The sequence below is a fragment of the Opisthocomus hoazin genome, chromosome 7 (assembly GCF_030867145.1).
Source record: "Opisthocomus hoazin isolate bOpiHoa1 chromosome 7, bOpiHoa1.hap1, whole genome shotgun sequence".
NCBI lineage: Eukaryota > Metazoa > Chordata > Aves > Opisthocomiformes > Opisthocomidae > Opisthocomus > Opisthocomus hoazin.
In genome coordinates, this window is record NC_134420.1 from 75,428,322 (window position 1) to 75,498,316 (window position 69,995).

The window sequence follows — 69,995 nt, forward strand, 5'->3', positions numbered from 1 at the left end:
GATTATACTACAAGGTAGATGAAATAATCAGCGTTATCTGTTTTGCCTTTCTTGTTCCTGTCCTATCTGTGGTTTCATGTTTCACTGTCTCATTCACTGTTTCAAAGTCAAATTTTCTCCTAAAACTTTTGACCTTTTGAAAATGTGTTTTATAATGCATTTTTAGTTTCTCTGTACAGTGTGGCTAAATGGAATTACCAGATTTTATTCAGTACAAATGAAATTCTAAGTGAGGTTAGTGACCTTCAGGAGGAAATATTTGCCGTTTCATAGATATTTTTTTTCCCATTTTAAACACAGAAATGAGAGAACAGTGTATTTGCTAACACTTAATGTACAATAAAAGTATCTCAGTACGAACAGGGTTAGCAGATACTTAAACTGACATCCTCCAAAAATAGAGTTTGCATTTTCTCTCAGGTTTAGCTCAGATGGCAGGGCCGTGTGGCGGATATACACAAGGCTCTGCATAGCAGCAGGGTGAGGAGCGGTGAAGGGTGAAGTGTGGAAGAAGGAAATTACTTTCAGCAGCAATGATGACCATGAGTCTACAGACCTTGCAATGATTTGCCGTCTATGAGATGTATTTACTGCCAAAACGTAGACAGGAGAGCAGTATTTGTTTGGAGTACACTGAAAAAGCATGCAGCATCCTAGGGATCAACTTTGTCACATACCTCTTGCTTTGAGCTCCTACAGACTACCAGAGGACAATCACCCAAGCCGTGCTTGCGGCACAGTCCTGGGGCAGGGCCCTCAAATTACGCTCATTGGCTGCATGGCTGCTAAAGTGGGAGTCAAAACGGAAAGTCAACACCAGTGACTCATTCTTTGGCATGACTCCGCGACCATCCAGGGTTACTTAAGAAAGTATATATTTATGTAAATATTTTTTTTCAGTTTTATTACTCGTGTCTTAATCTGGAAAACCAGACTTCTTTAGCAATGTGCGTAGAATCCCCAAGCTTGCAGAAAGCACGTGGTCAGCTGTAGCAGACAGATATCAAATATTCTGTCAACAAGATGAAGTCTCTCTCTAGGAAAGGAGTAAGACTCTGCAACTCATAACAAGTTTTTGTGATAGGAACTGCAGTCACTCAGCTTAGTGTGAAGCCAGCAGCAGGAAAAAGACTCCACTAAGAAAAGCATGCTCCCTGTTCCCCTGCAGACTCTGCTAGCACGAGAAAGCTCTGAAAAGCGCAGCACTCATAGAGTGTGTTTCTTGGAGACAGTGCTTCTAATGGAGGTGAGGTGTGAGACTGCAGGAGAGGTTTGTATTACCTTCCCAGTAAAAGCAACCTTTCTGGACACTGAAGGCCCTAACCCAAGACCAGAGCAATGCGGGGCAGTGATATGCGTAAGCCCATCTGCACTGGTGACACCAAGCTCTGTGTGGTCAGCACAGCAGCAGTGCAGCCACAAGATGACCTCCCTCCAGATGGGCTCTCTGCAGGGACCTGGCCATCTCTGTCCCCTTTCCGACTGACTGTGTAGCGCTAGGCATGGCCCTGCTAGTCTGTGAACATGCTTGTTGTGAAGCGGGGACGAGGCACAGAGAAGAATAACTTTCAGGGCCATCTCAAGTGTTGCAGAGTGAGCAGCTGCATGATGGTTTGGATCTTCATACAGTCACTGCTATGTTGAGCTGCCAGGCCACCGTGGCTCGTAAATTAGTTTAAGAGGTGCTGCAGCCGAGGAAACATTCACCCGTGTATGATCCAGGTATCCTACATCCTCACAGTCAGCTTTGCAGTAGGGTCCAGCAAAAGCTTTCACTTGGAATTATTAAATGGACCTTTCCCTTTTGCCATGCCTGGTATTACAGATAGATTTCTTCTGTACATGGCAGTGGCTACAGCACTTCTAAAACACTGGCACAGAGGCCATGTCTTGTTTGACCCACTAGTTCATTGGGATTTGCTGCAGGTAATGACCCTTGTATTACATGCTGAAGCACATCTCATGCTTCTGCCACACGTAGGTTCTACTCTGTTTTGTCTGGCAAGGGAGGAATTTTTATACTGGCCTCAATAACTTGTCCTTGAAGCTGTTCTGTTCATTCACAATTGTAAAGTTGTATTTGCAGTACACTTCAAGTACATCTCCTTACTAGTTTCTCTTGTTTCTCCAGCAAACAGATTACAGAAATGAGAGCCCTCTAAGGTTTTTGGAAGCTTTCATTTCACAAGTGCAGTGTAGAAATTTACTGTGACAACTCATCACTCTTATTGCGGCTTCAAAGATTTAGACCAAGAAAATGTACTCACTACCTTATGAGGTTCCCCCACTCTCCTTAAACAGCTGAGTTGTTTAAATCATGTCTCCTATTTTCCCCATAGACCAGCCCTTCTACAGTGTCTCTGGAGAACTGAGTGCAATCTTATAAAAAGTGTTATGATATTTATGCAATATTTCAATCCAAAAGCATTGTAAGAAGTCTCCGCATGTATCCGATTGTAGCAACAGCAGCAAACTGCTGCAGCCATAGCATCTATAAAATAAAAGCATATTCCCAAGGACCATGAATAAACTTTTATCACTCATAACTTAATTTTTCTCATATTTATATTAAAAAATACTTTATTTTTTTAATGCAAAATCAATGTTCTTTTGAGATTTATACCAGGACTAAACTTGACTGTAAAAGTTTACAAAGCATTAGAACATATAACCTCAAAATGTGTTCACTTGGAAAAATCCCCGTTTATTAATAACCTTGAAAATATTTATATTCATGGCATTTTGGAATAAAGTTATCTCAGAATTACATCAGCCTTGGATAACTTTGACCAGTACAAGCTATAGCCAGAACAGTGCAAGAATCTAGGTCCATTACATTGGGAATCCTCCCTCATTTAGGTTCTGCATTAATTAGTTTCATTCTGTTTTGCCCATCAGAAAAGACATAATTACCACATGCAGTACATTAGTGTTGCCATTTTAGTTGTAGCTTTTGGTGTCTAGTGCATAAAGCTTTGACATGTGCTATGCATATTGTATGCAGGCTGAATCTCCCATTGACTTCCAGGTAGTATTTAGCTACAATAATTGTTGAGTAAACACAAAAGATCTTTCTGATGTGATTTTTGCTTTGAATTATCACATTTTACAAGCATCAAGCCTTTCCTGCTGTCACTTCTGTTTAAAAATGTGATTAGTGTCTTCTGTCGCATATATTTTGCTTTAAGGGAATCAAAATAAAAGTGTCAAAAACTGTTTTTCATGAAATGACATGAATTGTTGCAGAATTGAAGGTTAGTCTGAAGAACATATCTTTTTAGGAGACTAAAAGTCTAGTAGATATACTAGATAGTTGCTGTAGCAAATATTGCCATGCCACTTTGAGCAGGGAGTGCTTTTAAGACTCATAAACCTGTACAGGGAGAAGACCTCTCCATGTCGTAGTACCAGGAGCTCATTAGCTGAACGTGCTTTACAAAAAAAGCCAAAGAATTCTGGATGAGAGATGATGTCTCTCTGAACATTATAAATGCTGACCTCCACTCGAAAGGTCTAATTGTTACCTTTCATAAAATCAATTTCCTGCATATAAGTTAACAATCAACAAATCTACAGCATATCAACGGGCAGCTCACAAGTTATTTGCAGAGTTCAGACTCTCCTTTCGCCAAGGTAAGAGGCAATGAAGAATCACAAAAAGACAAATCACCCTTGTTCTCTGTCTTACTCTAGTCCACGAGTCCCATTCTGTGCCACTTTCCAGGCCCTACAGTAAAGTATATATGGTATGATAAAGTCCTGAACTCTGAATTTTGGGGTTGGATATCTTCAAAAAGTGCCTTAAAAAGCATGTATGACAATAAATTTCCTTCAAGATCTCCTTTTGCAGCAATAAACCCCTTGATCTTCTTAGCCATACACTTGACTCCATACCTGTATTATCATTCTGATTCCCTTTACTCAAGCAGTTTGTCAGGCAATAAAGCTGCACACTGTTGATATATTGCTGGACAAAATATAACCCATGCTAGAATCTCAGATTTACTTTTAACTAGAATCCAAAGTTATTAAGTCTGATTTCCTTTGTGTTTATCACAAACCCTTCTAGAGCATATTAAATGTTTGCTAATAAGATACAGGGCATGTACATATTTGAAACATATGGGAGTCAGTATGTGGATCACAATTTTGGCACATACTCCTTTTTAGAGTGACTCTGCCTGCTGAATTAATTGTTTGTGTGTGGCCTGGCTGTTTGAAAGCCCACCTCAAGTTATGTGAATTATAGGCCAAATTATGAAGGTCAAAGAAAGTGTAGCCCTCGTGATAAGCAAGACTGGCAAACTGGTAACAACGGACAAGGAGAAGGATGTGGTACTCAACAACCTCTTTGCCTTCACTGGCAACCTTTCTTTCCACACTTCTCGAGTGGATGAACTGCAAGGCAGGGACTGGGGGAGCAAAGTCCCTCCGACTGTAACACAAGATCAGGTTCATGACCACCTAAGGAACCTGAATATAAAAGAGTCCATGGGACCTGACAAGGTGTATCCCAGAGTCCTGAGGGAATTGGCTGATGAAGTTGGCAAGACACTCTCCATGAGATCTGAAAAGTTATGGCAGTCGGGTGAAGTCTCTGGTGACAGGAAGAAGGGAAACGTTGCACCCATTTTGAAAAAGCGTAGAAAGGAGGACCCTGGGCATTACCGACCTGTCAGCCTCACCTCTGTGCCTGGGAAGATCATGGAACAGATCTTCCTAGAAGCTGCGTTGAGGCACACGGAGGACAGGGAGGTCACTCGAGACAGCCAGCATGGCTTCACCAAGGGCAAGTCCTGCCTGACCAACCTAGTGGCGTTCTATGGTGGAGTGGCTGCATCAGTGGACTAGGGAAGAGCTACGGATGTCATCTACCTCGACATCTGTAAGGCCTTTGACACAGTCCCCCACAACATCCTTCTCTCTAAATTGGCAAGATACGGATTTGATGGGTGGACTGTGGAGTGGATGAGGAATTGGCTGGATGGTCGGATCCAGTGGGTAGTAGCCAAAGTCCAGAGGGACATCGGTGACAACCGGTGTCCCTCAGGGGTCCATACTGGGACAAGTACCATTTAATAGCTTCATCAATGACACAGACAGCGGGATCGAGTGCATATTTATTCATGTGGCTGACATGGAAATCTACATTAATTACCGTCATCGTCCAAACACTGTGAGTGTCACCTGGCACTAGTAGGAAGTTGTATTTATGTGAGAAAGTTTATCCACTCTGCTGGTTCTTGAGGCTAGTGGAATAGTCAAGAAACACATTTAAAACTCTAATTCTATTATTTTGCAAGTGTTCGAGAAGCAGACCATATTAACTTTTAGATATTAGTTTTAATGCACCACTACCAGATACAAATTTTAAAAAGTAGTTCCCTGACTTTTACAGACTTTCTCAGCTATATTTGTTGAAGATCTTTAAATCAAGGGGACCATTTGCACCACTCTTTATTCTCACGTTCAGAACTGAGTAGTGATTCTATGACTTCTTAAAATTTATATATGTAATGACATGAAAGAATTTTTAAATACATTTGCAAAGAAAAGCGTGCAGTATGAACCTGTCGGATAGCTATACATGTATTGACCTTCTGTTTGGATGGGGAATTTTTTCTGCTCACAGAAAGCCGGCTTTTTTTGCTGTTATTTGAAGCAATTTTACAGTTGTTGAGCTGATGGACAAACTGAAAGGTTTGCACGCTGTGAACTTCAGTCTTTCCACACAGCTGCAACAAGCCACTTTGAATCCTGAACTGACATGCTTAGCCATAAATTCTCAGTCTTCCTTTAGGGCTATTTTAGACAGGCCTGTGATGTGCGAGCTGCTAGGTGGGCACTTCATCAGAATCCTGTAATACAGAATCATAGAATCATAGAATGATTACATGATACATATGATGTTATAAACACCACTTATTGGAAACGTCAGTGGAGCAAAAACGGACTACAACTTGTAGCACTTTTGAACAGACTCTGACAAAGTAGGGGCGGGGGTGACACACAGGGGACCGAGGAAAAGGGAGTACAAGAGCCCCAGTTGGGTTCTTTGTCATCATTTTAGATTTATGGACCAACACAATGCATTTTCCAGTAAAGTGATAAGGTTCTGTATAGCCCATTTAACCTGAGGACAAAAGGCTTGCTTGTCATAGCTACCTTCCAAAGAACAAGTAGAAGTAGCACATAAAGCACCATGTCAAAATTGCTACTCTAGAAAATTATCTAGTGAGGCTGCAGAAATTCAGTGAGAAGGAATTTTCTGTGAGAGAAATAGGGCTGGAATAGCTGGGTTTAGTTTGACGTACTTGCAATGTATCAATACAATGACAGCCCATTATCATTATGTATCAATACAATGACTGACAATTTTCAGCCCTGGAAGGGACGCAATGAATAGATCACCAAGAAAAACATGTCACAGAATGACTAATATTGCTTAATGACACAAAATTTTAGAGAATGAGCCTGTAAATTTGGTATGGGTTTAATTACAAGTGATCTCACAATGAAGCGAAGTGTATAAGCTCATCTCTCCGGTCACATATTATCTAGGTTTTGTTTTGTAGCTCCTTGTTGTTACACTGTCCTGGTTTCGGCTGGGATGGAGTCAATTTTCCACTCAGTAGCTGCTATGATTTGGATTTAGTATGAGAAGAATGTTGATAACACTGCCGTTTTTAGTTGTTGCTAAGAAGCCAAGGACTTTTTCCAGTCTCCCACGTTCAGCTGAGGAGCAGGTATGCAGGAGCTGGGAGGGAGCACGGCCACGCAGACAGCCCAAGCTCACCAGTGGAAATATTCCACACCATAGACGGCATGCTCAGTTTATAAATGGGGGTTGGCTGAGAGGCAGAAATCCTCTCTTTTTTCCATGAGTTCAATCTTTTCCAGGAGTTCCATGAAATCTGCGGGTTCCAAGATCGCTGCCAGATCCGAGACTGGTTGTCAATTGGTTGTCAGGTGGTGAGAAAAAAAATTGTACCGTGTATTGCTTATTTTGCATGTTCTATTATTATTGTTATTGTTATTAGTATTTTCATTGTTGTCTTATTAAACTGTCTTTATCTCAACCCACCAATTTTACCTTTTGCCTGTTTCTCCTCCCCACCCCGCTGCAGGAGAAGGGGAGGGGCGAGCAAGCTGCTGTCTGGTCCTAGTTGCCGGCTGTTGGAGTAGACCACAACGTGCCCGTAATGTGTATTTTCTAATTAATTTTTTAAAAATCAGAATAGTTTCATGACTAAATGGCTGTCACCAAGAACTTGTAATATCCCTACTTTATGTGTTTGTATTTTCCTTAATGAAGCTATGAATTTGATAATTAGAAAGATTTTGATTACCACAAAATGATCAGTAACTTTCCACAAGAATAGTAGTGGGATTAATTTAAATTTTTAAAGAAAACACAAGCCTTTACATTTTTTAAGCTATTATAAAAATACATTATCTGAAATGGAGCTAACAACATCCCTCTTTATGAAGGTTTGGTAATGATTATATTGCAAACTATATTAATCATAATGAAAGCAATTACTCAATGTCTGTAAAGCCATAGACTATACTCAAGGAAATTCAAAGTGCCCATGAAGGGAGTGGTATACTGTAAATCTTATTTCTTCAAAAGAAGCTGGTTATTCTATTAGGGAATCCTTTCGACTAAAATACAGAGCATAAAACATAAATGGCAGTGATTCTGTAATTCATTTGGATGAATAATCACTGGGCTCCTGCTTCTGTGACTCAGACTGTAGAATTAGGTCATAGTGCTGCTTTGTAAAGTGTTAGCAAAAAAAGTATCAGGGACAAGAAGTTAAAAATATTTCCAAGTGTTGTTCATAGATATGCTTAAGAAGAATATTCTTGGAACAAGGGAGGGACAAAGCAGCACTAAACTGAAGTGTTAACATTTCTGTCTGTCCTGGTATTAGCAAATCATATTGTTCATGTAAAGGTGGACAGTTTTCTGGTCCTATTCCTCTGCAGTAGCCAGGCTACTATGTTCTTACACATCCACTATAGCAGGTTAGACTAAAACCCCAAAGGCTTCATCTGTGCAAGCCAGTTAAAGCGTGCCAGGGAGCATTCCCAGGAACTCAGTCGTCCATACTGCCAGAATACCACAGGGCTTTTACATATTTGTCATCTGGGAGTTTTAGCACTGTCCCAAATAATTCCTGGGCAGGGTTCAGGAGTTAGCATGGATCAGGGAGCCTCACCTGCAGCAGCCGTCCTGAAGATGGGTGAATGCAGTATTACAGAAAAGCTAATCTTGCGCCTCGGTACCTGAGGACAGTTCCAGTCGTATCTAACATAGTACCACAGAGTCAGCTGAAGGTCCCCGTGGCTTTGACATGTTGACGCAGAGATGCTCATACAGACAGCAAGAGCGAGCGTGTGGGCTCTGTCCTTTGGCGGTCCTGAGCAGAAGTTCAAAGTTCAAAACAAAGCCTTGGTTTTCCTGCTGGCACGTTTCATAACTCTTAACTACTCCTTAATCTTGGTCTAAATCTCTTCCTTAGCACGTGCATTCTACTTTGGGCTGCATTTCTAGGGATAACAGACAGCACAGCAGGCAACTGCAGCTCCCTTACCTGAGCTAACAATGTGTCAGCAAAGAAGATACATCCTTTTAGGCAAGGACCAAGATTTTTATCTTGGCACAGAAGGCTTGCAACTCTAGTGGGCAAAAAGACTAAGTTAACTGAATGCTAGTAGAAAATTCACAGCTGTGGTTATTTTCCTTTCTTTAGTTCTTGCTTTTCTCAGGACAACAAGAAGGAAAAAATATTTTCATTTGCACAGTTGCTTTTAAAGCCAAAACAGTCATTGGAAGTGATGTTGCCTTGAGATAAATTAAGATTTCATGGGGACTTTCTATTCTGAACTTTGCTGTACTATTGCGTGGCTTTTTTTCATGTTTTGCCTTGTCTTTTAACTTTCCTTAATATGGTTGCAGTGTAGGCTATTCGAGTACTTCTAAACCACCTCAGCCAAGCAAATCTACTTTCCTATTTCCTCACATAATGTTCATAGGCAAGTGTTATATGATCACAGGTTTGAATTTTTGCTGCTCAGTTATGATAAAGCATTTAAACCTAAAACTCAGAGACAGGAAATTCCAGCTTCCTGACATCTCAGCTCTGCTATCTCAAAGATAAAATCTTCAGTACTTTTATTTTCATGAAGTTTGGCATGTTAATACCCAGAAAATATCCTTCTGTCTCTTGAAAGTCTAACACTATACCTGTCTATCTCTCTTAGTCAACTGTAAGGCTTGGATTACTCTGGTACTTGTCAGTGAACAAATGTCACAGTTATATACAGTACCAACTGGAAATCTACCTTGGACGCAAAATCAGCTAGGATCAGTGCAAAGGCGGTTTCATCCTTTGGCTGACTGAATCAATCAATAATCTCTTTGCTTCTTCAATTTGTTCTTTCTTTGTCTTGTGCATTACTGTGGTCCTTGGGCTGACTTGTCTGGTCAGTAGGGTCCTCAATTCAAGACTACTTAGTAGTAATGTCCTTCCTTAATTAGGAAAAAAGGGGACTGTAAGCAGAAAGAACTGGTTCACAGTCTTCAACTTAAATTTAGGCATGGTCAAACCTTCAGGAACCACCACTGCACACTTCCTGCCATGTGCTTGGGAAATTGTCCAACATGGTACGGCATCACAAAGGAGAATAAAACCAAGGCAGGGATAAGAATGTGACACTGTGACATTGAAGTGTCATGGCACAACCCCCTTACCAGTCTCTTCTCTCCCATCCTGGGCTCCAGCCCCAGCCAGCTCAATGGTATCCACTAAGCTCACTCCAGTGCACCCAGGTCTGTCCTGTGCTGGAGAACCCCGAACTGGACACAGTGTCTGTACGGGGCCTCACCAGTGCCAGACAGGGGGAAGCATTACCCCGTCACCTGGCTGGCTGTTCTCTCACTGGCACAGCTGGATTTTTCTGCAAGGCACACTGATGTCTCCCATTTGACTTGTCCACCACCATTCACAAATCCTTTACTGAAAAGCTGCCTTCTTAGCAGCAAGCCCTAGCCTACCTTCACACATGGGGTTGTTGCATCTCACACATAGGATTCTGCATCATTGAACTTAGACAAGGTCCAGGCTTAGATCAAGATCAAGTTCAAACACTGAATCAGTGAATATTTCTCCTCAGTACCACACAGGGGAGTGCTTGGATCCAAGCAAGTCTGCAGCAGCCTCACATGTCAGGTGAATGTTCAGCTTCTGAGCTATTCAGCTACAGTTGTGGGGAGAGAGAAGCAGCTGCATTGCAGTGCAGTTGCTTAGACTAATTGCCAAATACCAGAGACTTACAATGAAAAATAACCCTGCAGTTTTGACTGTGAGGAGTTGCTGTGAGTTAGTCAACCCTCAAAGAATCAATGTTAGGAGAATTTGTGTCACGTATTCTAAACTTGTAGCTTTCGCTGGTTAAAGTTTAACGCAACATGCTGTTGCGTGTCTTATACTATGTTATCTTTCTCACAGTAGTGTTTCTCTCTCCGGTGTTGCATTTTCCAGTCTCTTCCCTTTGTCTTTATGCACTTTCCTTAGAAAATAGAAAGTATGTTCTCGTTCTCACAATCCAGTTTTCTTTAGGGTTCAGCTCTTCCTATTCATCTCATTTTAATATTACTACTAATTGTATCATCAGGTATAATTAATTGTTTCATCAGAGAACAATATTAAAATATTCTTAACTTTGAAGCATGTTTGTTGGGTTCAGAAAACAACTGCATATTTTTTAATTCTGAGGTTCAAAGAAATCTTAACAAATCAAACAACCAACTCACCACTGTAAGCGTAACTTGCAATTCACCATGCCTTCTCCAGCCCTGCCTAGGAAAATAATGTAAAACTGCATTACTCCTGAATTGAGCACAACGAGCTTCCACGAGGTAAGCAGATCAGATGCTAGGGATAAAAAGGATTCCAGAAGAGCAGTCACATACCACTGCATTCTGTGTGACATATGCGTGATAAAAATCTGTTTCAGTTAGGAAAGTCTTGAAGGGCACTGTTCCCAGGCAAATAAAAATGAGGAAGTTTTCATGAAGAAGCTGTAAGAAGTTCCTTGTCTGGTTCCTTCCTTACAGGAGCAGAGGGAAGAATATTTAATGTTCTGTTATCACCTGCTAACTCACCTGCACCTGGGCTGGCCCTATGCCAGCATCCTTCTCCTTTTCCCTGTGCTCATTCCTGCACTACTTGGTGTCTCATTCCTTGTGCCTCATTCCTTGTGCAGTATCACTCTCTCCTCAGCTCTGCATCAACAGTCATCTGAGAGGTCACCTTTCCTTCTTTTTATTTCTGTTACTGCTTAGGTCATTTTAAAGGTCAGTTTATTCTGTTTCAATTAGTAAAGACCTGATCAGGATAGCTGTGCAGTCTATTATTAGCAGTCTGAGCACTACCACTGAACAGTGGATTATTCTTGTGTTTAAACATCATTGCTTGACTGTTATATCTACTTACTATGACCGCAGTTTTCAAAGATAAGCATATGAACAAGTTAATGATGCCTAGAGAAAGAGAGTTGGGGTTCGTCTGTGAACTTGTGGATAATGTCTGTCATGCAAGGTGAATATACAAATTACTTCGCCTGAGGGAGAGAAGCAACAGAAAGACTAGGCTGATTTTTGAGGTGAGGGACGCTCACCAAAGCAAAGAATCCATTCTAGGTTTTGTTTTATTTATTTAACTCAGAATTAGGGCATAACTTTGTCAGAATAACAGCTAGCAGAGATCCACCAAAAGGAAATTGCGGACTGTGCTTATTCTCCGTTTCCCAGTTTTAAGTTCCTGCACAGAGATGTCTATACAGCTGAAAACAATCTCATTTTAGGACAAAACTGTGTGTCCTTTGGGGTTTATTGTCATAGTGTTGCTCCAGACTTTTTAGGAAATTTTTTGAGAAGTACCTTTTTGCATTCTGCAAAGATTGACAGAAAGGAACACATGCTAGTAGGCAAACCTCTGCAAATATGTGTGGTGTTAAGCCTACAGTAAACAGTGAGTAGCATTAGACTCCAGCCATGTAACACACTGAAGAGACAAGGTATTATGCAAACAAACGTTAATAAGATAATACACAGGAAACAGATGCTCAGTTCTCTAACCAGCTGAACAAATCCTTTGTTAGCAATCTTTAAATATTGCTAAAACACACTTTCAAAGCAAGCTTGATGCAGTCAGGAATCATTGCCAGCATTAATATCAGGTTGAAATCACTGCTCCGTAACACATGTAGTCCGCAGCAACCTACAGCAGAGTTCAGTGTGACGCAGTGATAGGATAGAGAAGCAGGAGGTTGGGATGGTGGGTCCTTCATGTGAGTCACATTGGCTTTTGTATGTGCACCTTTCCCTCATACAGGGAGCTTCCACCTCTAACACGGTATTTCTGTTCCAGTTATTTATCTGGATCTTTGTACTGGTTTTGTCTGGGATAGAGTTGATTTCTTCACAGTAGCTTGCATGGTGCTGTGTTTGGGATCTGTGCTGAGAACAGCACTGATAACACAGGGGTGTTTCACTCTCTGCTGAGCAGTGCTCGCACAGCATCACCCAGCCCCGTCAGCGAGCGGGCTGGGGGGGCACAAGGAGCTGGGAGGGGGCACAGCCAGGACAGCTGGCCCCAGCTGACCCAGGGATGTCCCAGACCAGAGGACGTTGTACTCAGCAATGAAAGCTGGGGAAGGAGGAGGAAGGGAGGATGTTCAGGGTGATGGTGTTTCTCTTCTCAAGTCACCGTTGTGCATGATGGAGCCCTGCTGTCCTGGGAATGGCTGAACAGTGGCCTGCAACGGGAAGCAGTAGATGAGTATCTGATTTTGCTTTGCTTTCACACGCAGCTTTTGCTTTATCTGTTAAAGTGTTTTACAAAATTAAATAACAGCTATGAATCTCCTCTGCAGCATGTTTTACTGAAGCCATAAATGCTGCTACACAGTCTGCTTCACAGCAAGCCTAAGGTGAAAGCCAAGTGTCCCCCGTGCCGTAAAGGCAGAGCTCGGAGCGCTGCTCTGCCAGGCTGCCACAGTGCAGGATTGCCATCTGCAGGGCAGCCTCCCATCCAGCTCCCCTGAGGCTGCCAAGCCCGGGTTCCCCTGCGCAGCCTGCAGAAGTGTGGGAAATGGGAGCATTGCTACTGCCAGGAGAGAGGCTGGCCCGAAAACGCGTGTATCTAAACTGTACCTGCACTACAGAAAGACCTGTTGCTGTACAGAGTCACAGGATTTGCAGCCAGCTGGACACAGGAATTACTATTACTTGTTTCCTAAACATGATCCTACCCCCTCCAGTACCTTGCACAGTTTATGCATATGTTGCTAGACATGCAGGAGGGAGATGAAAAGGCCTGGGAGGTCGCTGTCGGGACAGGTAACCTCTGCTTTCCGTTACAGAGGTCAAATCTCTCCCTTCCTTGAAGGCAGGATCTTTGCCAAAGTTACCTCAGTAGCATACAGTCTGCTTTCTTGGCAGATATATTTGTCTGTGGGGAGATCCCTGCACATCAAGCCATGCTTTGGTAACAAATGTCTGGTGCGGTCTGGGAAGAAAAAAGAAGGGGATGGTCTGGTCCCTAATGATGGGACAGGGCTTCATCGCGTTTACGTTGTTTTTCTGTCTCCTCCATAGACCCAGTTTTACTTTTCCCAGTTCCCCACTTGCAACAGCAGAACAACAGTCCTGTTTTTCTCTTGTGCTGGCAACATCTAGGTGTTTAGATGCCTGATGTTTAGATTCCTAGTCTTTGCGTCTGTACTATCACTATAAAAATTCTTGTGGTGTCCAATTGCCCTGAAGCTGCAAGTAAATAGAACAGTGACATAGAGTCAAAGAATCATAAAGCGGTTTGGATTTGAAAGCACCTTATAGATCATCTATTTCCATCCTCCCTGACATGGGCAGGGACACTTTTCACTAGACCAGGTTGCTCAGAGTCCCATCCAACCTGGCCTCAAACACTTCCAATCGTGCGGCATGGACAACTTGTTCCAGTGTCTCACCACCTTCATAGTAAAGAATTTATTCCGAATATCTGACCTAAATCTACCCTCTTTCACTTTAAAACTATTGCCCCTTGTCCTGTTACTATACTCTCTGATAAAGAGTCCCTCCCCTTCTTTCCTGTAGACCCCTTTAAGTACTCTTCCCCAGGCTGAGCAGCCCCAGCTCTCCCAGCCTCTCCTCCCAGCAGAGGGGTTCCAGCCCTCGGGTCATTGCTGGGGCCTCCTCTGGCCCCGCTCCCACAGCTCCAGCTCTGTCCTGTGCTGAGGGCTCCAGAGCTGGACGCAGGACTCCCGGGGGGTCTCAGCAGAGCGGGGCAGAGGGGCAGAATCCCCTCCCTCACCCTGTGCCCACGCTGCTGGGGATGCAGCCCAGGGCACGGCTGGCCTGCTGGGCTGCCAGCGCACATTGCTGGGTCATGTTGAGCTGCTCATCCGCCAGCACCTCCAAGTCCTTCTCCTCAGGGCTGCTCTCCATCCATTCTCTGCCCAGCCTGTATTTGTGCTTGGGATTGCCCCGACCCATGTGCAGGACCTTGCACTTGGCCTTGTTGAACTTCATGAAGTTCACGCAGGCCCACATCTCCAGCCTGTCCAGGTCTCTCTGGATGGCGTCGCTTCCCTCTGGTGTGTCAACCAAAAACACCACTTGGTGTCATCAAGACAAGCTACTTGTGGGTAAGTTAACAATATGTATCAGAAATATATCCTGTCAAATACACAGAGAAATGCAAAATTGTCTCCACATCTATACTGTCATTAGATACAAATAGCCACTGTTCTCCAAAGTGCTTTGCTGTTAATCTTGTGCAAACTAATGAGTACCTGAGCAATTATGTAGTGGTGGGATAGTTACACACAGCTCTTACACAGGAGAGCATTTCCCCCAGCACATTCAAGGAGAAAACAGGTTAAGAGAGAGCTACAGCATCCTGCACAGAGCAGGCAGGGAGTGACTCTCAGGCTCCTTTCTGTCCCCACAGTGCACAGCATGAGCCACCAGTGATCTGGGACCTCCACATGGCACTTGTCACTCCATACAGGTCAGCAGAGATGGACAGAGGTGAAGGAATCTGTCCTCAAGGTCAGGGCTTGCATTTCCCCCTTGGCAGAACAGCTTCTCTGGCTGGCCTGGGCAGCACAGCAGAAGAGCTGGGCTTGATGTCTGGCTCAGGCAGCAGGTCCCCTGTGCGGTCCAGGGCCGGGCTGCCTGGCCATACCAACCACAGCCCCTCACAGACTGGTGCCAGTCTTCGTGGCAGCTTGGGGCACCATTCCAATACAAGCAATAAACACAATGGCCCTGCCTTGGGACCCTCATTTTCACACCACACTGCATCACGTTGTTGTCTTGCCTTCCAAGGCTCACACACAACCCTTATTTTACATTTCAGCATGGAAATGCTGTGTGCTGGCATCACCAAAACACATCAAACAAAGAATTTGGTTCAGTGGTCCTTCTCCTAAGGCTTCTATAAAATCATCACCCTTATTTACTTACATGACTAGTCCCACCTTGTCATCTGGCCCTAACCTTACAGACATAAATATTTCAATAACCAGCCAAGATCAACCTCAAGCAACTACACTGGAAAAGACAACCTAGCATTTAAAAAAAAAAAAAAAACCAACATTGTTATGCTGGGGAAGGACAATCCTCCTTAATTTTGTACCAGTCTGCACATGATCAGAATAACCCCAGCTGAGACCAGTGGCTGTACAACGGCTGAAGGGTTCCTGCCTCACTACCCCTTGATAGGAAGATTATAGCCTTGTACTGCTCTCATTCTGCCTGGCTCTTCCTCACTGATATTTGTGATAACGTGATGTGAAGAAGAAGATTGTAGAAATGGACAAGACCATTTGCAAACACCTATGTGTGAAATGATCCGTAGTGCTGAGCAGTACATTATAAAAAATTTCTCCTGTGGCTAGTAGCATTGCACCGTAACCCTGCTGTAATGAAATGCGACACACGCCACTGCTCCTTGCATTGCCAGACAGTGAGCAGTGCCTTTTCCTCACAGTCTGCTTTTGGCTCAGGTAAGTGAATTATGTGCAATAAAGTTGTTTGGATGATAGCGTGGTATCACATTAGCCATATCTGAGCTGTAAATGTGGCCCTTGCTTTCCTAGAGGTCCTGATACAGGTCCTCCTACGGCTCTATAGCTCTGCCACCGCTGCCAGTGAAGCAGGGCACTATGTATTCCTGTGTATTTTGCCATCAAAATCTCCACTGACGCCCCATAAATTCAGTAGAGCTACACCCCCATTGACAGCAGAGTTTACAACTGCACAAAGAATTTCAAGAACCAGTTTACACTTCCAGCGCTAGTTGTTCTGGTCAACAGATGAGAGCACTCGGTGGCAATGCATCAGGTACAGCACAGCTGTTGCACACCTATGCAGTATAGATAGATTGCAGGCTCCCACATGACACACACAAATATCCATGGTCAACAACAGCTACTCGTCATCTGTGGAACTGACCAGGTCCATTTTGGGCACATGCAGAAACACATACAGAGCTTGTAGCCACAGATTTACATGACACTACTAGCATATCTAGCACTCAAAATAGGCTTTTCACTTTTTAAGGCTTCAGTGGCTACTACTTCAGTGCACAGTGTTGTTTCAGCTGAAAATTCATGTAAGTATGAAAAAAAAATCTGGGGACACATTAAGACAAGACACAGTTAATGCAAAGGAATCTGTAAAATTATGAATGGCCTGAAGATCTGGGGTCTTCATTGTTGAAAAATAAGATTGAGATAATTAGGAAGCAGCTTCAAAACGTGCAAAAGGATGTACATTTTCATATAGATATAATTAAATTGTGGAGTATGTTTCCAGAGGGTAAGATAGAAACCAGAAGTTTAAAATTATTTAATATGAGTTAGATAAGGTAGACACATACAGGATAAGACCCTAGGGTTGTGAGTGGTAATCCAGGCATAATCTTCACTTCAGGAAGCCCTTCAGTTGCCAAATTTGAGAGGCTGGGACTCCAGGCAGAAGAAGAGGCCTGTACTTCACTTTTATTGTTCACCTCTCCAAGCATCTGTTCCTGCTTTTTATTCTTGGGGTGTGTTGCCCTGAACTTGTACTGAGCAAAGTTCTCTCCAGAGTTAAGGAGACAAGCAGGCAGCCACAGAGACATAGCTATGAAGTGATGAGAAGGACCACAGGTTTAAAAGTCATTTCTGAAGGTGAACAACTAACACAATTCCAAGCAGCAAACAATGCTCCTGGAGGGTACTGGGGAATTGCTGCTTGCTGTCCAGGGGAACTCTGGCCAGACATGAGGACCCAAGGCTCAGAAAGACACCACAGAGTTGCCTTCTTATCAGGTTTGTCCAGGTGCTGTAAATGGCCAACTTGCCTGGTGCACTAGGAGGGTAGAGGAAACGGTGCTACAACATCCGAAGGCTGTGGATGTGGATGACAAGGGAGAATGCAGAATCAGAATTTTCTGAAGGAGCCAGGAGAGGGCTTGCAGCAGGGCGCAGGTGTAGTGGGTATGCACCAGAGTGTCCCTCCCATCATAGAATGAAGGCACAGAGGAACATCACTTATGTTTCTCGAGCTCAGACATGGCACTGTGTGGGAGTGGACCCAGCTGACCAGGCACACAGAGCTGTCACACGGTTTCCTACAGTGTGCACAAAAGACTGACACACCAAAGGCTGTAAAGAGTGTGTAATGCCCAGGACCTGGTGAGTAACTGGGGGAGGGAGAAGTCTGGCTGAGGCAAGAATCAGGGCTAACATTGTTAGTAGGAAGAACAGGAAAATTTACCAATCTCACAGCAGCTTTGGTCTCTCTTCTGCATATGTTTGCTGCGATACTAGTCTGTAGGTGATTCTCAAATGGAGGTTTTAGTGTCCAGCAACCCACTAGAATCACAGTCTTGAAAGACCACGATGTCTGTCAACCACTTCAAAAAAATGTGTCTGATGACACAGTGCATCTGAAGACATAAAGAATTTTGTAGTCAGAAGATATATGTTGAACACTTTCGTAGACACTGAAAGGCCTCCTTGGGGAAGAAAAGCACAATGTACTGGTAATTGCTTGAAAGACAAACAAGTGCCAGTGACCCTATTTCACCAGAGCAGCTTAGTATTTTCTATACAGTCACGTGCTGAGGGACAGTGACAGTTTCTAATTTTTGCCATTTTTAGCTAAGGTGACTATCCTGAACACTTTCCATTTGTCCACGTTTCTTTAATGGTTGGTATAACAAAGACTGAAGCTGGATAGTAGGGAAAATGTTTGTTCCTTGCTTGGAATCAAAATTATCTTGCATGACGCATAATGATAGCAGAAGAGAAGGTAAGAGAAGATGTTCAGTAAAGTGTTGAGAACTTTGCATAAAATTCTCAAGAAAATTTGTGAAGCTGGGTAATGCTGTGGCTGAGAAGTGTTGTTCTCCTATCTGAATTAATAACTGATATTTTTACCAAAACAAAAACTTTCAGGAATCTTCAAAAATCTCAGAAATTGAATCTAAAAAATCACCACATTTTTCTGCTGGTCAGAATAAGTCCTTGCCAAATTTACTTCTTTTTTTTTTTAAGTTTATATCTTTTACTGGTCATGAAAGCGAATTTCACTCAACAGTTGTTCAGGTTTAGAAGAGATTAAGGATTGCAGTTCACTCAGAAAATTATAATGCAATTTCCAGAATAATATTTAGCAGGCCTTCTGTAGTCCTTTCTTCTTTGCTATGACAGTTCATAGAGCCATAGAATCATACAGTATCTCCAGTTGGAAGGGACCCATAAGGTTCATCGAGTTCAACTCTCCGCTCTTCACAGGACTACCTAAAACCAAACCATGTGACTCATCATCATTCAGATGCTCCTTGAACTCTGAAAGGCTGGGTGCTGTTACCAATTCCGTGGGGAGCCAGTTCCAGTTACTGACCACCCTCTCAGTGAAGATCCTTTTTCTCTTGTCCAATCTGAACCTCCCATGATGCAGCTTCATTCCCTTTCCTCATGTCCTGTCACTGGTCACCAGAGAGAGGAGGTCACCACCTCCCCTCTGCTACCCCCCTTGAGGAAGTCATAGACCACACTGAGGTCCCCTCAGCCTTCTTTTCTCCAAGCTGAACAAACCCAGTGACCTCAGCTACTCCTTGTAAGTCCTGCCCTCAAGACCCGTCACCATCTTGGTCGCCCTTCTCTGGACACACTGCAATAGTTTGATGCCCTTCTTGTGTTGAAGCACCCAAGCTGGACCCAGTGCTCGAGGTGGGGCTGTGCCAGTGCAGTGCAGAGTGGGACAATCACCTGCCCTGACCAGCTGGCGATGCTGTGCTTGATGCACCCCAGGACATGATTGGCCCTTTTGTCTACCAGGGCACACTGTTGACTCATATTTAACTTGCCATCACACCAAAACCCCAGATGTCTTTCTGCAGGGCTGCTCTCCAGCCTCTCATCCTGCAGTTTGTACGTATAGCCAGGATTACACTGCCCCAGGTCGAGAATCCGGCACTTGCTCTTGTTACATTTCATGCAGCTGGTGATTACCCAGCTCACTAGTCTATCTAAATCTCCCTGTAAGGTCTCTCTACCCATGATCTGGACTTAATAAGTGAAGTGTTAATGCCCTGATACTGTTGAGAAGCATTTTCCATCCATGGTCACCAATAGAAGGTGCTGCCTGTGGTGCCTGAGCGTCAGAGTTTAGTGCTGCATGTTTCTATGCCAGCCCAGGACCTCTTGGAGGAACAGCCTTTACCCAAAAGCTCATTAAACATCTGGTCAAGCTCTATCAGGAGCACTGCTTTGACTCCTGGTGCAATCCCGGTGTCAGCCAGCTCAAGGGAACAGTTTTGGACTAGTTCTTTAAAGGATCTGCAAAGTGGGACCACTCTTCATGGCTTTAGTACTACATGGTATGAAGACTACTCTTGGTTTGGCAGAATCTCAGTATGGGGAAATGACATTCCTTGTGGAATTAATTTCTGCTGATAATGTTATGAATCACTGTGAAGGACGGTATGTTTTAAATCACTGGTAACACCAGCACTTTGTGGTTTGTTGCTGGGTCTTGTTCAACCAGTAGATCAGGGGCATAGAGTGGCAGGTAAAATAATCCTGCAGAGCAGAGTCCATACTACAGGTCCAGACTCAGAAGTCCCTCTGTGTTCACAGAATCACAGAATCACAGAATGGTAGGTGTTGGAAGGGACCTCTGTGGGTCATCTAGTCCAACCCCGCTGCCGAAGCAGGGTGTGGGGTCTGACTTAGAATAGCAGTTAACAGGAAATTTCCTTCCAGGAGGAGTGGCTGACACACCAATGGGTTGTGCTGCTGTTCAGAGGAACCTGGACAGGCCAGATAAATGGGCTGGGGGGAACCTCATGAAGTTCCACAAGGAGGAATGCAAAGTCCTGCATCTGGGCAGGAATAACCCTACGCACCAGTACATCAGCTGAACAGCAGCTGTGCAGAGAAGGACCTTGGAGTCCCTGTGGAGAAAAGCAGACTGTTCATCCTGGAGGAGAGAAGACGTAGGGAGGAACTTACCAATTTGTAGAAACACCTGAGCAGAGGGAAGTAAGTAAGGCGAAGCCAGACATTTATAGATGATGCCCAGTGACAGGGAAAGAAGCAATGGGCACAAACTGAAGTGAAGAAAATTCCATTTAAAAATATTTGGTGGCTGAACACTGGAACAGGTTGCCCACACAGGTAGTGGACTCTTCATCCTTAGAGATATACAAAACCTGGCTGCACAGAGTCCTGGGCAGCCTGCTCTGTCTAACACTTGATTGAGCAGGGGCCTTGGGCTAAACAGTCTCCAAAGGTCCCTTTCAACCCCAAGTACTGTGTGATTCTGTGACTCTTAGCAACTAAGAGAAAACTCCTACTTATGTCCCTGCAATTGCTTTTGAAATTGTGGTGCAGCTTGGAGCCAGTCTTTCTTTCTGACATGGAGACAGAGGGCATTTGTACATTACAAGGACGTTACAAGGACACAGCTATCAGCAGCCATGAATCTTACAACCTGTCAAAAGAATGTGAAAAAATACATAGATGAGGTAAATCTATTAGCCCAGAGTGGAGTGTTTGTAGAAAACAGCCATGCCTGCCCTAACTCGTGTAGATCCAAGGAGATTGTCTACTCTCTTGTGAGACTAGAACAGAACTCTTCTTTCATCTGGCAGGAAGGGAAAAAGGAGACAAAGGGAGAGAGGCTTACAAATTGAATATAAATCCACCTTTACTAATAACACTAATAATACTAATAATACTAATAATACTAATAATAAGAGAAATTTTAAAATATATACAAAACCGATACTGAAGTTCCCGGAGTTTGGGCACTGGCGTCCCGCCAGCAGCTGCCAGGTGGGCACTGGGAAGTCCCTGGCTGGCCTCGGTGGTAGACAGGAACCGGACTCTGGGATGCACGGGTCGGGATCTGGATCAGGATCGCAGGCAGGACAAGGAGCAGGGTCCTCTTCAGCAGCTGGCCATGGACGAAGGGAGCGAGACCCTCGTGATTCCCCGGCTTTAAACTGAGTGTGACATGTGTGGCGTGGAACACCGCGTTGGTCAACATCGGGTCCCGTGTTCTGTCCACCCCCCCTGCGAGTATGGCTCTTTACGTCTCCTCGCTTGAGGAGCGTAAGAGGTCTATCGGCGGCCTTGGTTTCTAAAGTTATAATTAAAAACAGGGGCCTTTTTCTGCATTCCAATCCTACCGTTAGCTCAGTAAGACTATAAACATTAGGTGTTACCAGCTTTGGAGCAGGCACAGTCTGAAAAATACACAGCAAGCTTCAGAAAATTGCAGTTACTGAGAAGAAATTAGCTGTAAGGAGGATTCACTAAAAGAGAATCGGTCCTGTTTTAACCAAAACCAGGACATTACCTCTCTGCTGATCTGTTCAATGTTGTCACATTCAATTAAAATAGCTAGGTTTCTGAAGTCTTAATAATCTTTCATAATTTTATGGGTAAATTGAAAAGTAGAAATCCTAGAAGATCACATGATAAGGAGCAACTTATCTCATAAACATTTACATTATATCCATGTACATCAAAGGCAAATGTACGTTGTATGAATCAGAGAACATTCTTCTTTTAATTTATAGTAGTGTTACCTACTTCTCTGTGGGGGAACAGTGGCCAGGCAGCTGCAACCCCTGAGACAAGCCCAGGAAACTATCATTCCAGTTGTATTTGGTTTAATTGTGTTGTCAATATATACCAGTATCTCATTTTATGCCTGGACCTGAAAAGACCTCATCTGTATTTGTTTCAGCACCATTGAGTTGTGTGGCAATTCATCCTTTTTATGTTACTGTCCTGGGTTCAGCTGGGATAGGGTTCATTTTCACAGGAAGCTGGGACACAGGGCTGACCCAAATTAGGCAAAGGGATATTCCGTAGCACATGATGTCATGCTCGGGAAGGGGCATCACTGCTCGAGTGCAGGCTGGGCATTGGGCAGTGAGAAAATTCCTGTGTATCACGCACTTTGTGTACTCACTTTATCAGTATTATTGTTGTTATTGTTCTTTTCCTTTGCTGTTTTGTTAAACTGCCTTTATACCAATCCACAAGTGTTTGCTTTTTCTTCCCATTCTGCTCCCCATCCCATGGAGGGGTGAGGGGGGGGGAATAGTGAGCAAGAAGCTACGTACTTCTTTGATGCCGGCTGGGGCTAAACCACAACAGTTACTATGCCTGTTTCTCCACCCACCCTTCATGAAATGCTAGTTTAAATCCCATTCTCCTTCATACCCCTCCTGCTCCTGTTCTGTGACACATCTGGTGTTTAGCCAGCACACACTTCCTCTGAGGAAACCCCACCACAAGCTGCTGTCAAAGCTAGATCATACATTGCCACAGAAGTTATACAGTATTTTTTTTCTTGTTTTAGCACAGGACTTTAATTTCAGGAAACACAACACGCTGAGATCTTAAATGTTGATGTTTACTCTGCACCCCAGCGTATTCCCTGGGTCAAATTAAAGCCATTTGAGAGAAGTGTCCGGTGTCCTCCAGACCAACTGCCCTTTCTGTCACTATCAGCCTATGTTTGAAGACTTCTGTGGAAGCAATCTGCATTACTCGAGCACCCTGCTTCCTCCATCGCTTCACTCACTAGCTGAGCACTGAGCAACACCCAGCGAGCAAAGCAGTGCGTCACGACTGCTTCTGCAACGCATGTTGTCACCGCAGCTGAGCCTCCACCCCTCCCTGCCAGCCTCTGGGAGGCTGCTGCAGTGACTTTCCCTGCGCGTGCGTTAAATTTGGGTGGATTTGCAGAAACGACACTGGGGCTACTAGATGCATGCGAGACACGGTGCGAAACCTGGCTCTGTTTGTCTCCAGCTGACAACAACAGTTCTTGATTCTGAGCTGCAGTGAGGGGGTTGAGACATCTAGAGGATTGGGTTTCTGGTGAATTGTTCCAGTTTCTTTACTTCTTTCATGTTAATGAATGCTGTTTCTGGTTTTCCTGTTTTATATAGAGGGCAAAGAAGTTAACAGTAATGCAGACAGTGTGACATTCATGAATACATAAATTATTAAAAATAATTCATTTTGCAGTCAATGTTTATTGAATGAGTAGAAATATGATAATATACCTACTTGAATAATTTAGAAATGCCTATCATTGTCATTGGTAACAATCATGGTGTTTGTCTATGAATATTCATATAGTATCATTAAGATATAATGCTGAATAATGAATGTGTTAAAATATGAATGTTAATTACAGCATTTAATTATTAATTTCTAAGGTCTTTATAAATGTGGTATTAGCCTTGAAATGTCATCGTATCCATAGTACTTAATCTGACAACACATACTTTTTTTATACGCTGTAATATTAGTTATAAGGTAGAGCTTTCCAGTTATTCTTGTAGTCACTTACTAAAGGCTTAAAGTACAGAGATAATGATTAACTACCAACTTTTGAAATGTATAAATTGCAAATACAATTTGCCATAAGATAAAGTAAAATGCTCAAAAATATAGGTATTTTGCATTTTCTTTGCCATTCTATCCACTCCAAATAAGTTTTCTCATCTCTGTAGCACAAGGGATAATGAAGTATTAACTTTGTTCATTTTTCACTCTCTATAATGAGCTTATTCACCAATGATCTGGATGAAGAGTTAGAGTGTACCATCAGCAAGTTTGCTGATGACACAAAACTGGGAGGAGTGGTGGATACACCAGAAGGCTGTGCTGCCATTCAGCGAGACCTGGACAGGCTGGAGAGTTGTGCGCAGAGGAACCTGATGAAATTCAACAAGGGCAAGTGCAGGGTCCTGCACCTGGGGAGGAACAGCCACATGCACCAGTACAGGCTGGGGCTGACCTGCTGGAGGGCAGCTCTGTCGAGAGGGACCTGGGAGTGCTGGTGGACGACAAGTTGACCATGAGCCAGCAGTGTGCCCTGGCTGCCAAGAAGGCCAATGGGATCCTGGGGTGCATTAAGAAGAGTGTGGGCAGCAGGTCGAGCAGAGTTCTCATCCCTCTCTACTCTGCCCTGGTGAGGCCCCTTCTGCAGTACTGCATCCAGTTCTGGGCTCCCCAGTTCAAGAAAGATGAAGAGCTACTGGAGAGAGTCCAGCGGAGGGCTACAAGGATGATGAGGGGACTGGAACATCTCTCCTGTGAGGAAAGGCTGAAGGAGCTGGGCTTGTTCAGTCTGAGGAAGAGAAGGCTGAGAGGAGACCTTATAAATGCCTATAAATATCTGAAGGGTGGGTGTCAGGAGGATGGGGCCAGACTCTTTTCAGTGGTGCCCAGCAACAGGACAAGGGGCAACGGGCACAGACTGAAGCAGAGGAAGCGTCAGATGAACATGAGGAAGAACTTCCCTCTGAGGGTGACGGAGCACTGGAATGGGTTGCCCAGAGAGGTTGTGGAGTCTCCTTCTCTGGAGATATTCAAGACCCGCCTGGACAAGGTCCTGTGCAGCCTGCTCTAAGGGACCCTGCTTTGGCTGGGGTGTTGGACCAGATGACCCACAGACGTCCCTTCCAACCCCTGTGATTCTATGATTCTGTGAATGTATTTCTGCTGCATGGTAATTTGGGGTTTGCTTCTTTAATGGACTGAATGATGATTTCTGTTTAATGTCTAGAAAAAAGGGAACAGTTGTTACACCACTTCCTTTGAAGTAAGAGTTTTAGTGTAACTTTTGGAATGTCTAGAGTGTTCTTGAAGTTCGGCTTCTACTTATGATGAACATATATAACAAAGCACATGAGTCACAGCAAATCTACTCTTTGAATTTATGTATCTGAGAGCAAGAAAAATGGATTCACGTGAGTAGGTTAAGCTAAAACAGAAGTAAGTCAGGGCAGCCAGCCAGAAGTTGATGAATTTGTCATCTGGCAATTTTCTCATCGCCCGGTGTGGAGTGCACTCCCGAGCCGCGATTAACCTCCCTCTGGCCAGTTCCCCCACTTAAACCTGAGCATGATGGCACATGGTATCGAATACCCCATTTGTATGGCCAGCTTGGGTCTGTCTTTCCGGCTGTGTCCCCTCCTGGCTCCTTGTGAAAATTAACCCTATCCCAGCCAAACCCAGGACAGGTCTCAAGCCTCCTAACCCCATAGGAGCTGACCTTTGTATTTCCTTAATAACACCTTTTTCTGAAGTTTTACTGTAGCTGAATTTAACATCAAAAACACCAGGACAGCTGCAGTACTGATTTAATCCAGATACTGCTCATTTAACATGAATCTGCAGCCAGGGACATCACCCTCAGGAGCAGGCTGCAAGTGCTGAGCTGAAACAAAACACCCCTCTGCCCTGCAGCCAGAGCAAGCAGTGGACTTACAGTACTTCACAGAATCACAGAATCACAGAATCACAGAATAGTAGGGGTTGGAAGGGACCTCTGTGGGTCATCTAGTCCAACCCTCCTGCTGAAGCAGGGTCACCTACAGCAAGCTGCACAGGACCTTGTCCAGGCGGGTCTTGAATTTGCTTTGTCAATCTTCTTTAAATTTCTGTCCCAAGGAAGGGAGGTTCTGTGTGAGCAGATGTTACTGTTTGCCACTTTTAAAACAAATAATCATGCCTAATTTATATCTTCTGTTTTTGGGACAGGATGTAGACATGATCTGGCACTGAAGGATGCTAAAGCACACAAAAGGATATGAAATATTTCCAATGCGGTTACAAGATGTGTATTTCGCAACAGCCTAAGCAATGTTATTTGCAAATAAGATATTATTTATGCCCTGAAAATATTAAAATCGTGGTACAAATGACCACAAAAATAGGATAAAATGTCTCTTTTTTTAATGAAAACAGCAGTATGTTGTGAAAGAGTGAATTCTCAGTTGGTGGAAGAAGAGCGACTGACCCTAATGGTAATTCACGCCCTGGGGGTGCTGGACGAAAGGCTTCTCACAAAGCCAGACAATCCCTGCCGAAGGTGATGCAGCACCTGTGCTGTCACTGGGATCACAGTGGGAGGGAAAATTCACACGGAGGGAAGGTCTCAAATTTGGAAAGTGTCATGGCAGGATGAGAACTGCCTCCATGTCTGGGTTTCCATGAAATTCAAGGGTATGCAGGAGTGGGCAGAAGATCCCTTGGGTGGTGCTGCTAACAAAAACATGTCAGTAATCACGGAAAGCTGCCATTCCCTCCCTGCAGCAGCAGCTGACACACACTGGGTCAGCATCTTCACAAACTCACTTGTGATATGCCTTTAATAATTGTTTCTGTGAGCAAGTACATAACAAGAAGAAACTGCATGTTCCGTAAATACTTTTACTGGTGTTTATTATACAAAGCTGCATTTGTTTAAAGATTATATATATATGTGTGTGCTCTTTATTTAAGTCTAATATATTAAAGATCTTTATCAGTCTTGCTATGCACACATAGTGTGGCATCCTGTACAACATTATACTGTTGAATGCAAACATGAAATTCCACTGCGTGAAAATTCAGGGATTCAGTTCACCCTGTGTCTATTTGGTCCCTGGAAACAAAAAGTGTAACTGTTTGAGAGGTGCAAAAGAGTAGCGGGAGTCAGACAGTTCCTGCGGCTTTGCTTCAGTAGGATTTCCCTTTATACTATATGACAGCTTACAGACTGGGAATGACTGTTGTTCAGAGAATTTTTTCCCACATATTTCCCACCATTCTATGACTCTATGATGTGTGGAAACAATTCAAGAAAGCGTAGGAGGAATGAGAACCGTTGCGATAATTTTCTACAAGCCTAGATAATGAAAAAAATATCAAGATACACTTACAAAATGACAACTCCATACACGCAAATAAGAGAAGGATGGAGGGTTTTTTGAGAGTTATAAGAAATTATATGCTTGAAATACACCGAGACATGCACTTGATTTCCTATTCCATGGACTTGCACCTCAAACACTATTAAAATTCATTAGAACTTGACATTGTTGATCTTCTGAGCTTTCTAAAAATTCAACAACAGCTAGGAAAATAAGGAAAATAGTGAAGTTATTGTATAAGGATACACCTCCATTCATCACTGTCTCACATTCTCATCAGGGTGTAGCACACAAGACAGTCTCCAGAAGTTCCCATCACAATTATTGAGCTTGGCAATCAGGACAAATAAGAAGTAGAATCATTTCCAGCAGCCTTCCAGATCGTTAAAATTGAATAAAGGCTGATGAACAAATATACATAGGATACAATTTAAACAATCACATTCCATCTGTCAGGGACACAGTGAAAAATAATTGCATAGCTGTATAGAACAATCTAAATATGTATGCAAGAAAATCAAAATATTCAGGACTCAGATAGCAAAAGACAACAGCTGTTTCTTTATCAAAGAGAATAAGAATATTATTTTTTTTTCCTAAGAAAGCCATTTGATCGTAACAGAAGTTTTCCACAACCAAAGAAGTGCGAATGTAAGTATAAAGGGGAAAGCAGGAGGTGATCTTCACTTAGGAAGATCAGAGCAGGCACTGCTAACACTCCAAAATCAGACCTGGAGCAGTCTACCTCTAGTAAAACTGAAAAATTATAGGGTCAGGATGGAGATAAACTGTCCTCTGGTCCAGTTCTGGCCTGCTGCAGTTCAGATAGGATTTCCCATAAGAGATCTTGCAACTTCCAGAACGGAGATGACACAAAACATTGCAGGTGTGTGGAGTTGAGTTGTGTACAAATTGCCTTCCACTGGAGCAGGTTGCTCAGAGCACCATTCAGCCTGACCTTGAACACTGCCAGGGATGGAGCATTGACCACCTCTTTGGGCAACCTGGGCCAGGGCCTCACCACCCTCATCATACAGAATTTCTTCCTCATATTTAATCTAAACTTACCCTCTTTGCTTTTCAAACCATTGCCCTTTGTCCTGTCACTACAGGCCCTTGTAAAAAGTCTCTCTGCCGTTCGTATAAGTCCGTTTTATACATTGAAGGGCCACAATAAGGTCTCCCCGGAGCCTTCTCTTCTCCAGGCTGAAGACCCCCAACTCTCTCAGCCTTTCTTCACAGGAGAGGTGTTCCAGCCCATGGATCACTTTTGTGACCCTCCTCTGGGCCCACTCCAACAGGACCGTGTCTTTCTTGCCTTGGAGAACTCTGAGCTGGACACAGTATTCCAGGTGGGATCTAATTTCTAATTCCCTAAAAGACTTCTTTGTATGTTTCCCTAAAATTCTTTATTAATAGTCCCCAGTTAAACAGTTCTTAATGTTCTTAGGAGATTCCAGTAACAGAATTATGGTAAATATTAAATATTAAATATTAAATAGGTAAAAGTGTGCACCCAAATCCAAGTTCATTTAAGACTGAAGTGGCGAATTGATTCACAGCTTAAGAAAGGATGGAAGTCCCCAGTGCAGGAAACAAATATCTTTGTGCTGCCCAGCAGCAGCTCCCAGCAGTGACCACACTCTCATCAGAGATCCTGCCTGGGACTGTCAGAGCAGCACGTCTTTGCTGGCAACCGTCAACCCCTTCCCAAAGCCACTGTTTTCCGTTCTGCAGGGGATGGAAATCGCAGCTACTCTTACTGATGGTGCCTCCTCCTTTCCCTTGCACCTACTGTGGGCAAAGCCCAAAGCCGTTGGCACAAGGCAGTGTGCTAGAGAGGCCACAATCCACCTGTATTTGTGCTCTAGCCTGCATTATGGCGCTTGCAAACCTGCTGCATTTCTCATACCACCACATTTCTACAAGTTACATTCTTAATTCACTGTAATAAATTTGCTTGGTTGCTTTTGCATATTTACAGTATCCAGAGAATACATACAGTGATTAACATACTGCATTCTTCATACAGAAAAGTTCCTGAATGGTTACTTTAAGTGAAAAACTCATGCAGCCATGAGCAGCACTACCATAATGCTTGAGAAAGTAATTAATTGAGTGCAAATTCTGAAGCAGCCTTTACAGTATATCTTCTTTAGACCTTAGCATTATGTAAGTTCTTTAAAATTAACCTTCATACTCTTGTGTTTGTATTTCTGGAAGATCTTCTTTGTTAAACTTGATTATTTTCTAATGCAAAGACATCATCAGCACTTCTGTCTAAAGTTGTTTCCAGTGCTTAATTATGCTTGGTATGAAATTCACAGAAAATAAGGTTAACAAGTCGGTGTGAGCTGAGCTGGCACCTTTTGAGCATTTTGCACTTTCCCTCCCTGGGTTTTGACATAGACCCAGGTGGCTGCACGTCATCCCAGCTAGGAGGTACAGAATTTGGTCTCTGTATTTGATATTGTTCCACTAGAGGTAATGCAAACCTCCTCTGACTGGCTAGCAGGTAAATGTAAGGAGCTATTGCACTATTGCAAGTTCTCACACATTTGCAGCATTCACCAAGACACAGTGTGGAAATAAGTCATTAAAACATCCTCCCTACCCTGTTGGCAATCCATTCTGCACTGAATTTCTGAATAGCTGCCTAACTGCAATTAATCTGACACAAAATATTCTAGCATAAACCACACACCTTCAAGATAGTCACCACTTGTTCTCACAGCACTGGTCAGAGAAAAAACAAAAGATCGTGCAAAACCAGTTATTCACTGGTAATGTCATTGAAGTGGAGTCTAGTCAGAATAAATCAAGGAATCTTAGTTTTATTTTTCACCCCATTCTCTTAACTTATGTAAATACATAAGGAAAATTAGTGCAGGGTCCTTTATGTAAACAAAACTGATAATCCAGACTCAGTGCACTCCATAACCCTGTTAAAACTATCTCATTTTCTATTTCTTTAAGTTCATATACTTGCAAAGGAATACAGGAAATTCTTTGTGAAAATTACAGTTGAAGCTAGCACTAATATTGAATGATACTCTGAATATAACATTACTCAGTGGGAAGCATTTTTATCAGCCTGGATTACTCAGTAGAACAAGTAACCAGGTCTTTAATTAATCACTGTTGAGTTGTTACCTAACAGTTTCTCAAAGAGATATTTATACTCAGCTTGTTACCCTGAAATTGTTATGCAAATTTCTCCATTTGTAGGAGTAAAATTATCACTAGCAGTACTATCTGCTACCCACAGAAATTTAAAACACTGTTTGGTGAGGCCACTTACGTTCTACATGATTCAGATTTACTTCTATACTGACAGTCACGGCATGAGCATTTCACTTATGAAGGAATTTGTTTTTATTATACAAATTATTATTCTACATAACTTATATAGATTATACGTAATATACATGTCAACAATGTGTATGTTATATAATACAATGTAATTATCATTATAATAATACAGTTATATTTATAATGGATTCAATAAACTGTATAAACTAATTTTCCTTGTTTATTATATAAATACAGTTCAACCATATGCTTTCTGGATCTTTGATGGGCAGGGGCTTATACTCAGCAGACCTATCTACAATACCTGTTTCTCAGGAGTAACATCTTCCTGCTAATTAAATCAAGAGAGATGATAACAGCCCGGGGGGGGGGGGGGGGGGGGGATTTTTTGCCTCCCTAGAATTCTCTAATCCCTTCCTTTTCATTTCAGATTGTCCTGTGAAGCTTAGGATGCCTCTCTTTTGGCTACAACCTTATTATTCACTTCTAAACAAGGCTCAGAACTCATGACATGAGTTATCACTGTATAACAAATTAAGATATAAGAAATCTAATTAACTCATTTTAATTACCTTTGTTTTCTTGGTAAGCTAGGTCCCACTTATTTCAAATTTCCCGTCTTTTCTTTTTGCTGCTACAGATCTGGATTTTATTCTAGTAAGGCCTGTAGACTGAAAACTGGTCCAAAATAGAGAATCATACTTTGTAAATAACAAGGATTTATGGGTTATCCAAGGCAAATCATGCATGACCAATTCGATTGCCTTCTGTGCTGAGATGACTGGCTCTGTGGAGAAGGGTTGAGCAGTGAACTTTGTTGGCTTTCATTTTTAGCAAGGCATTTGACATAGTCTCCCGTAAAATCTGAGTGGCCAAACTGGCAAGAAATGGATTTGATGGGTGGACTGCAGCGTGTGTGGAAAGTTTGCTGACCTCTGGTTTTAGAAAGCAGAAGATTAGCAGAACAAAGTCCAAATGACAACTATTTGTGAGCTGTGACCTTCAGGGCCCTGGGGCCAACGCTGTTAACCCTCTTCATTAATGACCTGGGTGGTGGGACAGAGCACACCTTCAGCAGTCTCATGGGGGGTCCTGCTGGAGTATCAAGCCCCACGACAGGGTAGGGCACCTGGAGAGACACTGCCTGTTGAGACGAGTCTTGAGCTTGTACATGGACTGCCTGCATACAAGGTGAGAAAATGCTAGAGGAAAAAGCATAGCTAATTGAAACCAGGCTGAGGACTGAACATTTCATTAGAGAGCTATCTTTTAGAAACTGTGCAAGTAAACAATATGAAACAGGTGACCGAAGTGATTTATTGTTTTGTTTTTCAGCTTGTTGGTGTAGTCAATTTAACTACATCAAATTAAGCCCCACAACAGATGTCATTGCAAGACCAGGTTTGGAAAAGAGCCTGGACAAGAAAGCATCAAGTTCCTTTAAAAGTACAAGAGATATATTAGGATTTCAAGTACAGAAGAAAGAAGGGGTGGGAAAGTCTTCAGAAGAAACTTAAACATGAGTTGAAGTAGAACATTCAGTTTTCAAAAATTAGGAAAACACAAATTTATGGTCAGAATGGTAAGAAAAAAGACAATTTCAGATTCATCAACTGTAATAACCTAATGAGGATGGCTCTGTGACACAGTTCGCAACGTTCTCATATGACTAATTACAATTCTGACCTCCTTTGGTAGGAAGCAGGTACTATATGGGAAATTTTTACATAAGTCAATTGAGAAACATGATTTAAGGCCCAGAATATCTGCTTTTGCTCATGTAAGATTGTCTGTTTTAAAATGTTGGGACAAAATTTTCCAGGGAGAGGAGAGAGAGGTCTTGATCAACTACTGAACTGAGTGATCTACTGAAACAAAAGGACGTTGCATTACACCTCTCTCCTCTTTCTTCATATTCCTGACTGCTGAGAGGGTGCACTGACGTGCACTAGGGTTAGTGCATGTGGCAATTTTTTTACTTTAAATACAAGCTAGGAAAAAAGGTCTACAGAGTGCTTTATTAAGATCTTAAGATTAAAAAGGCACCCTAGGAGTATGTAAAGACTCTGACAGCAGCCTCATAAAATGTGACATAGCTTGGCTTTGAAGTAATGTCTAGAGATCAGCCTGCACACTTCTATTGCGTAATTTCATTATTTATTACTGCTGACTTTTACAAAATCTTGAAAGACACACAGAATTACACAAACTGAGAAGCAGATCTTCCCTTTAGGTTTCAACTGAAAGAAATTGAGTTGAACACAGACTTTGAAAGGAGTAGTGAAATGCAAATTATGTATTTAGGGATTAATACATTTTAAGTAGATGGCAAGTTAACAGCAAGCCACCTAAGCAACTGTACAGTAGATCTGGCAAGATGGCACTAACTCGAGATCCCGGGTTTGCTGCACGGCCATTTTCACAGTGAATAGTAGGAATATCTGTAAATGATCAGTAGCCTCTGACTAAATCTACTTTATGACTGATCAGAAATCAGATACAGAAGGCAATCAAACATTAGAATTTCTTCTGAGTCACCTAGGTTTTTAAAAGTTTTAGGTTTGTAAGGATGCACATTTTCTGCAAAGTTTAACATACCTTCTCATCAGACAGAAAAATGTGTCCTGTTCATTTCTAAGTCATACCTTTCAGACATTTAAAAAGAGTGATTTTAAACCTTTCTGCCCAGGGACAGCTCTTAGACAGGGGACAGCAGCATCCCACCCGACCTGAGCTTACCTTTGTAAAATCTTTCTGTGCTTTTTTTCTTTGTGCTGAACACAGAGAGTTGTAACAGACATGCTAGAACTGAGCCCAGGACTGCAGTCACAGAGGCAGGGCACATGCTAAACGAGGTAGCACCCCGTACCTGTACAGCAGCACCGGTGAAGAGGGGGTCAGTGCCAGCCCAAAAGCCTTGCTGGTGTCAGTGCCTCTACTTAAGTGGTTCCTTTCCTTACCCACCTGCCTGCAGGTAGACCATTTGCAGCACTGCATGTACTGAACAGCTGTGCCACACATCTGATATTCCTAATGAAAAGGTATTCTGGAGGCTGAGCAGAGGCTGTCCATACAACTCATCTGGCTAAAAGTAGGTGGATAATGCTGTCTCATGTGTCGTATTGACTGGGAGCAGTTCATCCCACTACCTTCTGTGAGATGAACAAAACTGCAGATACCCAGTCAGAGGCTGCAACCACATGCCTGGACCAAGAAAAGGATCGACTCTCATGGATACAGTGCAACAACAAACAGGGTGTCTCATATCCACATCTTCCTCTGCTCTGCTTTCCGTAACTGCAGCCTCATCATTCTGAGCAATGCCAGTAGTGTGTCCCCCAGGCAGCATGCAGCACCTTGCACTATGCCAGGCATCCCAGTCCTGAGCAGCAGAAGGGGCTGCACTCACCATCATGTGCAAACCACAATGCCTTGCTACCAGCTCAGAGGCCACTGGTAATGTGACTCAGGTTGCGAGACTGGGTTTGGCTGGTTTCCATGACTGCCCAGTCATGGACGTCTTGTACAATTTATGGAAGCAGGCATGACAGCAGTCAAGAGAAAAAAGATACGAAAAAGAAACATCTCTTCTTTGGTACTTTCCTCTTTTCCAGTTTGCATGGCTGTCATGGTTTAGCCTGGCTGGACACCCAGTGCCCACAAAAGCCGCTTTATCACACCCCCCCTCAACTGGACAGGGGAGAAAAAATATGACAAAAGGCTTGTGGGTCAAGATAAGGACAAGAAGACATCACTCACCAGCTATCTTCATGGGCAAACCAGGTTGAACTTGGGGAAATTATTTTACTTTATCGCCAATCAAATCAGAGCAGGGTAATGAGAAATAAAACCAAATCTTAAAAACACTTTCCCTCCACCCCTCCCTTCTTCCCAGGCTTAACTTTACTTCTGTATTCTCTGCCTTCTCCTCCCAAGTGGTGCAGGGGGACAGGAAACAGGGGCTGCTGTCAATCCATCACACATTGTCTCTGCCGCTCTTTCTTCCTCACACTCTGCCCCTGCCCCAGCGTGGGTCCTTCCCACAGGTGCAGTCCCTCAGGAACAGGCTGTTCCAGCGTGGGTCCCCTGCAGGGTCACAAGTCCTTCCAGCAAACCTGCTCCGGCGTGGGCTCTCCACAGGGTCACAGCCTCCTTTGGGCATCCCCCTGCTCCATCATGGAGTCATCCACGAGGTGCAGGTGGAGATCTGCTCCACTGTGGACCTCCATGGCTGCAGGGACAGCCTGCCTCACCACAGCCTGCTCCATGGCTGCAGAGGAACATCTGCTCCAGCGCCTGCAGCATCTCTTCCCCCTCCTTCTGCACTGACCATTGGGTCTGCAGGGCTATTTCTCTCACACAGTCTCACTCCTCTTTCCTGCTGCAAAAATTGCCATTACGCAGAGGTTTTTTCCACATTATCACATTATTACAGAGGCACTACCAGAGTCGCTGTGGGGTTTGGCCTTGGCCAGCAGCAGGTCCATCTTGGAGCTGGCTGGCATTGGCTCCATCAGACAGGGGGAAGCTTCTGGAAGCTCCTCACAGAAACCTCTGCTGTAGCCCCTCCGCTACCAAAACCTTGCCACGCAAACCCAGTACAATGGCAGTTCACACAGGAAGGGCAGCGCACATTACCAGACATTGGGCTGCTGACCGCTCTGCTCACTGCAGGCTTAGTCCATAGCCCCAAAGGTCACCTCAGCTAGCTGTTGGCTGTGCAAATCTACCCAGCACCTTGAGGGGTTAAAAACATTTTTGCCTTAAGTTGCATACCCACCAGGTGAAAGTACTGGAGAAGGCTGAAGGTATCTCTCTGATGGCAGGCTGACCATTTGTGTGATGTCACCAGAAAAATTTGTGCAACCCCATGATGCATTGTTCTCCATTACTGCAGAAGCTTTGTTCTCCAGCATCGCTGCAGCCTTAGAGAAAACATTTATAAAAAATAGCATCATCTTACGGGAAATGCACCAAAATCAATCAAGGCAATTGGAAAGTTCTCAACCACTGTCCTATGTTCACTATGTCCATAAAACACCAGAAGCTTCATTTTGTACAATCAGACTTTCTCTGCTCTGTTCAAAGAAATATCTTGATCAAGAAACTAAATAATGTTTGTGAAACAAGACAGTTAAAATAATTGCCAATTGTCATTCATGCTAATGCGTTTGTAAATTCTCATGTTCTGATAGTACACAAGCTATCTGAAATACTTTTTAATAGTAATCTGAAAATGTGGTTTCTACAACTCAATTGTACACTTTAGGTTTAGCTAACACTGAAAAATAAAAAGCAACCCCCTTTACCTCACCCAGTGCAAGTAAATCATATGTAAACTCTGCCTTCCCACATTTTTTAAATCCAGAAGCGGCCTCTTTAAAAATAATCTTTTCAGGAGAAATATTTTATAGGGATACATGAAAAGAGGGGAAGAAAAATCAGCTTCAAGCAATGAGGAAATACAGGCAAATGAATTGCACAAAACAAGCAAATTAATCATATATGCTAATGAAAATTACCAAATAAAGTTAGATTATTGTAGAAAAATTGTTTGGTCTTGCAATATTACATACTAATTCAACACAGCTTGCACTATTTAGAGTCTGATACATGCTTTTTCAGTTAGGTACTTTGAGCCATGATGTTTGTATTCACTTTACTTAAGATAATCTCATTTAAACAGTAAAATGCCTGTCTTTCCTGATACCTGTAAATGTAAAATTTCCACTTACCAGAGTGATTGTAATTAAACTAAACTAGATCCTGGCTGTTTTGAGAAGACAGGAAATCTTTAAGATAAAGAGGCCCCTCAATAACACTACTTAGACAAACTCGACTTGCTGTTTTGAGAAGACAGGAATGCTCTAAGATAGAGAGGCTCCTCAGTAATTCTAGCCCAGACAGCTCAGCCTTGGGAGGGCAGATGTACCAAGCTACAGAGAGAAAGAGGCACCAAGAGGGCAACAAGACCGGAGCAAAACAACCTGGAAGGACAGGGTATACGTAATCTTAGAACTGAGCCTGCGCAGAAACAAAGGTCAACCACCGGACACTGTGACGAGGAGTATAAGCCTTCATCTTGAGACCCCCAAAGACCACCCGAGGATGCTAACAGACATGCGTGAAAGATATTGACATATGTTAATTTGTTCTTGGAAAAGTCATGAATATGCCAAGCATTTCTCAGAAATATAATGAATATGTATATTGTGATTGTATTTAACCTGAAATGACAGGGTGTTTGGCGCGCATGTTTGGAGGAGAGATCCCCTGTGTGCCTGGCGCCGCAATAAAGAATACCTGATTAATAGGCCCCTGATGATTGAGCTTCAACTCCGGCTTTTCACGGCATCATTACAATAATGATATAACAGAATGTTTCAAGTTAGATTTCCCAATTTATCTTTTGTTACATGGTCTGAGAAACTGAAAACTCACAGTGCAAATGAGTCAATAACTGTTCTAGCTATGTGCTGTTTTGAAATCATGACTTTTTTACACCTCTGTTGCTATTGTTTAGCACGAGTTTCATTAATGTGTCTGCTGAAGGTTTCATTAGCAGGTAGCTGAAGGTTTCATTAGCAGGTAGCTGAAGGTTTCATTAGCAGATATCCATTGGAGCAGTCTTGCCCCTGTCACAGAATCACAGAACCACAGGGGTTGGAAGGGACCTCTGTGGGTCATCTGGTCCAACACCCCTGCTAAAGAAGGGTCACCTAGAGCAGGCCACACAGGACCTTGTCCAGGCGGGTCTTGAATATCTCCAGAGAAGGAGACTCCACAGCCTCCCTGGGCAGCCTGTTCCAGGGCTCCGTCACCCTCACAGGGAAGAAGTTCTTCCTCATGTTCAGATGGAGCTTCCTCTGCTTCAGTTTGTGCCTGTTGCCCCTTGTCCTGTCGCTGGGCACCACTGAAAAGAGCTTGGCCCCATCCTCCTGACACCCACCCTTCAGATATTTATAGGTATTTATAAGGTCCCCTCTCAGCCTTCTCTTCCTCAGGCTGAGCAAGCCCAGCTCCGTCAGCCTTTCCTCACAGGAGAGATGTTCCAGTCCCCTCATCATCCTTGTAGCCCTCCGCTGGACTCTCTCCAGTAGTTCCTCATCTTTCTTGAGCTGGGGAGCCCAGAACTGGATGCGGTCCTGTGCAGCCTGCTACTGTGCCTGACCCTACTTCGGCAGGAGGGTTGGACTAGATGACCCACAGAGGTCCCTTCCAACCCCTACCATTCTGTGATTCTGTGATTCTGTGGCGAGGAAGGATCGCTCCCAGCCATCCCTGACAGAGTGCACCACCAGCACACAGCTCCGGGAGCTCAGTGCCTCCGTCATGTGAGCTGCCATGCATCTGAGAAGCCTCGTGGGAGAGAAGCATCGACGCACCCACCGCCTGCTCCTGGGTGGTTGAGGGTCAGGCAGCCGGCACAGCAGAAGAGGAAGGTGGCAGAGGCAGGGAGAGAAGCCTCGGGGCAGTGAAGGTCTCCTGCCAGTGCTAGGAGATATGGCAAGTTGTGCATCCGGGCCCAGCCCCGTTGCGCTTCTCCAGTTCTCTGCCTGTCCCTGCCTCCATCTCCTTTTCAGGCTCTCTGGCTCCCTGAAGTGTTTTGCTCTTCTGTCAACACTGCCCTGTTTCTTTTCGCCTTCTACGTTTTTTTTCTATGTCTCTGTCTTTCTGGCTCCCCACCCGTTACTATTTCATTCTTCCCACACAGCCTTCTTCGCCCTTCCTTGGGAAAACTGCAGTTCTAGGTCTCCCTCTACCCAGCGACCTGCGTTTGTTCTTGGTGACCCCCTCTGCTCTGCACTGTGTCGCTCCTCCCGTTTCCTTTCCCCGGGGCTGTCTGTCAGGCTCCCTCTCCCGATGTTTAACTTCTTACCCTTATGGCCAGTACTTCGTCGCTTTCTAAATTGTCTCCCTATGTCTGCATTTAACCAGTTCCCTGTCTGTGTGGTTTATCTCTTCCTGCCTGTCCTCTGCTTCATCACTTTTTAAATTTTGCTTCATCTATTTACTTTGTTGAGCCTATTTTAATTTTTTTCCCCTCTCTGTTCTTCATCCTTTTGCTTTTGAGATTTTCTCACTATGTCACCTTTTATCCAGTTTGCTTTCTTTATTTTTTGATTTTTTTTTTCCTGTCTGTCCCTTACCCATCACTTTCAAAATTCCTTTTTTGTGTCTACTTTTATGAAGCTGGTAATCCCTATTTTAAATTGTTCTTTGTTGGTCATGTACCCTCTTGGATTTAAAGTCATTATTAAGTTCACTGTCCCTATTTTTAGATTTTTTTATGTCCCTACTTGCTGTTGCTTTTTACAAGTTCCCTCTTTCTACTTTGATCATGTTTGCTGTGTTTGTTAATTTTTTTCTTCTCTTAGCACCATCATCTTTTAAATTTTCTTTCAGCGTCTCTATTTTAATTCACAGTCCCTATTTTTAAATGTTTTGCCTTTATTTCCCTAATCCCCGTTGTTTTTAAAATTTTCTACTGTTATGCCATTCGCTGGATTTATTTCTTCTCTTTCCTTAGTTCCTTCGCTTTTCAGATTCTCTATGTCTCTGTTTAGTTTGCTGTCCCTGTTTTCTATATTTTCCCTTTATTTCCCTAATCTCCATGGCTTTTAAATTTTCTACTTGCTTCTCGTTTGCCGCCTTTATTTTAGAATTTTTTTCTTCTCGTTTTTCCTTAGTGTCGATGCTTTTTTAGATTTTCTTCTTCTCTCCGTTTTCGCTCACCGTCGCTACTTTTTAATTTGTGGCACGCGACGCAGATCAACGCGTTTTGCGCTGCCGCCGCGCGCGCTGCCGCCCACCGCGCCGGCACCTCGCGGAACCGCAGCAGGGCCGGAGCCGCCCTCTGGCCGCAATGCGGTACTGCAGCCCGGCGCTCCGCGCAGGGACTGGCCCCTCCGGCGCGCCGTCGGCGCGTGGCGCATGCGCGGTGCGGCTGAGCGGCATGGCGGCGGCCGGGCGGCGGGTGCTGGGGCGGCGGGGGAGCAGAGAGGCCAGCGGTGAGGCGCGGGCTCCCCTCCGGCGGGTGCGGGGCTGCGTGGTGGCTGCCCAAGGGTGGTGGGACGGGAAGCTTCGAGCCGCCCGCTGCGGCGGGCTGCTGGTGCGCTGGAGGCGAGGCGGGTGCGGGCAGCCCCGGGGCCAGAAGCGGGAGGTGATGGAAGGGAAGAGGGGAAGGAGGCGGGCACCCCCCGCAGCTCGCCAGCGCTCCCCCGGCCCCGCTCGCCCCGCGCAGCCGCCGCCAGCTCCAGCACGTCCCCTGAAGCCTGTCCCGGAGCCCCCGGCCTCCCCCAAGGCCCGTGGTGCGGGCGGCACGCTGGCCCTCGAGCGTGCCTCAGTCTCCCTTAACGCGGTCGCCGCTGCTTCTTTCTCTGTGGCAGGGGCCGCGCTGAGGACGAGTTTGTCCGTTCCTGCCCTGGGGATGCCGTTGGCTGCGCCCGCTCCAGGCTTGTGTGGGCTGCGTGTGCCGGGCCTCGCTCTCCTGGTGGCGAAAAGGGAGAGGCGGAGCGCTGAGTGGCTGCGGACAGGAGCTGGCGTGGCTGAAGCTGGAGAGTCCCGAGAAGGCTGAAGAAGAAATGGAAGGCCACCAGGCTGGCAGCTGCCTGGCGCTGCAGGCAGGAGAGAGCCTGCCTCTGCGGGTGAGGAAGGCTCCCTCTTGGTAGCCCGCAGCAGGCCAGGCCGCCAGCGTGCCCCGCAGGGTCTGTATGTGTCACCAGCAGCAGCATGGTACGGTTGTGGAGCGCGCGAGCGAGGTTACGTGCCTAGGGAACCTCGTCTCGTCAGAGCTGCGAGACATGCGTGTTTTCTCTTAGGTAGAGGACAGCCAAGCGACCGGAGTTACGGAAGAGGAAGGGAGGAGAGCAGGGGAGAGAAGCGTCTGAAGCGGCAGAGTCTCCCGGCAGCGCCGAGAGCGAGAGCTGCGGTGAGTGCCAGGCCCTCGGGGCCCTGTCGCCCCTCTTCTGCGTCCCGAGCTGTCCCCTGGATCCCTCTCTCTCCCACGCTGCTGTGATTTTTTTTTTTTTTTCTTTTTCTTTTCCTTTCCCTGTACCTCCCGCCTTCTGTCTGTGTTTGTGTCCTGCTCCCTCTCCCTCTTTTTCTCCCTCCAGAATTTCTCTAGCTGGCTCCCTGTCTCTATTTCTCTGTCCTGCTGCCTGTCCGGTCGTTTCTTGCTATACGTCCCTGTTCAGCCGGCTCTCCCTTTTTTGCCTTTCTCTCCTTCTCTGTCCTGCTTCATGGCCCTTTCTTGTCTTTCTCTCTCTCTCTCTGTTCTCTAGCCCCTTGCTGGTTTGTTTTGGGGTTTTCCTGCACCCCCGCCCCCTTCTTGGTCTCTTTGTCTAGATCTGACCCTTTCTTTGTTTCTCGGTCCCTTTTTTCCTGTTCGCTGTCCTTTTTCTCTCTCTGTCTGTGTGTCCTGCGCTCCGTTGCCATCTTTGTCTCTCCTTTCTTCTTCATCTCCTCCCCCTGCCCCCATCTCTCGCTCACCGGCCCTACGCTTTCGTGCTCCGTCTCTGCAAGGCTCCTCGTCCCTGTTTTTCGTGATTTCTCTACCTCTCTGGCGTTTTCTTTCGACCTTTCTTTCTCTCTGAGCTCCTCGGTCTTCTCCCTTATCTTATTTTCCTCTTCCTAGTGCTCTGCCCTGCTCCCCATCGCTTGTTTTCTCTCTCCCGTTTCTCTGCCCTGCTCCCCCACCCTCTGTCTCTTTCTCCATCCCCCTCTGCTGCTCCACAGCAGTGTTGTTCCTTTCTCCAGCTTTCTGACCTGCTCCCCCCCGACCCTGGTTGACCTTCCCAGGTTTTGTTCTGCGTCTCCATCCTGCAGCTGTCCTGATCTGTCCTTTTATGCCCTTCTCTTTCTGTCTCTTTTCGTGTGTCCCCGCTGCTTTTTTCCCGTCTCTGTCCAGATTCCTGTCCCTTTCCTTTCTCTTCTTGCTGTCCTGGTGCCCTGCTTCCTCTTGCTGTTTTTTCTGCCTTTCTCTCTCTGCACCATTCCCTCTCCCATCCTTTATTTCTCTATCCCCCTGTGCAGATAGCTGTCACTTCTTTCCTTTCTCTCTTCCTCGGTATTTTTTTCTTTCTCCATACGTCTCTCCCACTGCCCGTCACGGTTACTTCCCCCCCCCTCCCCCCCATGCTGTCCTGCTCTCTGTCCCTTTTCTCTCTCTGTCATTTTGTCCTGCTCCCTGTGTCTGTTTTTTTAATTCCTCCCTCACTGTCCCTCAGCCCGGTGCTGTTTTTTCCCTTTTCCGCCTCTCTCTCCTGCTGCCCACTGAGGCTTTTCCCCCTCCGTCTCTGTCCTGCTCCCCTGTCTCTTATTTTTGCCTGTCTTTCTCTTTATCCTGCCTCCCTGTCCCCTTTTTCTCTCTCAGTATCACCTTGTCCCACTCCCTTTCTCTGACAATCTGTCCTGCTCCTTGTCCTTCGCTTTCCCTTCTCTATCATTCCCCATCCTTCTTCTGGCCTTTCTTCCTTCTCTTTCTACCCTGCTGCCGCAGTGCTTCTTTCTCCACCGCCGTCCTGCTCCCTGGCCCTTGTTTCCTCTCGCCGTCCCTCTGTCCTGGTTCCTGTGCCCCGGTTTTTCTGTTTCTCTGTCCTGCTGCCTGTCTGGTTGTTTCTTGCTAGACCTCGCTGTCCAGCCGGCTCTCCCTTTTTGCCTTTCTCTCCTCCTCTGTCCTGCTTCCTTGTCCTTTCTTCTCTTCTTCTGTCTCTCTGTCCTCTAGCTCCTTGCTGGTTTGTTTTGGGGTTCCCTCCCCGGCACCCCACCACCACCCCACCCCTTCTGGGTCTCTTTGTCTAGATCTGACCCTTTCTTTGTCTCTGTGTCGTGTGCTTTGTTGCCGTCTTTGTCTCTCCTTTCTTCTTCATCTCCTCCCCCTGCCCCCATCTCTCTCTCCCTCTTTCGCGCTCACCGGCCCTACGCTTTCTTGCTCCGTCTCTGCAAGGCTCCTCGTCCCTGTTTTTCTTGATTTCTCTACCTCTCTGGCGTTTTCTTTCGACCTTTCTTTCTCTCTGAGCTCCTCGGTCTTCTCCCTTGTCTTATTTTCCTCTTCCTAGTGCTCCGCCCTGCTCCCCATCGCTTATTTTCTCTCTCCGTTTCTCTGCCCTGCTCCCCGTCCCTCCCTCCTTTTTCTCTCTGTCATTCTTTCCGCTTCCCTGGACCTCATTCTCTCTGCCATCTCGCGTCCTACTCCCTGTTTGTATCCCACCATCCTGGTCCCCATCCCTCTCTTTGCCTCTCTATCCCTCTGTCCCTGTTTTTTCTTTCTCCGTCTCTCTGCCCTGCTGCCTAGTTCTGTCCAGTTCCCTTTCTGTTTGCTGGGTTGGTTTTTTTTTTTTTTTCCTCGCTTCATTCCTCTGCCTTGCTCTGTGTATTCTGTCCTCTCACTCTCGCAGTGTCCTGCTGTGTGTTACCCATCCTTCTCCCTGTTGTTTTTTTTTTTTTTCCTCTTGCTCTGTCCCTCTGTCCTGCTGCCTGGAAGTAATTTTTTATTCTCTGCATTTCTATTCTTCTGACCATGGCTGTTTTTTCATTCTCTACCTCTCTCTCTCCTGCTCCCCACCCTTGCCTTTCTCTCCCTGACGTTCTTTCCTCTTCCCAGTACCTCTGCTTTTCTGTGTCCTTGCACTCCACTTCCTCCGTCTCGCTCTATCACGCTGTCTTGCTCCCCATCCCTCCCTTTCCTTTCTACCCTTCCGATGTGTGTGTCCCCCGAGCCCCCTTTGTACGTGTCCCTGTCAACACCCTTCTGTCATTCTTCTTCCCTTGCTCTTCTTGCTCTTTTTCTCTCTCTTCCTCTGTGCTGCGGCCCATCGCTGTTTTTTCCTCCTCCGTCCCTTTGTCCCGCTCCCTGTCCTTGTCAGTTTTGCCCTGTGCTCTGGCTCCAGTCTTTCCTTGTTTTCTGCATCTCTGTCCTTTTCCCTGTACCCTTTTTCTCTCTGCTCCTCAGTCCTTCTCCCTCGTCTTGTTCTTCTCTTTCTGCCGTCCCTCTCTTTTTGTCTGTGACCCTCTGTGCTCTTCTTCTCCTTCTCAATTTGGAGTTGTGTTATGTGTCCCCCTTCTCTGTGTCTCTTTTCTGCTGTCCTGCTCCCCAGCCCCATTATTTGTTGCTTCGCCCCTCGGTCTTGCTCTCAGTCCCTGTTTTCTCTCGTGCTCCGCCTCGCTGCCGTTCTCTCTGTTGCTCTCGTTTGCTGTCTGTCCCAGCGTCCTGCTCCCTGTCGTGCTCTCTCTTTCACAGTACCTTTCTTTCTGGCGTCCTGTCCCTCACCTGTTTTCTCTGTCACTCTGTCCTTCCTCCTGTCTTTTCCTTGTCCCTCTGGCCTCCTACTCGTCGCTACTTTTTTCTTCCTTTCTCTACCTCTCTGCCTCTGTCCTGTCGCTTTCTTCCTCTCTCTCTGGGCAGTGTTTCTTTCTCCATCTGTGCCCCCTCCCTGTCCCTTTTCTCTTATTCTCTCTGTCCTCCATCCTCCCCGTAACTCTTTGTCTGTGTATCTCCCTACTGCTGCCTGTCCCTTTGTTTCTCGCCATATGCCCATGTCCAGCTTGCTGTCCCGTTATTCTCCTCTGTCCTGCTCCTTGGCCTTTTTTCTAGCCCATCACTGATTTTACTTTCTCCACCTCTTTGGCCTGATCTGTGTGTCTCCTGCCCCCGTCCATCTGGCTTGTTCCCTCTACTTGTGTCTCCCTCCAGCGTTCTTTATTCCCCTGATTCAGTTTCTCTCTCGATCCGTCAGTTCTGCTGCCCGCTCGTCATTCTCTCTCTGTCTCTCTCTCTTTCCCTCTGTCCTGTTCCTGCGCGTAGTGCGCGAGCAAGCGAGGCTACGTGCCTAGGGAGCCTCGTCTCGTAAGAGCTGCGAGACATGGACGTTTTCTCTTAGGTGGGGGACAGCCAAGCGACCGGAGGTACGGAAGAGGAGTGCAGGAGAGCAGGAGAGAGAAGCGTCTGAAGCGGCAGAGTCTCCCGGCAGCGCCGAGAGCGAGAGCTGCGGTGAGTGCCGGGCCCTCGGGGCCCCGTCGCCCCTCTTCTGCATCCAGGCTTTCCCCTGGATCCCTCTCTTTCCCACACTGCTGTGATTTTTGTTCTATTTTTTTCTCCCTGCCTCCCCCAACCCCCTCCCTTCTCCCGTGTACCTGCTTTCTCCATCTCTGTCTGACCAGCTCCCTGTCCCCATCTTTTAGGTCCTCCCCCTCTGCCCTGTTACCCGTCGCCATTTTTATTTTCTCCGTCTCTCTCGGTCTGGCTCAAGGTCCTGATTTTTTTAAGTTCCTCCCTCTCTGCCCCGTAGCCTGTCACTTCTGCAGGTCTGTTTCTCCACCCTCTCCCTGTGCGGCTCGCAGCCCCTCTTTCGCACTTCCTCCCTCTGGAGCCTGTGGCCTGTTGCTTTCCCCCCCTCTTATTTCTCTCTCTCTGTCTCCCCGCCCCTGTTTTTTCACTCCTCCTGTCTCTGCCCTAGAGCCCGTCAGGAGTTCTTTCATTCTCTGGCTCTCTCTTTCCAGTTCCCAGGCCCTGTCTTTCAATTTTGTCCTCCTCGGCCCTGTGCCACGGTGCGATTTCGTTTCTTTTGCCGTCTCTCCCGGTCCGGCTCCCTGCCAGGATTTTTTAATCCCTCCCTCTCTGTCTTGTAGCCCGTTGCTGTTTTCTCTGTCTCTGTGTCCCTCTGTCCGGCTCCCTGTCTTTACTTATTATTTTTGTTGAGTTCCTCCCTCTCTGCCACGTACGCGGTGCTGTTTACACTTTCGTTCCCGGACGTCTCTCTGTAGATTGCTCCCAGTCCTGTTTTTTTTAATCCCTCCCTCTCTGTCTGTCGTGGTTTAACCCGGCAGCCGGCAACTAAGCACTAGAGAGCCGCTCGCTCACAGCCCCCACCCCCGCCCCGTTCCCTCCCCAGCGGGACGCGGAGGAGACATGGACCAAAGGTAAAACTTGTCGCTTGAGATAAAGACAGTTTAGTAAGGCAACAAAGGAAATACTGCTGGTAATGCTAATAACGATGATAATAACAGTAATGGCAACAACGCACATGCGAACCAAACTATACGCAGTACAGTTTCTCTCACCACCCGATGACCGGTGCACAGGCAGTCCCCGAGCAGCGATTGCGGAACCCGGAAATCGCAAGTTTCGCTAAATTCCAAAATAGTTTGACCTCCCGGACGAGAGCGGGTTCCAACTCGCGGAAACGAGAACAGCCGATGCCTGCCCCGCAGCCAGCCCCCATTCCTAAGCTGCGCGTGACGTCTGTGGTACAGAGTATTTCCACTGGCCAGCTTGGGCTAGCCCTGTAGCCTGTCGCAGGTGGTGGTGGTGTGTCTCCCCCCCGGCCATTTCTTTCTCGTTGCGCTCTGTCCGGCTTCCTGTCCCTGCTTTTCAATTCTTCCCTCGCTGCCCTGTGGCCCGTTGCTGTCTTCCCTTTTTCTGTCTTTCTGTGTATGGCTCCCGCTGCCTTCCTTTTTGAAATTCCTCCCTCTCCGTCTGGGAGCCCACCGTGGTTTTTCCTTTCTGCGTCTCTCTCTGGCTGGCTTCTGCTCCCTGGGTTTCAATTTCTTCCTTCTGGGCCCTTTAGCCTGTGGCAATTTTACTTCTTTCTCGGGCTCTGGATCCCAATTTTTTAATTCCTCCTCGTCTCCCCTCCCCCGCCCCTTTTTCCAGCTCCCTCCCCGGCTCCCTATCCCTGTGTTTTAATTCCTCCCTCTCTGCTCTCTAGCTGTCGCTGTACTTCCCGTATGCCTTGCTCCGCATCTGGCGCCTCGTCCCTGTCTTTGCATTCCTCCCTCTCCTCCCTATAGCCTTGTCTTTTGTCATCTCTCTGGTCCAGATCCCTGTTTTTGCCGCCTTCTCTCTCTGCCTTACTGCCCCTGGCTATTTTTTCTTCCTCCCGCTCTGACTGCCCGGCTCCGGATCCCTATTGTTTCATTCCTCCCTCTCTGTCCTGTAGCCCGTCGGTATTTTTTCTTTCTCTAGCTCTCTTTGTCTGGCTCCCTGTCCCTGTTGTTCAGCTTCTTCCTTCTTGGCACTGTAGCGTGTTGTGACTCTCTTTCTTTCTCCACCTCTCTGTCTTCCCAGCTCCTCGTCCCTCACTTCTAAGTCCTCCCTCTCCGTCCTGTTGCCTGTTGGATTCAGCCCTGCCCCCCACCCCCCCCTTCAGTCTTTCTTGCTTGCCGTGCCTGTTTTTTAAGTCCTCCCTCTCTGCCACATCACCCATTGCTTTTTTCTTTTCTCCATCTCTCTACGTGTGTCTCACTGCCCCCGTTTTTTAGTTCTTCCTCTCTGCCCTATGCCCTGCTGCTGTGTTTGCCTTTCTCGGTCCCTCCCTGTGAGGCTCCCTGTCCCCATTTATTAACTCCTGCCTCTTCTTCCTGCACCCACCACTGTTCTCTGCGATCCCCATCTCTCTCTGTGTGGCTCCCCGTCCTCAGTGTTTAATTCGTCCCTCTGCCCCCTGTAGCCCCACGCTATTGGTCTGTCTGTCTCCATCTCTCTGTGTCCAGCTCCCTGGCGCTGTTTTTGGTTTCCCCCAGCCCATCTTGTAGCCCATCACTGGTTTTGTTTCGTTGGTTTTTTGGTCTTCCTCTGTGTCTCGCTGTCCAGCTCCTGGTCGCTGTTCTTCAATCCCTCCGTCTTCCCTGGAGCGTGCTTTTTGCTTTTTTTCCATTCTCCACTGTGCTCTGTCCGGTCCCCTGTTGCTCTTTATCCATTCCTCCCTCTCTGCCCCGTGCCCCGTCACTTCTTCTCCTTTTATTTCTGCCTTTCCCTCTGTCCGACTCCCTGTGCCTGGTTTTTAAATTCTTCCCTCTCTGCCCTGTCACCCGTGCCATCTTTTGCCTTTCTCGGTCTCTCTCTGGCCAGCGCTCTGTCCTTATTCATCGATTTCTTCCCTCTCCACCTCGCAGCCTGTTGCTTTTGTCCTTTGTCCTTCTTACTTGTGTCTGTCTCCCTCATGACCCTGTTTTAGAATCCCCCCCTTTCTTTCTGTACACATTGCTCTTGGGCTTTTTGCTCTCTGGCTCTCTTTTGTTCAGCTCCCGCTCCCTACTTCTTAAGTCTTCCCTCTTTTCCCTGTAGCGTGTAGCTATGTGGTTTGTTTCGTGCTGTCCTACCCGCTCTCGCCCCTTCCCTCCGTCGTTTGCGGTCCCGGCTCCCCGTCCATGTTGTCTCATTCCACCCTCTCTGCCCTGTTTTTGTAGCTTTTTTTTTTGTCTTTCCCCGTCTGTCTCAGTCCGGGTCCTCGCTGTCCCTTTCCCTGCTTCGTGCTTTCTCGTTACACCGCCGCTGTCCAGCCATCTGTCACTTTTCTCCTCTCTTGTAGTGGCCTGCACCCTGCTCCTCATTTTTGGCAGCCTCTGCCGAGCAGCGCGTCGCTCCGGGAGCCGACTGACCGACTGTTCCCCGCTGGAGCAACGGGCGCAGCTGCGGGAAGGAGTGCCGAGGTGTCGGAGGGGCAGAGGGAGCGTCGGGGGCCCCGAGCCCCGGCGCAGAGCGGCTCCCGGGACTGGCTGGGTGCGTGACTGAATAAAGACCTGCGGTCCCTTTTGCCCTCGCGGCTGCGTTTGTGCTTGGTTTGCACGGGACGAGGGGCTGCACCAGAGCCCAGGGGTGGAGGGGACGGGCTGTGGGGCTGGGGCGACGGCCCCCTGTTCCTGCCGGGCTCCAGCCGTGGGCCGGGGCCGGGGGAGCCCCGGGTGCGGGCAGCGGGGCTGACGGCGACGGCCCCTCCCTCTGCCGGTGGAGGGCCCGGTGCTGCCGTGGCCCGGGTGGCCGTGGAGGGGCCGGTGCGAGCCGAGGGAGGAGCGGAGCCGTGGCCGGGCTGCGGCTGCAGCGAAGGAGAAGGTGAGCGTGGGGTGGGCGGGGCGGCCGATGGAGCGGCGGGTCCCGGGGAAAGCCCCCGGGAGGCGGGCGGGGGTATCTGCCGAGCGGGGTCCGTGTGGGAGGCGAGGAGCGGCGGGGGTCCGGCTCCGTTTCGGGCACGGTGACCCCGCAAGCCGAGGCCCGCAGCTCCCGCGGCGTGCTGGGAACTGTAGTGCTGGGGCGCGGCGCGCGCGGTCGGCCGCGCTGCTCCCCGGGGCATGCCGGGAGGTGTAGTCTTCGGGCTGCCGGGCGTCCGAGCCGCGCTGGCCAGGGCATGCCGGGAGGTGTCGTTTTCAGGGACCCGGCTGGCGGGCAGCCGCAGTGCTCTCGGGCACGTGCGGCGAAGCGTCGTCCTTGGTCCCGCCACAGCCCCCGCTGCGCGGGACGAAGGGTAGTTCTGTGGCCGGTTCCGTGTGTTTCTGCAGCCTTCCCGCTGCGCCCGGTCCCCGGAAAGCGGTGCGGCCGCGCCTGGAGAGCGCGTGCCGCGGGGCTCGCTGCTGCCACCCGGTGAGCAAAGTGCGGTACTGCGGCTCGGGTGGCGCCAATGCGCGGTCCGCCGTGTCAAGCGCTCGCTGCTGCCACCCGGTGAGCAAAGTGCGGTACTGCGGCTCGGGAGGCGCCAATGCGCGGTGCGCCGTGTCAAGCGCTCGCTGCTGCCACCCGCTGAGCAAAGTTCGGTACTGCCGCTCGAGTGGCGCAGGTGCTGTGCGCGCTGAGAGGAGCCGTGCCCCGTGTGTCCGGCGCTGCAATAAAGAACGCCTGCCTGCTTGCTGAAATGCCCAAACGGCTTCAGAGAGTCTTTGTGTTTGCCCAATGACGGCATCGTGGGCTCCAAGCCGTGGGCCGGGGCAGGAGGAGCCCCAGGTGCGGGCAGCGGGGCTCATGGCGACGGCCCCTCCCTCTGCCGGTGGAGGGCCCGGTGCTGCCGTGGCCCGGGTGGCTGTGGAGGGGCCGGTGCGAGCCGAGGGAGGAGCGGAGCCGTAGCCGGGTTGCGGCTGCAGCGAGGGAGAAGGTGAGCGCGGGGTGTGGGAAAGGGTGGATGGGGCGGCGGGTCCCGGGGAAAAGCCCCCGGGAGGGCGGGGTCCGTTTCGGGGGCAAGGAGCGGCGGGGGTGCGGCGCCGTGTCGGAGCCGCGAGTCGGGGGCTGCCCGGAGGGGGAGGCGCGCGGCAGGGCGCTGCCCGGAGCCGTGCGGCGGTGCCGCCCGGTGGCGGCGGCGCGGGCTGCCCGGAGCCGGAGCCGGAGCCGGAGCCGCAGCCGGGCGGCGGCGCCGCGCCGTACCCGCTGTCGCCGCCCTCTGGCCGCAATGCGGTACTGCAGCCCGGCGCTCCGCGCAGGGACTGGCCCCTCCGGCGCGCCGTCGGCGCGTGGCGCATGCGCGGTGCGGCTGAGCGGCATGGCGGCGGCCGGGTGGCGGGTGCTGGGGCGGCGGGGGAGCAGAGAGGCCAGCGGTGAGGCGCGGGCTCCCCTCCGGCGGGTGCGGGGGTGCGTGGTGGCTGCCCGAGGGTGGTGGGACGGGAAGCTTCGAGCCGCCCGCTGCGGCGGGCTGCTGGTGCGCTGGAGGCGAGGCGGGTGCGGGCAGCCCCGGGGCCAGAGGCGGGAGGTGATGGAAGGGAAGAGGGGAAGGAGGCGGGCACCCCCCGCAGCTCGCCAGCGCTCCCCCGGCCCCGCTCGCCCCGCGCAGCCGCCGCCAGCTCCAGCACGTCCCCTGAAGCCTGTCCCGGAGCCCCCGGCCTCTCCCAAGGCCCGTGGTGCGGGCGGCACGCTGGCCCTCGAGCGTGCCTCAGTCTCCCTTAACGCGGTCGCCGCTGCTTCTTTCTCTGTGGCAGGGGCCGCGCTGAGGACGAGTTTGTCCGTTCCTGCCCTGGGGATGCCGTTGGCTGCGCCCGCTCCAGGCTTGTGTGGGCTGCGTGTGCCGGGCCTCGCTCTCCTGGTGGCGAAAAGGGAGAGGCGGAGCGCTGAGTGGCTGCGGACAGGAGCTGGCGTGGCTGAAGCTGGAGAGTCCCGAGAAGGCTGAAGAAGAAATGGAAGGCCACCAGGCTGGCAGCTGCCTGGCGCTGCAGGCAGGAGAGAGCCTGCCTCTGCGGGTGAGGAAGGCTCCCTCTTGGTAGGCCGCAGCAGGCCAGGCCGCCAGTGTGCCCCGCAGGGTCTGTATGTGTCACCAGCAGCAGCATGGTACGGTTGTGGAGCGCGCGAGCGAGGTTACGTGCCTAGGGAACCTCGTCTCGTCAGAGCTGCGAGACATGCGTGTTTTCTCTTAGGTAGAGGACAGCCAAGCGACCGGAGTTACGGAAGAGGAAGGGAGGAGAGCAGGGGAGAGAAGCGTCTGAAGCGGCAGAGTCTCCCGGCAGCGCCGAGAGCGAGAGCTGCGGTGAGTGCCAGGCCCTCGGGGCCCTGTCGCCCCTCTTCTGCGTCCCGAGCTGTCCCCTGGATCCCTCTCTCTCCCACGCTGCTGTGATTTTTTTTTTTTTTTTCTTTTCCTTTCCCTGTACCTCCCGCCTTCTGTCTGTGTTTGTGTCCTGCTCCCTCTCCCTCTTTTTCTCCCTCCAGAATTTCTCTAGCTGGCTCCCTGTCTCTATTTCTCTGTCCTGCTGCCTGTCCGGTCGTTTCTTGCTATACGTCCCTGTTCAGCCGGCTCTCCCTTTTTTGCCTTTCTCTCCTTCTCTGTCCTGCTTCATGGCCCTTTCTTGTCTTTCTCTCTCTCTCTGTTCTCTAGCCCCTTGCTGGTTTGTTTTGGGGTTTTCCTGCACCCCCGCCCCCTTCTTGGTCTCTTTGTCTAGATCTGACCCTTTCTTTGTTTCTCGGTCCCTTTTTTCCTGTTCGCTGTCCTTTTTCTCTCTCTGTCTGTGTGTCCTGCGCTCCGTTGCCATCTTTGTCTCTCCTTTCTTCTTCATCTCCTCCCCCTGCCCCCATCTCTCGCTCACCGGCCCTACGCTTTCTTGCTCCGTCTCTGCAAGGCTCCTCGTCCCTGTTTTTCGTGATTTCTCTACCTCTCTGGCGTTTTCTTTCGACCTTTCTTTCTCTCTGAGCTCCTCGGTCTTCTCCCTTATCTTATTTTCCTCTTCCTAGTGCTCTGCCCTGCTCCCCATCGCTTGTTTTCTCTCTCCCGTTTCTCTGCCCTGCTCCCCCACCCTCTGTCTCTTTCTCCATCCCCCTCTGCTGCTCCACAGCAGTGTTGTTCCTTTCTCCAGCTTTCTGACCTGCTCCCCCCCGACCCTGGTTGACCTTCCCAGGTTTTGTTCTGCGTCTCCATCCTGCAGCTGTCCTGATCTGTCCTTTTATGCCCTTCTCTTTCTGTCTCTTTTCGTGTGTCCCCGCTGCTTTTTTCCCGTCTCTGTCCAGATTCCTGTCCCTTTCCTTTCTCTTCTTGCTGTCCTGGTGCCCTGCTTCCTCTTGCTGTTTTTTCTGCCTTTCTCTCTCTGCACCATTCCCTCTCCCATCCTTTATTTCTCTATCCCCCTGTGCAGATAGCTGTCCCTTCTTTCCTTTCTCTCTTCCTCGGTATTTTTTTCTTTCTCCATACGTCTCTCCCACTGCCCGTCACGGTTACTTCCCCCCCCCTCCCCCCCATGCTGTCCTGCTCTCTGTCCCTTTTCTCTCTCTGTCATTTTGTCCTGCTCCCTGTGTCTGTTTTTTTAATTCCTCCCTCACTGTCCCTCAGCCCGGTGCTGTTTTTTCCCTTTTCCGCCTCTCTCTCCTGCTGCCCACTGAGGCTTTTCCCCCTCCGTCTCTGTCCTGCTCCCCTGTCTCTTATTTTTGCCTGTCTTTCTCTTTATCCTGCCTCCCTGTCCCCTTTTTCTCTCTCAGTATCACCTTGTCCCACTCCCTTTCTCTGACAATCTGTCCTGCTCCTTGTCCTTCGCTTTCCCTTCTCTATCATTCCCCATCCTTCTTCTGGCCTTTCTTCCTTCTCTTTCTACCCTGCTGCCGCAGTGCTTCTTTCTCCACCGCTGTCCTGCTCCCTGGCCCTTGTTTCCTCTCGCCGTCCCTCTGTCCTGGTTCCTGTGCCCCGGTTTTTCTGTTTCTCTGTCCTGCTGCCTGTCTGGTTGTTTCTTGCTAGACCTCGCTGTCCAGCCGGCTCTCCCTTTTTGCCTTTCTCTCCTCCTCTGTCCTGCTTCCTTGTCCTTTCTTCTCTTCTTCTGTCTCTCTGTCCTCTAGCTCCTTGCTGGTTTGTTTTGGGGTTCCCTCCCCGGCACCCCACCACCACCCCACCCCTTCTGGGTCTCTTTGTCTAGATCTGACCCTTTCTTTGTCTCTGTGTCGTGTGCTTTGTTGCCGTCTTTGTCTCTCCTTTCTTCTTCATCTCCTCCCCCTGCCCCCATCTCTCTCTCCCTCTTTCGCGCTCACCGGCCCTACGCTTTCTTGCTCCGTCTCTGCAAGGCTCCTCGTCCCTGTTTTTCTTGATTTCTCTACCTCTCTGGCGTTTTCTTTCGACCTTTCTTTCTCTCTGAGCTCCTCGGTCTTCTCCCTTGTCTTATTTTCCTCTTCCTAGTGCTCTGCCCTGCTCCCCATCGCTTATTTTCTCTCTCCGTTTCTCTGCCCTGCTCCCCGTCCCTCCCTCCTTTTTCTCTCTGTCATTCTTTCCGCTTCCCTGGACCTCATTCTCTCTGCCATCTCGCGTCCTACTCCCTGTTTGTATCCCACCGTCCTGGTCCCCATCCCTCTCTTTGCCTCTCTATCCCTCTGTCCCTGTTTTTTCTTTCTCCGTCTCTCTGCCCTGCTGCCTAGTTCTGTCCAGTTCCCTTTCTGTTTGCTGGGTTGTTTTTTTTTTTTTTTTCCTCGCTTCATTCCTCTGCCTTGCTCTGTGTATTCTGTCCTCTCACTCTCGCAGTGTCCTGCTGTGTGTTACCCATCCTTCTCCCTGTTGTTTTTTTTTTTTTTCCTCTTGCTCTGTCCCTCTGTCCTGCTGCCTGGAAGTAATTTTTTATTCTCTGCATTTCTATTCTTCTGACCATGGCTGTTTTTTCATTCTCTACCTCTCTCTCTCCTGCTCCCCACCCTTGCCTTTCTCTCCCTGACGTTCTTTCCTCTTCCCAGTACCTCTGCTTTTCTGTGTCCTTGCACTCCACTTCCTCCGTCTCGCTCTATCACGCTGTCTTGCTCCCCATCCCTCCCTTTCCTTTCTACCCTTCCGATGTGTGTGTCCCCCGAGCCCCCTTTGTACGTGTCCCTGTCAACACCCTTCTGTCATTCTTCTTCCCTTGCTCTTCTTGCTCTTTTTCTCTCTCTTCCTCTGTGCTGCGGCCCATCGCTGTTTTTTCCTCCTCCGTCCCTTTGTCCCGCTCCCTGTCCTTGTCAGTTTTGCCCTGTGCTCTGGCTCCAGTCTTTCCTTGTTTTCTGCATCTCTGTCCTTTTCCCTGTACCCTTTTTCTCTCTGCTCCTCAGTCCTTCTCCCTCGTCTTGTTCTTCTCTTTCTGCCGTCCCTCTCTTTTTGTCTGTGACCCTCTGTGCTCTTCTTCTCCTTCTCAATTTGGAGTTGTGTTATGTGTCCCCCTTCTCTGTGTCTCTTTTCTGCTGTCCTGCTCCCCAGCCCCATTATTTGTTGCTTCGCCCCTCGGTCTTGCTCTCAGTCCCTGTTTTCTCTCGTGCTCCGCCTCGCTGCCGTTCTCTCTGTTGCTCTCGTTTGCTGTCTGTCCCAGCGTCCTGCTCCCTGTCGTGCTCTCTCTTTCACAGTACCTTTCTTTCTGGCGTCCTGTCCCTCACCTGTTTTCTCTGTCACTCTGTCCTTCCTCCTGTCTTTTCCTTGTCCCTCTGGCCTCCTACTCGTCGCTACTTTTTTCTTCCTTTCTCTACCTCTCTGCCTCTGTCCTGTCGCTTTGTTCCTCTCTCTCTGGGCAGTGTTTCTTTCTCCATCTGTGCCCCCTCCCTGTCCCTTTTCTCTTCTTCTCTCTGTCCTCCATCCTCCCCGTAACTCTTTGTCTGTGTATCTCCCTACTGCTGCCTGTCCCTTTGTTTCTCGCCATATGCCCGAGTCCAGCTTGCTGTCCCGTTATTCTCCTCTGTCCTGCTCCTTGGCCTTTTTTCTAGCCCATCACTGATTTTACTTTCTCCACCTCTTTGGCCTGATCTGTGTGTCTCCTGCCCCCGTCCATCTGGCTTGTTCCCTCTACTTGTGTCTCCCTCCAGCGTTCTTTATTCCCCTGATTCAGTTTCTCTCTCGATCCGTCAGTTCTGCTGCCCGCTCGTCATTCTCTCTCTGTCTCTCTTTCTTTCCCTCTGTCCTGTTCCTGCGCGTAGTGCGCGAGCAAGCGAGGCTACGTGCCTAGGGAGCCTCGTCTCGTAAGAGCTGCGAGACATGGACGTTTTCTCTTAGGTGGGGGACAGCCAAGCGACCGGAGGTACGGAAGAGGAGTGCAGGAGAGCAGGAGAGAGAAGCGTCTGAAGCGGCAGAGTCTCCCGGCAGCGCCGAGAGCGAGAGCTGCGGTGAGTGCCGGGCCCTCGGGGCCCCGTCGCCCCTCTTCTGCATCCAGGCTTTCCCCTGGATCCCTCTCTTTCCCACACTGCTGTGATTTTTGTTCTTTTTTTTTCTCCCTGCCTCCCCCAACCCCCTCCCTTCTCCCGTGTACCTGCTTTCTCCATCTCTGTCTGACCAGCTCCCTGTCCCCATCTTTTAGGTCCTCCCCCTCTGCCCTGTTACCCGTCGCCATTTTTATTTTCTCCGTCTCTCTCGGTCTGGCTCAAGGTCCTGATTTTTTTAAGTTCCTCCCTCTCTGCCCCGTAGCCTGTCACTTCTGCAGGTCTGTTTCTCCACCCTCTCCCTGTGCGGCTCCCAGCCCCTCTTTCGCACTTCCTCCCTCTGGAGCCTGTGGCCTGTTGCTTTCCCCCCCTCTTATTTCTCTCTCTCTGTCTCCCCGCCCCTGTTTTTTCACTCCTCCTGTCTCTGCCCTAGAGCCCGTCAGGAGTTCTTTCATTCTCTGGCTCTCTCTTTCCAGTTCCCAGGCCCTGTCTTTCAATTTTGTCCTCCTCGGCCCTGTGCCACGGTGCGATTTCGTTTCTTTTGCCGTCTCTCCCGGTCCGGCTCCCTGCCAGGATTTTTTAATCCCTCCCTCTCTGTCTTGTAGCCCGTTGCTGTTTTCTCTGTCTCTGTGTCCCTCTGTCCGGCTCCCTGTCTTTACTTATTATTTTTGTTGAGTTCCTCCCTCTCTGCCACGTACGCGGTGCTGTTTACACTTTCGTTCCCGGACGTCTCTCTGTAGATTGCTCCCAGTCCTGTTTTTTTTAATCCCTCCCTCTCTGTCTGTCGTGGTTTAACCCGGCAGCCGGCAACTAAGCACTAGAGAGCCGCTCGCTCACAGCCCCCACCCCCGCCCCGTTCCCTCCCCAGCGGGACGCGGAGGAGACATGGACCAAAGGTAAAACTTGTCGCTTGAGATAAAGACAGTTTAGTAAGGCAACAAAGGAAATACTGCTGGTAATGCTAATAACGATGATAATAACAATAATGGCAACAACGCACATGCGAACCAAACTATACGCAGTACAGTTTCTCTCACCACCCGATGACCGGTGCACAGGCAGTCCCCGAGCAGCGATTGCGGAACCCGGAAATCGCAAGTTTCGCTAAATTCCAAAATAGTTTGACCTCCCGGACGAGAGCGGGTTCCAACTCGCGGAAACGAGAACAGCCGATGCCTGCCCCGCAGCCAGCCCCCATGCCTAAGCTGCGCGTGACGTCTGTGGTACAGAGTATTTCCACTGGCCAGCTTGGGCTAGCCCTGTAGCCTGTCGCAGGTGGTGGTGGTGTGTCTCCCCCCCGGCCATTTCTTTCTCGTTGCGCTCTGTCCGGCTTCCTGTCCCTGCTTTTCAATTCTTCCCTCGCTGCCCTGTGGCCTGTTGCTGTCTTCCCTTTTTCTGTCTTTCTGTGTATGGCTCCCGCTGCCTTCCTTTTTGAAATTCCTCCCTCTCCGTCTGGGAGCCCACCGTGGTTTTTCCTTTCTGCGTCTCTCTCTGGCTGGCTTCTGCTCCCTGGGTTTCAATTTCTTCCTTCTGGGCCCTTTAGCCTGTGGCAATTTTACTTCTTTCTCGGGCTCTGGATCCCAATTTTTTAATTCCTCCTCGTCTCCCCTCCCCCGCCCCTTTTTCCAGCTCCCTCCCCGGCTCCCTATCCCTGTGTTTTAATTCCTCCCTCTCTGCTCTCTAGCTGTCGCTGTACTTCCCGTATGCCTTGCTCCGCATCTGGCGCCTCGTCCCTGTCTTTGCATTCCTCCCTCTCCTCCCTATAGCCTTGTCTTTTGTCATCTCTCTGGTCCAGATCCCTGTTTTTGCCGCCTTCTCTCTCTGCCTTACTGCCCCTGGCTATTTTTTCTTCCTCCCGCTCTGACTGCCCGGCTCCGGATCCCTATTGTTTCATTCCTCCCTCTCTGTCCTGTAGCCCGTCGGTATTTTTTCTTTCTCTAGCTCTCTTTGTCTGGCTCCCTGTCCCTGTTGTTCAGCTTCTTCCTTCTTGGCACTGTAGCGTGTTGTGACTCTCTTTCTTTCTCCACCTCTCTGTCTTCCCAGCTCCTCGTCCCTCACTTCTAAGTCCTCCCTCTCCGTCCTGTTGCCTGTTGGATTCAGCCCTGCCCCCCACCCCCCCCTTCAGTCTTTCTTGCTTGCCGTGCCTGTTTTTTAAGTCCTCCCTCTCTGCCACATCACCCATTGCTTTTTTCTTTTCTCCATCTCTCTACGTGTGTCTCACTGCCCCCGTTTTTTAGTTCTTCCTCTCTGCCCTATGCCCTGCTGCTGTGTTTGCCTTTCTCGGTCCCTCCCTGTGAGGCTCCCTGTCCCCATTTATTAACTCCTGCCTCTTCTTCCTGCACCCACCACTGTTCTCTGCGATCCCCATCTCTCTCTGTGTGGCTCCCCGTCCTCAGTGTTTAATTCGTCCCTCTGCCCCCTGTAGCCCCACGCTATTGGTCTGTCTGTCTCCATCTCTCTGTGTCCAGCTCCCTGGCGCTGTTTTTGGTTTCCCCCAGCCCATCTTGTAGCCCATCACTGGTTTTGTTTCGTTGGTTTTTTGGTCTTCCTCTGTGTCTCGCTGTCCAGCTCCTGGTCGCTGTTCTTCAATCCCTCCGTCTTCCCTGGAGCGTGCTTTTTGCTTTTTTTCCATTCTCCACTGTGCTCTGTCCGGTCCCCTGTTGCTCTTTATCCATTCCTCCCTCTCTGCCCCGTGCCCCGTCACTTCTTCTCCTTTTATTTCTGCCTTTCCCTCTGTCCGACTCCCTGTGCCTGGTTTTTAAATTCTTCCCTCTCTGCCCTGTCACCCGTGCCATCTTTTGCCTTTCTCGGTCTCTCTCTGGCCAGCGCTCTGTCCTTATTCATCGATTTCTTCCCTCTCCACCTCGCAGCCTGTTGCTTTTGTCCTTTGTCCTTCTTACTTGTGTCTGTCTCCCTCATGACCCTGTTTTAGAATCCCCCCCTTTCTTTCTGTACACATTGCTCTTGGGCTTTTTGCTCTCTGGCTCTCTTTTGTTCAGCTCCCGCTCCCTACTTCTTAAGTCTTCCCTCTTTTCCCTGCAGCGTGTAGCTATGTGGTTTGTTTCGTGCTGTCCTACCCGCTCTCGCCCCTTCCCTCCGTCGTTTGCGGTCCCGGCTCCCCGTCCATGTTGTCTCATTCCACCCTCTCTGCCCTGTTTTTGTAGCTTTTTTTTTAGTCTTTCCCCGTCTGTCTCAGTCCGGGTCCTCGCTGTCCCTTTCCCTGCTTCGTGCTTTCTCGTTACACCGCCGCTGTCCAGCCATCTGTCACTTTTCTCCTCTCTTGTAGTGGCCTGCACCCTGCTCCTCATTTTTGGCAGCCTCTGCCGAGCAGCGCGTCGCTCCGGGAGCCGACTGACCGACTGTTCCCCGCTGGAGCAACGGGCGCAGCTGCGGGAAGGAGTGCCGAGGTGTCGGAGGGGCAGAGGGAGCGTCGGGGGCCCCGAGCCCCGGCGCAGAGCGGCTCCCGGGACTGGCTGGGTGCGTGACTGAATAAAGACCTGCGGTCCCTTTTGCCCTCGCGGCTGCGTTTGTGCTTGGTTTGCACGGGACGAGGGGCTGCACCAGAGCCCAGGGGTGGAGGGGACGGGCTGTGGGGCTGGGGCGACGGCCCCCTGTTCCTGCCGGGCTCCAGCCGTGGGCCGGGGCCGGGGGAGCCCCGGGTGCGGGCAGCGGGGCTGACGGCGACGGCCCCTCCCTCTGCCGGTGGAGGGCCCGGTGCTGCCGTGGCCCGGGTGGCCGTGGAGGGGCCGGTGCGAGCCGAGGGAGGAGCGGAGCCGTGGCCGGGCTGCGGCTGCAGCGAAGGAGAAGGTGAGCGTGGGGTGGGCGGGGCGGCCGATGGAGCGGCGGGTCCCGGGGAAAGCCCCCGGGAGGCGGGCGGGGGTATCTGCCGAGCGGGGTCCGTGTGGGAGGCGAGGAGCGGCGGGGGTCCGGCTCCGTTTCGGGCACGGTGACCCCGCAAGCCGAGGCCCGCAGCTCCCGCGGCGTGCTGGGAACTGTAGTGCTGGGGCGCGGCGCGCGCGGTCGGCCGCGCTGCTCCCCGGGGCATGCCGGGAGGTGTAGTCTTCGGGCTGCCGGGCGTCCGAGCCGCGCTGGCCAGGGCATGCCGGGAGGTGTCGTTTTCAGGGACCCGGCTGGCGGGCAGCCGCAGTGCTCTCGGGCACGTGCGGCGAAGCGTCGTCCTTGGTCCCGCCACAGCCCCCGCTGCGCGGGACGAAGGGTAGTTCTGTGGCCGGTTCCGTGTGTTTCTGCAGCCTTCCCGCTGCGCCCGGTCCCCGGAAAGCGGTGCGGCCGCGCCTGGAGAGCGCGTGCCGCGGGGCTCGCTGCTGCCACCCGGTGAGCAAAGTGCGGTACTGCGGCTCGGGTGGCGCCAATGCGCGGTCCGCCGTGTCAAGCGCTCGCTGCTGCCACCCGGTGAGCAAAGTGCGGTACTGCGGCTCGGGAGGCGCCAATGCGCGGTGCGCCGTGTCAAGCGCTCGCTGCTGCCACCCGCTGAGCAAAGTTCGGTACTGCCGCTCGAGTGGCGCAGGTGCTGTGCGCGCTGAGAGGAGCCGTGCCCCGTGTGTCCGGCGCTGCAATAAAGAACGCCTGCCTGCTTGCTGAAATGCCCAAACGGCTTCAGAGAGTCTTTGTGTTTGCCCAATGACGGCATCGTGGGCTCCAAGCCGTGGGCCGGGGCAGGAGGAGCCCCAGGTGCGGGCAGCGGGGCTCATGGCGACGGCCCCTCCCTCTGCCGGTGGAGGGCCCGGTGCTGCCGTGGCCCGGGTGGCTGTGGAGGGGCCGGTGCGAGCCGAGGGAGGAGCGGAGCCGTAGCCGGGTTGCGGCTGCAGCGAGGGAGAAGGTGAGCGCGGGGTGTGGGAAAGGGTGGATGGGGCGGCGGGTCCCGGGGAAAAGCCCCCGGGAGGGCGGGGTCCGTTTCGGGGGCAAGGAGCGGCGGGGGTGCGGCGCCGTGTCGGAGCCGCGAGTCGGGGGCTGCCCGGAGGGGGAGGCGCGCGGCAGGGCGCTGCCCGGAGCCGTGCGGCGGTGCCGCCCGGTGGCGGCGGCGCGGGCTGCCCGGAGCCGGAGCCGGAGCCGCAGCCGGGCGGCGGCGCCGCGCCGTACCCGCTGTCGCCGCCCTCTGGCCGCAATGCGGTACTGCAGCCCGGCGCTCCGCGCAGGGACTGGCCCCTCCGGCGCGCCGTCGGCGCGTGGCGCATGCGCGGTGCGGCTGAGCGGCATGGCGGCGGCCGGGTGGCGGGTGCTGGGGCGGCGGGGGAGCAGAGAGGCCAGCGGTGAGGCGCGGGCTCCCCTCCGGCGGGTGCGGGGGTGCGTGGTGGCTGCCCGAGGGTGGTGGGACGGGAAGCTTCGAGCCGCCCGCTGCGGCGGGCTGCTGGTGCGCTGGAGGCGAGGCGGGTGCGGGCAGCCCCGGGGCCAGAGGCGGGAGGTGATGGAAGGGAAGAGGGGAAGGAGGCGGGCACCCCCCGCAGCTCGCCAGCGCTCCCCCGGCCCCGCTCGCCCCGCGCAGCCGCCGCCAGCTCCAGCACGTCCCCTGAAGCCTGTCCCGGAGCCCCCGGCCTCTCCCAAGGCCCGTGGTGCGGGCGGCACGCTGGCCCTCGAGCGTGCCTCAGTCTCCCTTAACGCGGTCGCCGCTGCTTCTTTCTCTGTGGCAGGGGCCGCGCTGAGGACGAGTTTGTCCGTTCCTGCCCTGGGGATGCCGTTGGCTGCGCCCGCTCCAGGCTTGTGTGGGCTGCGTGTGCCGGGCCTCGCTCTCCTGGTGGCGAAAAGGGAGAGGCGGAGCGCTGAGTGGCTGCGGACAGGAGCTGGCGTGGCTGAAGCTGGAGAGTCCCGAGAAGGCTGAAGAAGAAATGGAAGGCCACCAGGCTGGCAGCTGCCTGGCGCTGCAGGCAGGAGAGAGCCTGCCTCTGCGGGTGAGGAAGGCTCCCTCTTGGTAGGCCGCAGCAGGCCAGGCCGCCAGTGTGCCCCGCAGGGTCTGTATGTGTCACCAGCAGCAGCATGGTACGGTTGTGGAGCGCGCGAGCGAGGTTACGTGCCTAGGGAACCTCGTCTCGTCAGAGCTGCGAGACATGCGTGTTTTCTCTTAGGTAGAGGACAGCCAAGCGACCGGAGTTACGGAAGAGGAAGGGAGGAGAGCAGGGGAGAGAAGCGTCTGAAGCGGCAGAGTCTCCCGGCAGCGCCGAGAGCGAGAGCTGCGGTGAGTGCCAGGCCCTCGGGGCCCTGTCGCCCCTCTTCTGCGTCCCGAGCTGTCCCCTGGATCCCTCTCTCTCCCACGCTGCTGTGATTTTTTTTTTTTTTTCTTTTTCTTTTCTTTTCCCTGTACCTCCCGCCTTCTGTCTGTGTTTGTGTCCTGCTCCCTCTCCCTCTTTTTCTCCCTCCAGAATTTCTCTAGCTGGCTCCCTGTCTCTATTTCTCTGTCCTGCTGCCTGTCCGGTCGTTTCTTGCTATACGTCCCTGTTCAGCCGGCTCTCCCTTTTTTGCCTTTCTCTCCTTCTCTGTCCTGCTTCATGGCCCTTTCTTGTCTTTCTCTCTCTCTCTGTTCTCTAGCCCCTTGCTGGTTTGTTTTGGGGTTTTCCTGCACCCCCGCCCCCTTCTTGGTCTCTTTGTCTAGATCTGACCCTTTCTTTGTTTCTCGGTCCCTTTTTTCCTGTTCGCTGTCCTTTTTCTCTCTCTGTCTGTGTGTCCTGCGCTCCGTTGCCATCTTTGTCTCTCCTTTCTTCTTCATCTCCTCCCCCTGCCCCCATCTCTCGCTCACCGGCCCTACGCTTTCTTGCTCCGTCTCTGCAAGGCTCCTCGTCCCTGTTTTTCGTGATTTCTCTACCTCTCTGGCGTTTTCTTTCGACCTTTCTTTCTCTCTGAGCTCCTCGGTCTTCTCCCTTATCTTATTTTCCTCTTCCTAGTGCTCTGCCCTGCTCCCCATCGCTTGTTTTCTCTCTCCCGTTTCTCTGCCCTGCTCCCCCACCCTCTGTCTCTTTCTCCATCCCCCTCTGCTGCTCCACAGCAGTGTTGTTCCTTTCTCCAGCTTTCTGACCTGCTCCCCCCCGACCCTGGTTGACCTTCCCAGGTTTTGTTCTGCGTCTCCATCCTGCAGCTGTCCTGATCTGTCCTTTTATGCCCTTCTCTTTCTGTCTCTTTTCGTGTGTCCCCGCTGCTTTTTTCCCGTCTCTGTCCAGATTCCTGTCCCTTTCCTTTCTCTTCTTGCTGTCCTGGTGCCCTGCTTCCTCTTGCTGTTTTTTCTGCCTTTCTCTCTCTGCACCATTCCCTCTCCCATCCTTTCTTTCTCGATCCCCCTGTGCAGCTCGCTGTCCCTTCTTTCCTTTCTCTCTTCCTCGGTATTTTTTTCTTTCTCCATACGTCTCTCCCACTGCCCGTCACGGTTACTTCCCCCCCCCTCCCCCCCATGCTGTCCTGCTCTCTGTCCCTTTTCTCTCTCTGTCATTTTGTCCTGCTCCCTGTGTCTGTTTTTTTAATTCCTCCCTCACTGTCCCTCAGCCCGGTGCTGTTTTTTCCCTTTTCTGCCTCTCTCTCCTGCTGCCCACTGAGGCTTTTCCCCCTCCGTCTCTGTCCTGCTCCCCTGTCTCTTATTTTTGCCTGTCTTTCTCTTTATCCTGCCTCCCTGTCCCCTTTTTCTCTCTCAGTATCACCTTGTCCCACTCCCTTTCTCTGACAATCTGTCCTGCTCCTTGTCCTTCGCTTTCCCTTCTCTATCATTCCCCATCCTTCTTCTGGCCTTTCTTCCTTCTCTTTCTACCCTGCTGCCGCAGTGCTTCTTTCTCCACCGCTGTCCTGCTCCCTGGCCCTTGTTTCCTCTCGCCGTCCCTCTGTCCTGGTTCCTGTGCCCCGGTTTTTCTGTTTCTCTGTCCTGCTGCCTGTCTGGTTGTTTCTTGCTAGACCTCGCTGTCCAGCCGGCTCTCCCTTTTTGCCTTTCTCTCCTCCTCTGTCCTGCTTCCTTGTCCTTTCTTCTCTTCTTCTGTCTCTCTGTCCTCTAGCTCCTTGCTGGTTTGTTTTGGGGTTCCCTCCCCGGCACCCCACCACCACCCCACCCCTTCTGGGTCTCTTTGTCTAGATCTGACCCTTTCTTTGTCTCTGTGTCGTGTGCTTTGTTGCCGTCTTTGTCTCTCCTTTCTTCTTCATCTCCTCCCCCTGCCCCCATCTCTCTCTCCCTCTTTCGCGCTCACCGGCCCTACGCTTTCTTGCTCCGTCTCTGCAAGGCTCCTCGTCCCTGTTTTTCTTGATTTCTCTACCTCTCTGGCGTTTTCTTTCGACCTTTCTTTCTCTCTGAGCTCCTCGGTCTTCTCCCTTGTCTTATTTTCCTCTTCCTAGTGCTCTGCCCTGCTCCCCATCGCTTATTTTCTCTCTCCGTTTCTCTGCCCTGCTCCCCGTCCCTCCCTCCTTTTTCTCTCTGTCATTCTTTCCGCTTCCCTGGACCTCATTCTCTCTGCCATCTCGCGTCCTACTCCCTGTTTGTATCCCACCGTCCTGGTCCCCATCCCTCTCTTTGCCTCTCTATCCCTCTGTCCCTGTTTTTTCTTTCTCCGTCTCTCTGCCCTGCTGCCTAGTTCTGTCCAGTTCCCTTTCTGTTTGCTGGGTTGTTTTTTTTTTTTTTTTCCTCGCTTCATTCCTCTGCCTTGCTATGTGTATTCTGTCCTCTCACTCTCGCAGTGTCCTGCTGTGTGTTACCCATCCTTCTCCCTGTTGTTTTTTTTTTTTTTCCTCTTGCTCTGTCCCTCTGTCCTGCTGCCTGGAAGTAATTTTTTATTCTCTGCATTTCTATTCTTCTGACCATGGCTGTTTTTTCATTCTCTACCTCTCTCTCTCCTGCTCCCCACCCTTGCCTTTCTCTCCCTGACGTTCTTTCCTCTTCCCAGTACCTCTGCTTTTCTGTGTCCTTGCACTCCACTTCCTCCGTCTCGCTCTATCACGCTGTCTTGCTCCCCATCCCTCCCTTTCCTTTCTACCCTTCCGATGTGTGTGTCCCCCGAGCCCCCTTTGTACGTGTCCCTGTCAACACCCTTCTGTCATTCTTCTTCCCTTGCTCTTCTTGCTCTTTTTCTCTCTCTTCCTCTGTGCTGCGGCCCATCGCTGTTTTTTCCTCCTCCGTCCCTTTGTCCCGCTCCCTGTCCTTGTCAGTTTTGCCCTGTGCTCTGGCTCCAGTCTTCCCTTGTTTTCTGCATCTCTGTCCTTTTCCCTGTACCCTTTTTCTCTCTGCTCCTCAGTCCTTCTCCCTCGTCTTGTTCTTCTCTTTCTGCCGTCCCTCTCTTTTTGTCTGTGACCCTCTGTGCTCTTCTTCTCCTTCTCAATTTGGAGTTGTGTTATGTGTCCCCCTTCTCTGTGTCTCTTTTCTGCTGTCCTGCTCCCCAGCCCCATTATTTGTTGCTTCGCCCCTCGGTCTTGCTCTCAGTCCCTGTTTTCTCTCGTGCTCCGCCTCGCTGCCGTTCTCTCTGTTGCTCTCGTTTGCTGTCTGTCCCAGCGTCCTGCTCCCTGTCGTGCTCTCTCTTTCACAGTACCTTTCTTTCTGGCGTCCTGTCCCTCACCTGTTTTCTCTGTCACTCTGTCCTTCCTCCTGTCTTTTCCTTGTCCCTCTGGCCTCCTACTCGTCGCTACTTTTTTCTTCCTTTCTCTACCTCTCTGCCTCTGTCCTGTCGCTTTCTTCCTCTCTCTCTGGGCAGTGTTTCTTTCTCCATCTGTGCCCCCTCCCTGTCCCTTTTCTCTTCTTCTCTCTGTCCTCCATCCTCCCCGTAACTCTTTGTCTGTGTATCTCCCTACTGCTGCCTGTCCCTTTGTTTCTCGCCATATGCCCGAGTCCAGCTTGCTGTCCCGTTATTCTCCTCTGTCCTGCTCCTTGGCCTTTTTTCTAGCCCATCACTGATTTTACTTTCTCCACCTCTTTGGCCTGATCTGTGTGTCTCCTGCCCCCGTCCATCTGGCTTGTTCCCTCTACTTGTGTCTCCCTCCAGCGTTCTTTATTCCCCTGATTCAGTTTCTCTCTCGATCCGTCAGTTCTGCTGCCCGCTCGTCATTCTCTCTCTGTCTCTCTCTCTTTCCCTCTGTCCTGTTCCTGCGCGTAGTGCGCGAGCAAGCGAGGCTACGTGCCTAGGGAGCCTCGTCTCGTAAGAGCTGCGAGACATGGACGTTTTCTCTTAGGTGGGGGACAGCCAAGCGACCGGAGGTACGGAAGAGGAGTGCAGGAGAGCAGGAGAGAGAAGCGTCTGAAGCGGCAGAGTCTCCCGGCAGCGCCGAGAGCGAGAGCTGCGGTGAGTGCCGGGCCCTCGGGGCCCCGTCGCCCCTCTTCTGCATCCAGGCTTTCCCCTGGATCCCTCTCTTTCCCACACTGCTGTGATTTTTGTTCTATTTTTTTCTCCCTGCCTCCCCCAACCCCCTCCCTTCTCCCGTGTACCTGCTTTCTCCATCTCTGTCTGACCAGCTCCCTGTCCCCATCTTTTAGGTCCTCCCCCTCTGCCCTGTTACCCGTCGCCATTTTTATTTTCTCCGTCTCTCTCGGTCTGGCTCAAGGTCCTGATTTTTTTAAGTTCCTCCCTCTCTGCCCCGTAGCCTGTCACTTCTGCAGGTCTGTTTCTCCACCCTCTCCCTGTGCGGCTCCCAGCCCCTCTTTCGCACTTCCTCCCTCTGGAGCCTGTGGCCTGTTGCTTTCCCCCCCTCTTATTTCTCTCTCTCTGTCTCCCCGCCCCTGTTTTTTCACTCCTCCTGTCTCTGCCCTAGAGCCCGTCAGGAGTTCTTTCATTCTCTGGCTCTCTCTTTCCAGTTCCCAGGCCCTGTCTTTCAATTTTGTCCTCCTCGGCCCTGTGCCACGGTGCGATTTCGTTTCTTTTGCCGTCTCTCCCGGTCCGGCTCCCTGCCAGGATTTTTTAATCCCTCCCTCTCTGTCTTGTAGCCCGTTGCTGTTTTCTCTGTCTCTGTGTCCCTCTGTCCGGCTCCCTGTCTTTACTTATTATTTTTGTTGAGTTCCTCCCTCTCTGCCACGTACGCGGTGCTGTTTACACTTTCGTTCCCGGACGTCTCTCTGTAGATTGCTCCCAGTCCTGTTTTTTTTAATCCCTCCCTCTCTGTCTGTCGTGGTTTAACCCGGCAGCCGGCAACTAAGCACTAGAGAGCCGCTCGCTCACAGCCCCCACCCCCGCCCCGTTCCCTCCCCAGCGGGACGCGGAGGAGACATGGACCAAAGGTAAAACTTGTCGCTTGAGATAAAGACAGTTTAGTAAGGCAACAAAGGAAATACTGCTGGTAATGCTAATAACGATGATAATAACAATAATGGCAACAACGCACATGCGAACCAAACTATACGCAGTACAGTTTCTCTCACCACCCGATGACCGGTGCACAGGCAGTCCCCGAGCAGCGATTGCGGAACCCGGAAATCGCAAGTTTCGCTAAATTCCAAAATAGTTTGACCTCCCGGACGAGAGCGGGTTCCAACTCGCGGAAACGAGAACAGCCGATGCCTGCCCCGCAGCCAGCCCCCATTCCTAAGCTGCGCGTGACGTCTGTGGTACAGAGTATTTCCACTGGCCAGCTTGGGCTAGCCCTGTAGCCTGTCGCAGGTGGTGGTGGTGTGTCTCCCCCCCGGCCATTTCTTTCTCGTTGCGCTCTGTCCGGCTTCCTGTCCCTGCTTTTCAATTCTTCCCTCGCTGCCCTGTGGCCTGTTGCTGTCTTCCCTTTTTCTGTCTTTCTGTGTATGGCTCCCGCTGCCTTCCTTTTTGAAATTCCTCCCTCTCCGTCTGGGAGCCCACCGTGGTTTTTCCTTTCTGCGTCTCTCTCTGGCTGGCTTCTGCTCCCTGGGTTTCAATTTCTTCCTTCTGGGCCCTTTAGCCTGTGGCAATTTTACTTCTTTCTCGGGCTCTGGATCCCAATTTTTTAATTCCTCCTCGTCTCCCCTCCCCCGCCCCTTTTTCCAGCTCCCTCCCCGGCTCCCTATCCCTGTGTTTTAATTCCTCCCTCTCTGCTCTCTAGCTGTCGCTGTACTTCCCGTATGCCTTGCTCCGCATCTGGCGCCTCGTCCCTGTCTTTGCATTCCTCCCTCTCCTCCCTATAGCCTTGTCTTTTGTCATCTCTCTGGTCCAGATCCCTGTTTTTGCCGCCTTCTCTCTCTGCCTTACTGCCCCTGGCTATTTTTTCTTCCTCCCGCTCTGACTGCCCGGCTCCGGATCCCTATTGTTTCATTCCTCCCTCTCTGTCCTGTAGCCCGTCGGTATTTTTTCTTTCTCTAGCTCTCTTTGTCTGGCTCCCTGTCCCTGTTGTTCAGCTTCTTCCTTCTTGGCACTGTAGCGTGTTGTGACTCTCTTTCTTTCTCCACCTCTCTGTCTTCCCAGCTCCTCGTCCCTCACTTCTAAGTCCTCCCTCTCCGTCCTGTTGCCTGTTGGATTCAGCCCTGCCCCCCACCCCCCCCTTCAGTCTTTCTTGCTTGCCGTGCCTGTTTTTTAAGTCCTCCCTCTCTGCCACATCACCCATTGCTTTTTTCTTTTCTCCATCTCTCTACGTGTGTCTCACTGCCCCCGTTTTTTAGTTCTTCCTCTCTGCCCTATGCCCTGCTGCTGTGTTTGCCTTTCTCGGTCCCTCCCTGTGAGGCTCCCTGTCCCCATTTATTAACTCCTGCCTCTTCTTCCTGCACCCACCACTGTTCTCTGCGATCCCCATCTCTCTCTGTGTGGCTCCCCGTCCTCAGTGTTTAATTCGTCCCTCTGCCCCCTGTAGCCCCACGCTATTGGTCTGTCTGTCTCCATCTCTCTGTGTCCAGCTCCCTGGCGCTGTTTTTGGTTTCCCCCAGCCCATCTTGTAGCCCATCACTGGTTTTGTTTCGTTGGTTTTTTGGTCTTCCTCTGTGTCTCGCTGTCCAGCTCCTGGTCGCTGTTCTTCAATCCCTCCGTCTTCCCTGGAGCGTGCTTTTTGCTTTTTTTCCATTCTCCACTGTGCTCTGTCCGGTCCCCTGTTGCTCTTTATCCATTCCTCCCTCTCTGCCCCGTGCCCCGTCACTTCTTCTCCTTTTATTTCTGCCTTTCCCTCTGTCCGACTCCCTGTGCCTGGTTTTTAAATTCTTCCCTCTCTGCCCTGTCACCCGTGCCATCTTTTGCCTTTCTCGGTCTCTCTCTGGCCAGCGCTCTGTCCTTATTCATCGATTCTTCCCTCTCCACCTCGCAGCCTGTTGCTTTTGTCCTTTGTCCTTCTTACTTGTGTCTGTCTCCCTCATGACCCTGTTTTAGAATCCCCCCCTTTCTTTCTGTACACATTGCTCTTGGGCTTTTTGCTCTCTGGCTCTCTTTTGTTCAGCTCCCGCTCCCTACTTCTTAAGTCTTCCCTCTTTTCCCTGCAGCGTGTAGCTATGTGGTTTGTTTCGTGCTGTCCTACCCGCTCTCGCCCCTTCCCTCCGTCGTTTGCGGTCCCGGCTCCCCGTCCATGTTGTCTCATTCCACCCTCTCTGCCCTGTTTTTGTAGCTTTTTTTTTAGTCTTTCCCCGTCTGTCTCAGTCCGGGTCCTCGCTGTCCCTTTCCCTGCTTCGTGCTTTCTCGTTACACCGCCGCTGTCCAGCCATCTGTCACTTTTCTCCTCTCTTGTAGTGGCCTGCACCCTGCTCCTCATTTTTGGCAGCCTCTGCCGAGCAGCGCGTCGCTCCGGGAGCCGACTGACCGACTGTTCCCCGCTGGAGCAACGGGCGCAGCTGCGGGAAGGAGTGCCGAGGTGTCGGAGGGGCAGAGGGAGCGTCGGGGGCCCCGAGCCCCGGCGCAGAGCGGCTCCCGGGACTGGCTGGGTGCGTGACTGAATAAAGACCTGCGGTCCCTTTTGCCCTCGCGGCTGCGTTTGTGCTTGGTTTGCACGGGACGAGGGGCTGCACCAGAGCCCAGGGGTGGAGGGGACGGGCTGTGGGGCTGGGGCGACGGCCCCCTGTTCCTGCCGGGCTCCAGCCGTGGGCCGGGGCCGGGGGAGCCCCGGGTGCGGGCAGCGGGGCTGACGGCGACGGCCCCTCCCTCTGCCGGTGGAGGGCCCGGTGCTGCCGTGGCCCGGGTGGCCGTGGAGGGGCCGGGGCGAGCCGAGGGAGGAGCGGAGCCGTGGCCGGGCTGCGGCTGCAGCGAAGGAGAAGGTGAGCGTGGGGTGGGCGGGGCGGCCGATGGAGCGGCGGGTCCCGGGGAAAGCCCCCGGGAGGCGGGCGGGGGTATCTGCCGAGCGGGGTCCGTGTGGGAGGCGAGGAGCGGCGGGGGTCCGGCTCCGTTTCGGGCACGGTGACCCCGCAAGCCGAGGCCCGCAGCTCCCGCGGCGTGCTGGGAACTGTAGTGCTGGGGCGCGGCGCGCGCGGTCGGCCGCGCTGCTCCCCGGGGCATGCCGGGAGGTGTAGTCTTCGGGCTGCCGGGCGTCCGCGCCGCGCTGGCCAGGGCATGCCGGGAGGTGTCGTTTTCAGGGACCCGGCTGGCGGGCAGCCGCAGTGCTCTCGGGCACGTGCGGCGAAGCGTCGTCCTTGGTCCCGCCACAGCCCCCGCTGCGCGGGACGAAGGGTAGTTCTGTGGCCGGTTCCGTGTGTTTCTGCAGCCTTCCCGCTGCGCCCGGTCCCCGGAAAGCGGTGCGGCCGCGCCTGGAGAGCGCGTGCCGCGGGGCTCGCTGCTGCCACCCGGTGAGCAAAGTGCGGTACTGCGGCTCGGGTGGCGCCAATGCGCGGTGGCGCCGCGTTCAAGAGCTCGCTGCTGCCACCCGGTGACGAAAGTTCAGTACTGCGGCTCGGGAGGCGCCAATGCGCGGTGCGCCGTGTCAAGCGCTCGCTGCTGCCACCCGCTGAGCAAAGTTCGGTACTGCCGCTCGAGTGGCGCAGGTGCTGTGCGCGCTGAGAGGAGCCGTGCCCCGTGTGTCCGGCGCTGCAATAAAGAACGCCTGCCTGCTTGCTGAAATGCCCAAACGGCTTCAGAGAGTCTTTGTGTTTGCCCAATGACGGCATCGTGGGCTCCAAGCCGTGGGCCGGGGCAGGAGGAGCCCCAGGTGCGGGCAGCGGGGCTCATGGCGACGGCCCCTCCCTCTGCCGGTGGAGGGCCCGGTGCTGCCGTGGCCCGGGTGGCTGTGGAGGGGCCGGTGCGAGCCGAGGGAGGAGCGGA

The 69,995-nt window shown here is 50.2% G+C and overlaps 2 long non-coding RNA genes across 2 annotated transcripts; both read left to right on the forward strand.

The window, feature by feature from the left end:
- Window positions 1-31,614: 31,614 nt before the first annotated feature.
- On the forward strand, window positions 31,615-35,889 carry LOC142362075 (uncharacterized). Its single transcript, XR_012764631.1, has 2 exons — window positions 31,615-31,805; window positions 31,950-35,889. It is a non-coding gene; the product is annotated as an uncharacterized LOC142362075 (long non-coding RNA).
- Window positions 35,890-40,008: 4,119 nt separating this feature from the next.
- Window positions 40,009-45,240, forward strand: LOC142361932 (uncharacterized). Its single transcript, XR_012764531.1, has 3 exons — window positions 40,009-40,349; window positions 40,436-40,545; window positions 44,495-45,240. It is a non-coding gene; the product is annotated as an uncharacterized LOC142361932 (long non-coding RNA).
- Window positions 45,241-69,995: the final 24,755 nt, after the last annotated feature.